Source organism: Prionailurus bengalensis, chromosome B2 (genome assembly GCF_016509475.1).
Source record: "Prionailurus bengalensis isolate Pbe53 chromosome B2, Fcat_Pben_1.1_paternal_pri, whole genome shotgun sequence".
NCBI classification, from domain to species: domain Eukaryota; kingdom Metazoa; phylum Chordata; class Mammalia; order Carnivora; family Felidae; genus Prionailurus; species Prionailurus bengalensis.
The window spans coordinates 97,431,943-97,492,890 of NC_057349.1; the positions used below are offsets into that span (position 1 = coordinate 97,431,943).

Below are 60,948 nucleotides of genomic sequence, written 5' to 3' on the forward strand. Positions count from 1 at the left end.
AGCATGTCACTTAAGCTTGCAGGGCCTCAGTTTTCTCATCTATAAGGGAGAATATCACTTACTTCATAGGGTTCTGTGACAGAGATCACAAAGTGTTGAGGAAGACTTACATTCCATCCTCCTAAAGCAGTTTCTAGCTCATTTCCAGTCCAAACACTTGCACACTGAAATAATCACAGCTAGTACTCACTGAGCAGTTAACCTGTATGCCAGGCAGTGTTATGCTATCAGTCCAGCCACATGTCAAATTTTAACTGTGAAGGCCTGGAGGCCAGCAGCCTCCTCCTTGATTGGCTGTACTTATCCTCACTCCACTAACCAAAATAGACAAAGCAAGCTGAAACAACAGGACGAGGACTTTTTTTTTTTTAAGATTTAAAAAAAAAATTTTTTTTAACGTTTATTTACTTTTGAGACAGAGAGAGACAGAGCATGAACGGGGGAGGGGCAGAGAGAGAGGGAGACACAGAATCGGAAGCAGGCTCCAGGCTCCGAGCCCTCAGCCCAGAGCCTGACGTGGGGCTCGAACTCACAGACCGCAAGATCGAGACCTGAGTCGAAGTCAGACGTTTAACCGACTGAGCCACCCAGGCGCCCCTAAAGATTTTATTTTTAAGTAACCTCTACCCCCAACATGGGGCTCAAACTCCTAACCCTGATATCTAGAGTCACATGCTCTACCGACTGAGTCAGCCAGGTGCCCCAGGACAAGGACTTTTAATCTAGAGGTGACCATAACAAGAGGGCTGAGCTTGAAAGCCACAGGATGTAATAAAAAGATGTGCCCCTCACCACCCCCCACCCCACATCCTCCCTTCAGAGGTCATCATCACAACCAAGGGTCATGATGGCAGAACCTCCAAGAAGGAAGCCAAATACCAGATAAACCTATCTACAAACTGTCATGGATTTAATGGTGCCATTTGCTGCTACTACTAATGTATTGATCACTATCACTGCCATCAAATAATTAAGTCTTTATATGTCCCAGATACTGTTGTTCTGTGGAGTTTACACTTAGTCCTCAAAAACTCTAAGTTACTAAAGGTACCACTGATGCTCACCTTTTACAACTAACAGCCAAGATAAGGCAATTACTTACTGAGAGGACACAGCCTGAGACTCTTGTAACAGAACTTACTGCCAAATTAACTTCTACTTTTAGGAGACCCTTATGGGCTTCCAGAACCTCCTCCTATATGGTTAGAGTTAATTGCAACTACATTTTACTTCACAGGATTAAAGGTGTCCTTTTAAAATGGACCATGGTTTTAATTCTCTAAGAGACAACAGTGAGAAGTGCCTGCCCACATTAGGCAAAAACATACCACCTGAAATAAGCAACATTTCACCTAACTTGAAACTTTCAACTTTTTTTTTTTTTACTTATTTATTTTTAATGTTTATTTATTTTTGACAGAGAGAGAGAGAGAGAGACAGGGCATGAGTGGGGGAGGGGCAGAGAGAGGAAGACACAGAATCTGAAACAGGCTCCAGGTTCTGAGCTGTCAGCACAGAGCCCGACGTGGGGCTCGAACTCAGACTGTAAGATCATGACCTGAGCCGAAGTTGGACGCTCAACCGACCAAGCCACCCAGGCGCCCCGTTTTACTTATTTATTTTTGAGGGAGAGTGGGAGAGGGGCAGAGAGAAAGGGGATCAGAGGATCTGAAGCAGGCCATGTGCTGACAACAGCAAGTCCGAAGTGGGGCTCAAATTCACAAACTGTGAAAACATGTCCTGAGCCAAAGTTGGATGCTTAGCCGATTGAGCCACCCAGGTGCCCCAAAACCTTCAACTTTCTTTAAAAAACAAAAACAAAAAACTTTAATTAATGTTTGTTTATTTTTGAGAAAGAGAGAGTGAATGTGAGTGGGGGAGGGGCAGATAGAGAGGGAGACAGAATTCTAAGCAGGCTCCAGGCTCCAAGCTGTCAGCACAGAGCCCGACGTGGAGCTTGAATTCATGAACCTTGAGATCATAACCTGAGCCAAAGTCAGACGCTTAACTGACTGAGCTATAGAGCGCCCCCAAATCTTCAAATTTCTAAGGATTATACCTACCCTAATGCAATTGTAGAGGTTAAAAGTAAGCAGGCCAGGGGCACCTGGGTGGCTCAGTCAGTTAAGCGTCCAATTTCGGCTCAAGTCAGGATCTCACCATTTGTGAGTTCAAGTCCCGCATCAGGCTCTGTGCCGACAGCTTGGAGCCTGGAGCCTGCTCTGGATTCTGTGTCTCCCCCTCTCTATGCCCCTCCCCCACTTGTACTCTCTCTCTCTCTCTCTCTCTCAAAAACAAATAAACATTAAAAAAAAAAAAGTAAGCAGGCCAGTACAACCCATCCTAAGCCACATTATTCCTTTGTCTATAAATGATCAAAATCAAAAGAATTCCAGTGAGCAGAAACGTCCACACTACTGAGGTTTTTCTGTTGTAGGAGGCAGTCCTGTGCGCTGTGGGAGGTTTAACAGCATGTCTAACTTCTGCCCACTAGATTCCAATAGCATTCCCCAGTTCTGACAACCAAAAATGTCTCGAGATATTGCCAAATTGCCCTGGGTGCAAACTCATCTCTGCTTGAGAAACACTGCTTGAGAGGAACTGATTCAGAGCTACCATGACTCTGTTCTGCATACCAAAAACCGACAGCCTTTTGAGTTTACTTCTCTAGCTCCCTGAAATAAAGTTCACATGTTGTTTAGCTTTGTACCTTCTTAATTTATAGTAACAGAAATGTCCAGTTTATGGAATTGTGAAATATTATTTAAGCAACAAAAGGTCTTACAGGGCTGCTCTAATTCCTAGGACTTCCAGTCTGCTAGGTGGACATCCTAGTCTGGCTAAGACCAAAGCTGGTCCTCTCCAATGAACTGACCTGTCTCTAGAGGAGACGCCACTGGAGTGGGAAGGCGAACCTTCCTTACCTCGTGGTTTAACTCTAGGTCACAATGGGACCCTCCCAAACCACCAGATGTTGTTCAAATTCAAGTCAGAGACCACATTCTGGCTGCAAAGGTCTGGCTACAACACAAGTTAGACAGCAAGGAGTCATGCATTTTCTGGTTTCTTATCACTTATACAAGTCAGGCTAGAACGCTGTGCCCTTCTCCCTTGGTTAAAGAAGATAAAGTGTGCCACCATCCCAAGCCAAATTAAAGAGAAAGCGTGAATCTGCTGATCAAGAAAAATGTTATTATACCCTTGCTAGGTTTGTTTAAACAAGTCACTTAGATGAACTAGGAAAAAAATTCCTCTGAAAAACAGGAGGCACAGTGTTGACTTATCTTAAAAGGCCTTTTAAGAATGACTTGAGATTACAAAGCATTTTTCAAATACACAAAGTGCTTCATAACAACTCAGTAAGCTTTAAGGAATGCTTCTTTTAGTACATCACTTTTTTTGTTGTATAAAAGAAAATACCCCAATTCAAAGGGTGGTAGCATATTTGATATCACCCCTGTTTAAGAGGAATGGAGTTACAGGAATGAGAAGTATATAATTAGTAAATAATCCCTCTCAACAAGTGAGTTAAGTAGGACAGCCGTAAAGGGGGAAAAAAAGAAGCTGGAGACAACACAATCAGTGCATATCAGAAATGCATTTTTATTTTTATTTGAAAACAACTTAAATTTTTAGACAAATGATTTTAGTATATAAATTGGATTTTGTTTTTATACAGAATATAAAGATTTCCCTCATTGATCTTCCATGTGAAGGGTATTACAAGCCTGAAGGGAGATACTTTCTGCACACAAGTGTGTATCTCACACGTAGGGGACTGGAAACCAATGGTGTAGTGCTTCTACACATAAATTAGGACAAGTGACATCACATATTAAAAAGGGGTAAGAGAAATATTCTAGTTAATCAGATTCAAGAAGCAAACAGGACGCAAAAACTGTGCAGATAAGACCAAGTCAGTAACTTTAGTTAGGACACTGCAGATCATACTGGAGTAACAGGTTTGTGGGGTTATAGCGTGTACCACATTAAAAAAGCAAGGAAGAGCGAGAAAGGCTGGAACAAGGGATTTTCACTAAAGCAAATTAACTTCTTGTCAACTGCCAAAACAAAACAAAACTGAGCATATGAATGTTAGTATACTGAAGGCATGTTATACCAGTTTCTGTGCAGCATGCTAAAAGTTAGATAGAACTTCTTCACTGGTGCATACGAATCATTAATAGTCACAGGAGGGTTTTTTTTTTTTTTGCCCCTTCTCACCAAATTTCAGGCATGTCTTATTTTAGATGGAGTATAGCTTTTATCTATAATTTCGTCCTGTAAAAACATGTGAAGACAACGTTCATTCTGTGCCAGAGGATGACCAGCGACCCTAGGAATAAAAATTACAAATTTAGTCCCAATACTTTATAAAAGTGGGGTCAGGAGTCACACACACATATTCTATAGTTAAAAAGCATGTATGATTTAGCAATAATAAGTGTTATTCTGGACTGCCCATTAGGCTATGCTCTATCAACTAATGGGAAATTTCCTTTGGTTCACAAGGGTCATTTAGAAAACATTTAATCACTGTATTTGCACTGCTTCTGGCACATGTACCAGTAAACTTCTTTATATAGCAGTTTGTACATTCACAAAAAACCTAAATGAATTTTAATGTTAAAAGTGAAACATGTCATTAATTCTAAGAACCCATTTTAAAGAAAGAAAAGATATAGGATCAAAATTAGAAATATACTGAATTGAAAAAAAAAAATACACTGAAGTTCAATAAAAGCCCAAAACACTAAGAAAGAGGCACAAGTGTGTCCAGGTTTTTCTTCTTTTTCCTTTTTTTGGCCTGCTTTAAAGGTTCCCATTGCAGACTAAACACAAGATCAAAATGGGTAACCAGACTTCTATTTCTGAATTCAAAAGTACCTCAGCTAACACTACCTTCTCCAAAAGGAAAGCGTGTTCATAAAAGACAATGAAGGCTATGTGCTAAACTAAAAGTTAAAGGCTTTGTACAACTTTCCCTCCTGTTTACCACTCACAGATCTTCAAATTACTAAAAATTGAAGTTGTTGGTTAGTATGTAACCTCGTACAACTATATTCTTCAGCATTTGACTTCATTTGGTCAAATTTAAGGCCAATGCACAATTTATAGCAAGCCCCTTCCTGACATTAGCTCTGTTACTTTGGCTTTTAAAAATGGCTATATTTCAAATTAAGAATAAAATTAAAAGCTAGAAATTTTGGTTTAAGAGTTCCTAAAGTAAAAGATAAACAATTGAAAGTCTTCTTACATTTTGGAAAGAAACATTTTGCTGTGAAAATTTTGAATGTGCACCTTTACACAAGACATGCTGATAATACCTCCATTTGCAATCAAACAAAATGATTGCAAGTGTACCGCAAGTTTTATTGTTCATGCTAGAACATACCTTAAATGAGAAAGAATCATAAGTAAAACTATTTTTTAAATGCTGCAATTTTAAATGTAATTTGCATAAATTAACCAAGAAAAACAAATACAAAACTTAGGTCAACACAAAGATACTCATTTTAATCACTCAAGTGTGTTAATATTTATCACATGATATTCAACTTGTTATATACTTTTACTTTATTTAAATGATACAAAATGTTAGTTAGGAAATGGCCAAAAAAGAAAAGCAATACTACAGTTTAGCTTAATATCTAAATTTTGAGTATTTGCTTAAAGTTGTCTCAGAACACTATTCGCTCTTACACCTCTTGAGGGACAGAAAGTACTTACTTGTTTATAAACTGCTCCAGCCCTTGCTTCCTTTCTTCAATAAAATTATCATCAAATATTCCATCATCTCCTCTGAAAGGAAGCTGACGCAAAAATGCTTTTCCAGGGAGCGGGGGAACTACAACCTAAAAAAACATAGGAAAGTTCTTGAAGATGCTGACTGGGTTGTGAAAAATTATAGAGCACAACATGAAGACAAAGTATATGTTCACTGTGACAGCTATTCCACTGTTCAACTAGTTTAAATAAAAAAATCAGTAAAGAACACATTGAAAAAAAAAACCACACTAAAAAACAGTCAATGTTTTGGAGGCAAGATAACCAAAGGTAGACAGAATAAATAGCCCATTAGATCAATGCTCCTTAATGGCATGGCCCATAGCTTAAGGTTTTCCTGAACTTATTGAAGCATAAGTATACAAAAAGAGCATTCAAGCAATGCTGAAATGAAGCCTACGATGCCTCCAGTTTTGATGCCACTCAGGGAAGACCATGCTTTATTACAATGAAAAACTACAGAGATCAAAATCAACTTTCAATTAATGAAGAAATAAAATATTAACAACATTCTCTCCAGCATGGGCAGATAAGAATTCTGTGGTCTATTTCCTCCACCTCATACCATCTTCATACAGTCTTTCCTACTTGTGTTTGAGGTGATGATAAAAAAGTCAACAATTCTGTCACCATGCTTCCATTTTTTTTTTTTTTTAATGTTTACTCGAGAGAGAGAGACAGCACACATGCAAGTAGGGGGAGGGACAGAGAGAAAGAGAGGGGAGAGAGAGAGAATCCCAAGCAGGCTCCACACTGTCAGCAAAGAGCCTGACGCAGGGCTCCATCTCCTGAAGCATGAGATCATTACCTGAGCTGAAATCAAGAGTTGGATGCTTAACCGACTAAGCTGCTCAGGTGCCCCACACTTCCTTTTTCTATGTTAAGAAACATGTCAACATTCTCCCAAGTCTACTACTCCATCTTTCCCCAAAGACCTGTCATTTCTTTCTTCCTACATAGCAATATCCTATTTTTCCCCTTCAAAGTCTAACTATCCTCTAGGGTCAACTTATACTGATCTCTTCTAGGAATTATCTAGAGCTCAAATATTTGAGTTAAATAGCACCTAGCTACTTACTTCACAGGTTAGTTAGGGTTTCTCGCCCATGGCACTATTAACATTTTGAGTCACATTATTCTTTGTAGAGGGGGGAGAGTAGGGGAAGGAGTTTCTTGGTGCACTGCAGAATGTTTAACAGCATCCCAGGCCTCTACCCACTAGACTGGGTAGCACCCAGTAGTGACAATAAAAACAGTCTCCAGACCCTGTCAAATGTCTCCTGGGGGATAAAACAGGCACTGGTGGAAAACCAACTTATCCTACTAATGCCTTCAAATCAAGGATCCTGTCTCAGGCTTCCTATGGTTATTTAAAGAAAAGTTGGGCACACAACACAACAGACACTCAAATATCTGTTAAATGACTAACCACTTAGCGGGATCCATATCTTACACCAAAACAGAGAGAAGGTATAAGTGACAAATCAAACAAGAAGAAATATAAATAGTAAACAGAAGTAATTGTACATACCCTAAAAGAGGAAAAATTTTAAACCCCTGATGCAGTTTCTATCCTAAGACAATAACCCAGCTGGGTAAAAAAAGGGAAAGAGCAACACAACTTCATAAAGAATAGCAAAGAACAAAATGACAGCAAAAAAGAAACACAAAACCAAATACCCAACATAAAATTCATGATTCCTTCCTAAATGTAGTCTTCTCTCCAGGACCAATGATTAACACATCTAGAGATTTGTCTCTGTAACTCTGCCTCAGTATTCTTGAATCTCTCTCCCTACATTGATATTTGTGAAGTAGAGTGTTAAAACCTGCAGAGACCTTACAACTGAGAAACACATCATGACCATTAACAGAGCTCCAGCACAATGGCTTTTCTGAAGGACAGGGGAAAACATCTGTATCTATGACACTACTATTAAAAAAAAGAATCTAGAACCAATGCACTAAACAAATGACTACCATTAATTCAGGACATAATTCAGCATGAAATTTAAGATCAGTATGTATTATCTGCAGAGATATATTCTTCCTAACATAATATTCAAAACAGTCACTGAAATGGATGGTGAGGTTGTAGGTAACAGGATTTAATGATCTACAAAAATCTTGAGTGGCTTTTCCAGCTAAGAGTCCAAAGATCCTCTTCAACATCAAATTAGTTTTGCTGAACAAGTCTGGAAAGATCTAGTTAGAATTTTTTTATTTTTTAATTTTTCATTAATAATTTATTTACTTTTTAAAATTATATCCAAGTCAGCATATGGTGCAACAATGATTTCAGGAGTAGATTCCTTAATGCCCCTTACCCATTTAGCCCACCCCCCCATCCCCTCCAGCAATGCTCTATATTTAAGAGTCTCTTATGTTTTGTCCCCCTCCCTGTTTTTTATTATTTTTGTTTCCCTTCCCTTATGTTCTTAAAGTCCTCATATGAGTAAAGTCATATGATATTTGTCTTCCTCTAATTTCGCTTAGCACAATACCCTCTAGTTCCATCCATGTAGTTGCAAATGGCAAGATTTCATTCTTTTTGATTGCCGAGTAATACTCCATTGTATATATACCACTTCTTTATCCATTCATCCATTGATGGACATTTGGGCTCTTCCCATACCTTGTCTATTGTCAGTAGTGCTGCTATAAACATTGGGGTGCATGTGCCCCTTCAAAACAGCATACCTGTATCCCTTGGATAAATACCTAGTAGTGCCATTGCTGGGTCATAGGGTAGTTCTATTTTTAATTTTTTGAGGAACCTCCATCCTGTTTTCCAGAGTGGCTGCACCAGTTTGCATTCCCACCAGCAGTGCAAAAGAGATCCTTTTTCTCCACATCCTTGCCAACATCTGTTGTTGCCTGAGTTGTTAATGTTAGCCATTCTGACAGGTGTGAGGTGGTATCTCATTGTGGTTTTGATTTGTATTTCCCTGATGATGAGTGATGTTGAGCATTTTTTCATGTGTCGGCCATCTGGATGTCTTCTTGGGAGAGGTGTCTATTCATGTCTTTTGCCCATTTCTTCACTAGCTTATCTGTTTTTTGGGTGTTGAGTTTGATACATTCTCTACAGATTTTGGATACTAACCCTTTATCTGATACTTCTCCCATTCCATCAGTTGCCTTTTAGTTTTGCTGATTATTTCCTTTGCTGTGCAGAAGCTTTTTATTTTGATGAGGTCCCAGTAGTTCATTTTTGCTTTGGTCTCCCTTGCCTTCAGAGACATGTTGAGTAAGAAGCTGTTGCTGCCAAGGTCAAAAAAGTTTTTGCCTGCTTTCTCCTTGAGGATTTTGATGGCTTCCTGTCTTACATTTAGGTCTTTCAACCATTTTGAGTTTATTTTTATGTATGGTGTAAGAAAGTGGTCCAGGTTCATTTTTCTGCATGTCACAGTCCAGTTTTCCCAAAACCATTTGCTGAAGAGACTGTCTTTATTTCACTGGATATTCTTTCCTGCTCTGTCAAAGATTAGTTGGCCATATATTTGTGGGTTCATTTCTGGGTTCTCTATTCTGTCCCATTGATTTGAGTGTCTGTTTTTGTGCCAGTACCATATTGTCTTAATGATTACAGATTTGTAATACAGCTTGAAGTCTGATAGAATTCTTATACCAATCTAATCATCATTAATCCAAAGATACGTGTGTACATGTGGGGTTAGAAGTAGACAGGAAAATACTTGGCCAGCATAATATAGTGAAAGCATACTAAAATAAAAGCTAAAAAGATATCACTATAAATGACCAGTAAACACAATAAATATCATCTACTTCCTAGCCTCATATAACAGATCTTATTTAATTAAAAATACTTATAAACAGGGGCTTCTGGGTGGCTCACTCAGTTAAGCATCCGACTTCGGCTTGGGCCATGGTCTCACAGTTCGTAAGTTTAAGCCCCGTGTTGGGCTCTGTGCTGACAGCTCAGAGCCTGGAGCCTGCTTTGGATTCTGTGTCTCCATCTCTCCCTGCTCCTCCCCCACTCACACTCTGTCTCCCTCTCTCAAAAATAAAAACTAAAAAAAAATTTAAAAATTAAAAAAAAAAGGTACTTAAAATAACTTGATTAATTGTTCTTAGCAATACTATAATATTTAAAATACAACTTTCACATAGGTTAAATCCCTCAGAGATTTAACTGGTCTATTGTTAAAACTGAAGTATTGTGCTTCAAAGGACAGTAATAAGTGGAAACAATTCACAGATAAAGAGATTTTGGCAAATCAACTATCTTGTAAGAGACTTTTAAAAGTTTTTTGTATATTCTAAGTACAACTCAATAATAAAGACAAAACACTCGATTAAATGGGCAAAGGATCTGAAAAAATATATATATAACTGATAATAAATATAAATAAATAAATATATATATCTGATAAATACATGGAAAGATGATCAACATCATCAGCCACTGGGAAAATGAAAATTCAAACCATAATGATATTCCAACTTCACATATACTAGGACAGCTATAATAAAGAAGACATAATAGTTATGTGTTGGTGAGGATGTGGAGTACACGGGAACTCTCGCACATTGTTGGTGGGAATGTAAAATGGTGCAGCTGCTTTGGTAAACAGTCTGGGAGTTCCTCAAAATTAAAGAGAGTTGTCACAGGACCCAGTAAATCCACTTCTAGGTATATACTCAAGATAAATGAAAATATATGTCCAAACAAAAACCTGTAAACAAATGTTCACAGCAGCATTATCTATAATAGTCAAAAAGTAGAAACAACCGAATGTCTGCAAACTGATTAATAAATGTGTTATATCCACACAACAGAATATTATTATTGGGCAATGAAAAGAAATGAGTTAAGAAAAAAAGAACTAGTGGGGCCCCTGGGTGGATCAGTCAGTTGAGCGTCCGACTTTGGCTCAGGTCATGATCTCACAGTCTGTGAGTTCGAGCCCCGCATCGGGCTCTGTGCTGAGGGCTCAGAGCCTGGAGCCTGCTTCGGATTTTGTGTCTCCCTCTCTCTCTCTGCCCCTCCCCTGCTCATGCTCTGTCTCTCTCTGTCTCAAAAATAAATAAAAACATTAAGAAAAAAATTAAAAAAAAAAGAAAAAAAGAAGTAGTGTTTAATGTTGAAAACACACTCAGTGAAAGAAGCCAGACACAGAAGGCTAAATATTCTATGCTATTTATATGAAATGTCCAGAACAAGCAAATCCATAGAGAAAGTAGATTAATGGCTGTATAGGGTTGGGTGAGGAGGGGCTGGGGGAGAAATTGGTAGCGACTACTAACAGGTATGGGATTTCTTTTATGGACTAATTAAGATGTTCTAAAACTGACTAGTGATTGTTGCACAACTTTATGAATATATCAAGAACCACTGAATTTTACTCTTCAAAGTTTATTTTTATTTATTTATTTTGAGAGAGAGAATGTGTGTGTGAGCAGGGGGAGGCACAGAGAGAGAGGAGAGAGGAAATCCCAAGCAGGCTCCGTGCTGTCAGCACAGAGCCCGACTTAGGGCTCAATCTCACAAACAATGAGATCAAGACCTAAGCTGAAATCAAGATTCAGATTCTTAACCAACTGAGCCACCCAGGGGCCCCTGAATTTTACACTTTAAATGGGTGAATTGTATGGCATGTGAATTATATGTCAATAAAGCTGTTATTTTTTCAAAAAGTGCTATATACATTCACCAAATGTTTATTAAACACTCCAACATGCCATGCACTATGTTAAGCAAAGCCCAAAGCCCATCAAGACACTTCTTCCCTTAAGTCAGAGAAAGACAAATACTGTATGATCTCACTTATAGGTGGAATCTAAAATAAATCAAACTCATAGCAACAGACAGTAGCAGAGACTAGTGGTTGCCAGGGATTGGCAGGTGGGAGAAATGGTAACATGCTGGTCAAAAGGTACAAACTTCCAGTTATAGGATGAGCAAGTTCTGGGGATCTAAAGTAGAGCATGGGGAGTATAGTTAACAATAATGTATCATATATTTAAAAATTGCCAAGAGAAGCATATCTGAAATGTTCTTACCACCACCACCACGAAAAAAAAAGTAACTATGTGAAGTGACGGTATAGTAACTAAGCTTATTGAGTTCATCATTTCACAATATATACATATAACAAATCATTATACTGTATGCCTTAAACTTACATAATGTTATCTGTCAATTATATCCTAATTTTATTATTTAAAAAAATTTTTTTTTTAGTGTTTACTTTTGAGAGAGAGAGAGATAGAGAGAGGGTGCGAGCAGGGGAGGGGCAGAGAGAGAGAGACACACAGAATCCAAACCAGGCTCCAAGCTCCGAGCTGTCAGCACAGAGCCCAGCGTGGGGCTTGAATTCATGAACTGTGATGTGAGACCATGACCTGAGCTCAAGTCAGATGCTTAACCGACTGAGCCACCAGGCACCTCAATTATATCTCAATTTTAAAGCTGGGGAAAAAGGACACTTCTTCCCTATGGTCATAAAACATTTCTTCTTTGTTACCCATAACTTTTCTAACTTGGTTTGTACATTTAGAGCTTAAAACCATGTAATTTATACACAGTTATAAATTTTTATTCCTAGATAGCCAAATGTTTCAACTCCATTTACTGAATATAAATTCTTTTCCCTACTGAATGACAATGTTATTTTTGTTCTGAACTAAATTTCTAATAAACACGCAAGTCAGCTGCTAAGATCTATACATTCATTCTAAGTTCTACTACATTCAACTAATCTATTTGCCTATTCCTAAAGCAATAGCAAACTATTTTAATTACTATAGCTTAAGATAAACTCTGATGTCTGCATATGCTTATTAGTACATGCTGAAAATAATTTCTGACTCTTCTTGAGCTTTCTTGGATTGTAAAGCTCAGATATAAATCTGCAAGTTCATTAAAAAAAACATTAAGATTTCTGTTAGAATTTTATGAATTCATAAGTAAGTTAGGAGGTAATGCTTTACTTTGATCAGGTTTACTGCTAAAATGTCACCCCTAAGTGAGGGCTTCTTTTGACTACTCTATAAAAGAGTACTCTCCTGGAATTCCTTGCTTCCTATAGTTTTTGGTTTTTTTAGAACATATTCCTATCAGACATACTATATATTTTTTTTTCTGCTTTTCCTTCACCACAACCCCAACTTTCCCAATTGAATGTAAACATCATAGAAGTGGGAACTTAATTTATTCACAGCTCTATCTATAACTCATAGAACATAAAGAATTAGCTCTCAAATGTTTACAGAGTAAAAATAAAACAAGTTTAAAAAAAGTGAATATTCCATGGAAATGCAAGCTGGTGCAGCCACTCTGGAAAACAGGATGGAGGTTCCTCAAAAAACTAAAAATAGAACTACCCTACAACCCAGCAATTGCACTACTAGGCATTTATCCAAGGGATACAGGTGTGCTGTTTCGAAGGGACACATGCACCCCCATGTTTATAGCAGCACTATCAACAATAGCCAAAGTATGGAAAGAGCCCAAATGTCCATCGATGGATGAATGGATAAAGAAGATGTGGTATGTATATACAATGGAGTATTACTCAGCAATCAAAAAGAATGAAATCTTGCCATTTGCAACTTACGTGGATGGAACAGGAGGGTATTATGCTAAGTGAAATTAGTCAGAGAAAGACAAAAATCATATGACTTCACTCATATGAGGACTTTAAAATACAAAACAGATGAACATAAGGAAAGGGAAACAAAAATAATATAAAAACAGGGAGGGGGACAAAACAGAAGAGACTCATAAATACGGAGAACAAACTGAGAGTTACGGGAGGGGGGATGGGCTAAATGGGTAAGGGGCACTAAGGAATCTACTCCTGAAATCATTGTTGCACTATATGCTAATTTGGATGTAAAGTTAAAAAAATAAAAAATAAAACAAGTTAAAAAAAAAGTGAATATTCCAAAACAAGAATGTAGTATTTCTAAGTTTTGAAATTTTCTTTACATGGTCTTACATTTCTTTTTTACTCATAAACATTTTATACTTTGATAGTCTTTTTTAAAAAAAATTTTATTTATTTATTTTGAAAGAGAGAGAGCAAGAATGAGCACGGGAGGTGGAGAGAGAGAATTCCAAGCAGGCTCTGCACTGTCAGCGCAGAGCCCCCATGCAGGGCTCAAAGCCATGAATTGTGAGATCATGACCTGAGCGAAAATTAAGAGTCAGACAACCGACCGAGCCACCCAGGTGCCCCTATACTTTGATAGTCTGTTGAGTAAAGTTGTTTTTCCTTTAAATTTTGATGGAATGCTATGATTTGTGTATATTGTTCTCTATCCAGCCACAGGTCTGATTAAGGAAGTTTTCCTTCCGCTTCAACTTATCACACTTGAGAAATGAGTAGAAGCGATCCTACTTCAGGGCTCCTACCATATCAACTTGTTCCCTATTACACTCTAGTCACAAAGTAACTTTTCATCATTCTGAGCACACCATGCCCTTCCAGAACTCTACGTTGTTGATGTTCTTCTGACATAGGGCTGAAATAAGGGACTAGTAGGAGACCTTGCCTTGCTGATTTTTCTTGCAGCCAAAGTCACCAAATTTTCTTTTAAGAGGAGATGATTCTTACCAAGGTATATAACAGTTTTAAAATTGCATGTAGTTGGGCGCCTGAGTGGCTCAGTCAGTTAAGCGTCTGACTCTTGATTTCAGTTCAGGTCATGATTTGACAGTTCATAAGTTTGAGCCCTGCATCGGTGACAGTGCAGAGCCTGTTTAGGATTCTCTCTCTCTCCCTCTCTTTCTGTCCCTCCCCTGCTCTCTCTCAAAATAAATAAATAAATAAACTTGAAAAAAAACCGCATGTAGCAACCTATGAGACCATGACCGTCATTTAAAAAGCTAAGCTGAAGAAAGGACATATCACAGAGTAAGGTAAATACTGGTTTTTGAAAATTTTTGTTATATATACATGTGTGATGATGAAATAAAATATTTATTATGAGTCAGTAAAAAAACCCTGGAAATACACTGATACATGAGATGTATTAAGGAAGACAAACTTGGCAAGGAGTGTGTGGGAGGGCAAGACTGAATAGGAAGATGAGGGAAAGGAAGGAAGTAATAGCAAAAAAGCTCTAAGAAGTAAGTGTTACTCAACTATGACTTAGTAAAGACCTCAACTGGGCCTTTAAGTAAACAAGAAAGAGTTCTGAGCAAAAATTAGACTTCCTCTATCTCCCGTAAGATAAAATCGAACTCCTTGAAATGAAGAAATCATATATGCTTTTACCTCCTTCATTCTAGGTAACTTTTCTGAAAGGTTCTTAAACATTAAAAGTCAGAGTGTTTTGCTTTAAAGTCCTATTACAAATAATTCTTACCTTGCTCTCTCTTTCTAATTCACTTCGCAGCCACTCAAAGTCACTGTATCTTCTTCTAACAGTAGATTCCTTCAGCTTGAAAATAGGCAGATTTGTCTGAAATTTAAAAAAAAAAATCATTCCTAAGTTGAAGCATGGGACAGGGACTTCAAAATAAGGAGGCTGGGGGATCTGTTTGTCAAATTGATAATATGGCAAGCCTGGTTATCTTAAGGTAAGAAAATCATGAAGTTATCAAGATGACATTTTTACCTCTAACAAAATAAAACTTCACTAAATGTTAAAAACGTGTATCATTTACACTACAGTACAATTTATTTATTTTTAATTTTTAGAGAGAGGGAAAGAGAATCTCAAGCAGGTTCCAAGCACTCAGCACGGAGCCCGATATGGGGCTTGATCCCACGACCCTGGAATCATGACTTGAGCTGAAATCAAGAGTGGGACACTCAAACCAACTAAGCCACCCTGGCACCCCTAGAGTACAACCTTTAAAATGCATGTCTGTACATATGCTTTAGGATATCATTCTGCCTGAGGTCAGCTACATAAATATAGTCCATTTTTTTTTTTCTATTTCAGTGAGCTGTACAAATGTCAACTGAACAGGAGTGAGAATAAAGCTAGCTCTGACTGCTGTGAGCTGGTTTAGATAGTACCTTACTATACAATGCTCACAGGGGAAAGAGACCTTAACTACTTTGAAATGGAATAAAAAATATTTTGTTATTATGACTAGATTAGATGCTTCACAATAAAAGAAATAAAGGATTATTCTTTATTATATATATAATTATATATATGAATTTACATATACATACATACATATACATATATATATAAATTTACATCCCAGTTAGCATATAGTGCAATAATGATTTCAGGAGTAGAATCCAGTGATTCATCCCCTACATGTAACACCCAGTTATCATCCCAACAAGTATCCTCCTTAATACTCCTTGCCCATTTAGCCCATCCCTCCACCCATAATCCCTCCAGCAACCTTCTGTTTATTCTCTATATTTAAGAGTCTCTTACGTTTTATCCCCCTCCCTGTTTTTATATTATTTTTGCTTCCCTTCCCTTATGTTCATCTGTTTTGTGTCTTAAATTCTACATGAGTGAAGTCATATATTTGTCTTTCTCTAATTTCACTTAACATAATACACTCTAGTTCCATCCATGTTATTGCAAATGGAAAGACTAATTTTTTTTTAATGTTTATTTCTGATAAAGAAAGAGACAGAATCTGAAGCAGGCTCCAGGTTCCAAGTTGTCAGTGCAGAGCCCAATGTGGGGCCCAAACCCATGAACCGTGAGATCCTGACGTGAACTGAAGTTGGATGCTTAGCCAACTGAGCTACTAGGTGCCTCAAGACGTCATTCTTTTTGATGGCCAAGTAATACTCCATTGTGTTTATATATACCACATCTTCTTTATCTATTCATCTATTGATGGATATTTGGGCTCTTTCCATACATTGGCCGTTATCGATAGCACTGATATAAACATTGGGGTGCATGTGCCCCTTGAAAACAACATACCTGTATCCTTTGGATAAATACCTAGTATTGCAATTGCTGGGTCATAGGGTAGTTCTAATTTTTTGAGGAACCTCCATACTGTTTTCCAGAGTGACTGCACCAGTTTGCATTCCCACCAACAGTGCAAAAATGTTCCTCTTTTTCCACATCTTTGCCAATATCTGTTGTTGCCTGAGTTAATGTTAGCCATTCTGTCAGGTGTGAAGTGGTCTCTCATTGTGGTTTTCATTTGTATTTCCCTGATGACGAACGATGTTGACCATTTTTTTCATGTGTCTGTTAGCCATCTGGATGTCTTCTTTGGGAAAGTGTCTATTCATGTCTTCTGCCCATTTTTCACTGGATTGGATTTTGGGTTTGAGTTTGATAAGTTTTTTTTACAGATTTTGGATACTAACCCTTAATGTGATATGTCATTTGCAAATATTTTCTCCCATTCTGTAGGTTGCCTTTTAGTTTTGCTGATTGTTTCCTTTGCCATGCAGAAGTTTGTATCTTGACGAGGTCCCAACAGTTCATTTTTGCTTTGTTTTTTTCCCTTGCCTCTGGAGACATGTTGAGTAAGAAGTTGCTGTGGCTGAGGTCAGAGGTATTTGCCTGCTTTCTCCTCCAGGATTTTGATGACTTCCTGTCTTACGTTTAAGTCTTTCATCCATTTTGAATTTATTTTTGTGTATGCTGTAAGAAAGTGGTCCAGATTCATTCTTCTGCATGTCGCTGTTCACTTTCCCCAACACCATTTGCTAAAGAGACTCTTTATTCCATTGGATATTCTTTCCTGCTTTGTCAAAAATTCATTGGCCATACGTTTGCAGGTCCATTTCTGGGCTCTCTATTCTGTCCCACTGATCTAAGGGTCTGTTTTTGTGCAAGTACCATAATGTCTTGAGGATCGCAGTTTTGTAATACAGCTTCAAGTCCAGAATTATGAAGCCTCCAGCTTTGGTTTTCTTTCTCGGTATTGCTTTGATTATTTGAGGTCTTTTCTGGTTCCATACAAATTTTAGGATTGTTTGTTCTAGCTCTGTGAAGAATGCTGGTGTTATTTTGATAGGGATCGTTCTGAATATGTAGATTGCTTTGGGTAGCACTGACACTTGAACAGTATTTGTTCCTCCAGTCCATGAACATGGAATATTTTTCCATTTTTTTATGTCTTCATTTTTTTCATAAGCTTTCTGTAGTTTCCAGTGTATAGATTTTTCACCTCTTTGATTAGGTTTATTCCTAGGTATTTTATGATTTTTGGTGCAACTGTAAATGGGATCGATTCCTTGATTTCTCTTTCTGCTGCTTCATTATTGGCATATAGAAATGCAACTGATTTCTGTGCACTGATTTTATATCCTGTGACTTTGCTAAATTCATGGATCAGTTCTAGCAGTTTTTGGTGAAATTTTTTGGGTTTTCCATATAGAGTATCATGTCATCAACAAAGAGTGAAAGTTTGACACCCTCCTTGCCGATATGGAGGACTTTTATTTGTGTTATCTGATTGCTGAGGCTGGACTTCCAGTACTATGTTGAATAACAGTGGTGAAGAGTGGACATCTCTGCCCCGTTCCTGATCTTAGGGGGAAAGCTGTCAGTTTTTCCCCATTGAGGATGACATTAACAGTGGGTCTTTTGTATATGGCTTTTATGGCCTTGAGGTATGATCCTTCTATCCCTACTTTCTTTAGGGCTTTTATCAAGAAAGGATTCTGTATTTTGTCAAATGCTTTCTCTACATCTATTGAGAGGATCATATGGTTCTTGTCCTTTGTTTTGTTAATTTTTTTAATGTTTTTTTTTTTATTTTTGAGAGACAGAGACAGAGCGTAAGCAGGGGAGGGGCAGAGAGAAAGAGACAGAGAGGCAGACACAGAATCCAAACCAGGCTCCAGGTTCTGAGCTGTCAGCACAGAGCCCAATGCAGGGCTCAAAATCGTGAGCAGTGAGATCATGCATGACCTGAGCTGAAGTCAGACACTTAACTGACTGAGCAACCAGACACCCCACTGTCTTTTCTTTTATTAATGTGATGTATCACATTGATTGATTTGTCGATATTGAACCAGCCCTGCATCCCAGGCATAAATCCCACTTGATCATGGTAAATAATTCTTTTAATGTATTGTTGGATCTGGTTGGCTAGTATCTTGTGAATTTTTGCATTCATGTTCATCAGGGAAGTTGGTCTATAGTTCTCCTTTTCAGTGGGGTCTTTGGTTTTGGAATCAAGGTAATGCTGGCCCCATAGAATGAGACTGGAAGTTTTCCTTCCATTTCTATTTTTTGGAACAGCTTCAATAGAATAGGTGTCAAGTCTTCTTTAAATGTTTGGTAGAATTCCCCTGGAAAGCTATCTGGCCCTGGACTCTTGTGTTTTGGGAGATTTTTGATTACTAATTCGATTTCTTTACTGGTTATGGGTCTGTTCAAGTTTTCTATTTCTTCCTGTTTCAGTGTGGGTAGTTTACATGTTTCTAGGAATTTGTCCATTTCTTCCAGATTGCCCAATTTATTGTCTTATAACTGCTCATAATATTCCCTTATTATTGTTTGTATTTCTGCAGTGTTAGTTGTGATCTCTAATAAAAGATTATTCTTTTTTTTTTTTTTTTTAAATTTTTTTTTTTTTTAACGTTTATTTATTTTTGGGACAGAGAGAGACAGAGCATGAACGGGGGAGGGGCAGAGAGAGAGGGAGACACAGAATCAGAAACAGGCTCCAGGCTCTGAGCCATCAGCCCAGAGCCTGACGCGGGGCTCGAACTCACGGACCGCGAGATCGTGACCTGGCTGAAGTCGGACGCTTAACCGACTGCGCCACCCAGGCGCCCCTAAAAGATTATTCTTAATGGTCTTCAAAAAGGATGCCAGAAACTAGTAGGGAAAGAGTGCAATGTCTGCACTCTTACTACTAGTGTGAAATTATGAGTTACATACATTAGATCAGGTTCATAGATCCACAGCTTTACAGGCTGACAGCAAGTTTAAGAATTGAAAATATAATACCCAGTACTTTGCGGTTATATTGGAATGGAGACTGTTCTTTACAAGATAGCAAGGACCACTTATGACAACCTCTAAACTTAAAGTAACAAGAAAGATTTCTATTATCTTATACTGATCCTATAAAGAGAGAAAATATACTACCAAACCCAATTTAGAATGGCTTATGATTAAGGACTATTAGCAGAAGCAGTATGTCACCATGACTTTATTATCAAGAATAGAACTTAAAATGCATATAATATCACAACGTTTATAAGGGACAAAAATGATCTAAAACAATTAATGCCATACCATACTGAATATGCTATTTAAGACTATACACTCTTAGGGGGCACCTGGTTGACTCAGTTGGTTAAGCATCTGACTTTGGTTCAGCTCATGAACTCACAGTTTGTGGGTTCAAGCCCCGCTCCAGGATCCCTGCTGGCAGTGTGGAGCCTGTTTGGGATTCTCTCTCTCTGCCCCTCCCCCACTTGTGCTTTCTGTGCTTTCTCTGTCTCAAAAAAAAAAAAACCAAAAAAACCCTATATACTCTTAGATTACATTTTGTCTTTAATTCAGTCTCTGCACTTATAGAACAGCAAAATGTTTTACAGTTAAAAAGAATAAAGTGTCACCAGAAGAAATACATTGTATATAGGGACATCATCCATTATGTAAAACTCACTCTTAAAAAAGAAAATTTCAATCATCTGTTAAGCTTAATGCCACTGATAAGTTATTGTCATTCAGCAAAAGAAAAGCTTTTTATTCAGGACCTTAAACCCATTTTGTAGTATTCTCAATTTTTTCCAAAGTGTATTAGCTTCTCTATGTTGTATACCTTATAGCTTGGAATCCTCTACAGATGCTATTGGGCAGAACACTGGATAGGTTTCAAGCATGAAACCAAATCTCACAGGAGGTTTAAAAGCACTTGAATTTTCTTTCCCAGGTAACCACAACATTTGTTCATTGTATTAATGACTAAGAGCAAAATTGCACCTAACAAGACTCTTATTATACTAAAAGTCAAGCTTATATTTAGAGATGTTGGCTTGCTATACAGAAGGGTATTCTCATTCCCCACAGGGAATAAAATTAGGTCCCCTGGGGAGCAGGATGATAATTCCCAGAAAGAAAGCACTGGATTATTTCTCTCTAATTTCACCCATTGGCTTTTTAACCAAGCTCACCCTTCCGCATTAAAATATTAAGTCTTTGTAAGTGTCTAAAGATAGAAAGGCTTTTATAGAATTGAGTGTTTTCTGCAGGTGAGATTTTACATTTTGAATTCCCTCCTCTCAAATTACTTTACAAAAGGGATTAGCTGCTCTCTTTATTCAATATGTTAAGATCAAGCTTGTGAAAGAGTTCCCTAAGAATTTTCATACTTCTGGGTACGGAAGTCCATAAAGTTAATCTCTGAAACAACATATCAAGCTTACAGGTACAATGTTGAGGGAAGAGTGCCAATTCAGCTCATTTTACCTTCCATTTTCCCTTTTGAACTTTTGACACAATCATGACTATATCTGATTCACTTTAATAGAAGAGGAGTGGGAGAATGGAGAAAAAGTCCATTCCTTTCTATGATTAGCTAATAGTTTGATAGATTATATATTTTTAAATTCTTTTATTTAGTTTCCTCAGCTGGGTAGGATTTCTCTTTATATGAGAACTGCTTTAGAGTTTTGATCAAGTCACATTATGCAATTTGGTTTTTTTTAAGGGAATTTTAATTTTAAATTTAATTTTTTATTTTCAGAGAGTGAGAGCGCACACAGTGGGCAGGGAAGAGGGGCTGAGGGAGAAAGAGAATTTTAAGCAGTCTCCACGCTAGGTGTGGAGCCCAACGTGGGGCTCGATCCCATGACTCTGGGATCATGAGCCAAACTGAAATCAAGAGCCGGACACCCAACTGAGCCACCCAGGCTCCCTGCATCATGTAATTCTTAATATTTACACATTACATTTGGAGTGGCAAGTTTGCTTGTTAACTTCCTCTTGATCAACACTGTTTTTCAACTCAATTTGATCAAAATAAAAATGAAAAAGTGAGGTGTTTTCTTTAAGCCAGTGTTAATTACAAACACTTCATTGGTCACTTTCAACTTATTTAACACTCATAAAATGTTCCAGTTTGGTGTTTTAAACAGGGAAGGGTTAGGATGATTATTATTTTCCCTACAGGTTTAGGAAGATTCAAGCTATAATTACAGTTTGGGAACATCTATAATAGGACTAGTGCTAGGTAAGGTGGGGAATATAAAGATGACTGAGATGGAGCCCCAGCCCTTATGAAGCTTATACTATAATAGGGAGGTTAAAAAGTTTAAATCTACGTGGTTAAAAATAACGTACACCATAAACAAAAACAAAGCGGAAAGACCAAGAACAAACTGTAAGAAATATTTGCAACATAAAACAAAAGGATAGCTTTATTAAAATGTAAAGAACTTAGAGACAGTGAAGGATAAAGATGAATAAAACCGGCAGAACACAGAAAGACTCATGGCAATAATGTTCAACTTCACTCACACAAGAAATGCTAGTTAAAACAGTAAGATCCCATTTTCACTCATCAGACAGCCAGGTATTACATTTTAATACCTAGTGGAGGTATGGGGAGAGACAGAGACACTTGAAAAATCTGCTGATGGTAGTAAAAACTGTACAATCTTTAAGAAAGGCATTTTGGTGACATCTATCACTCTTTTAAATGCATATATGTTTTAAGCCAACAATCCCACTAGGAATTAATCCTACAAATATTTCCACATATACAAAAAGATATTGGCATATAGAAATTTACTTAAGCATGTTCATGTAACAGTAAAACAAACAAAACCTAGTAAAACTGTTACAAACATAAAATGAAATATTATACAGCTTTTACAAACTACAATTTAGCCAGACTGATTGGAAAGCCTGCCTGAGACATATTAAGTATAAGTTTCAGAACAGGGGAGACTGGCTGGCTCGGTCAGTAGAGTATACGACTTTTTTTTTTTTTTTTTTTTTTTTTTGAGCATGCGACTCTGGATCTCAGTGTCGGGAGTTCAACCCCCATGCTGGGGGCAGAGATTACATAAAAAAATAAAATCTTATAAAAGAACTTTCAGAACAGTATATACAGTATGATACCATTTTTATCATAATGGTATTTTTATATATAATATAATACATATTATATATATTAAATATGTAAAGTATATATATACTATATAATAATATTATAATAATATTCCTATAATAATAAAGGAATTGACAATTGATTTGGCCAGTTTTCTTTTAACACACGGAGTAAGCCATACTATAGGAAGACCGTGGAGAATGGTGAAAACAGTGTGAACTACATGCAGAGTAGTCTAAAGTGCACAGATCATGGGAAAACTGAAAAGGTTAAACTGTACCCTGAGTATCTGGAGGAAGTATGTATCTGTTAGAACCAGGAGTTAATAAACATCTCCCAACAGGAAAATAACTTTGACACAGAAAAATAGGACAGAGAAGTTACCACAAAAGTTGAAGCCACAGAACTGGACAGATTAGCTACATGTTGTGCATGAGGCAGCATGAAGAAAAGCTGGTTCTCTCATCACAAGAAAATTTTTAACTATGTATGGTGAGAGATGATAACTAGGCTTCCTATGATCACTTCATAGTGTACATAAATATGGAATCATTATGCTGTACACCTGAAACTAATATAATACATCAACTGTACCTTAAAAATAAAAAATAGTTGGTTCTAGCTATTTCTAGGGTTTATCTGCTTGTAGAATATGGACAAAAGCCAAACTATGGAGGCAAATTATAGCAAAAGTTCCTTATAAGTTTTACTTTGGATTTCATTTAAAATGCTTTAGACTTACCCCGAGAGAAATAAAATGAATTCTGAAATTAAATGTAAATTAGACTTAAATATGGTTAACTTACTTAAGATGACTAAAACTTCTGAATCTTTTAAAAGGCAACATTTAGTATTCTGTAACCCTGACATTCATATTTTCTCCCTAATTTTAGAAGGTGATCTAAACTCACACTGAGCATAAACTAGAAGCCACTATTTACTGCCTAGCTGTTACTTTACCTAATAAGTAAAAGTGTCAAACTCAGCCATTTGTATAAAATAACAGTATTTTATTAGTAGGAACAGTGACCAGAGACAGGCAAGATTGAGACAAGTAAAACTTAAGTCCACTATCAGGCAAGAACAATAAACTAAGTCATAGTCTTCATCTATTTGGGACGTATGTATCATTAGTAAGAACTGAAGGCAAGTTTGAATAGGCCTGGTCTTCTCAATTACATTCATGGAATTATGAAAGCTGAACAAATCAGGTGTCACTATACATCTGAAGGAAAGACACAGACTCCTACGAACATTTCCATCAACTATTCCCATAGGATCTATATAAGAAACACAATGTCAACAATCACTTAAAGCTATGTCAGGGCTATGGCCCAAACTAACATTTAAAAGGCAAAGAATTACATTTATTTGCCTCTCGAAAATAAGTAGGTTGGTGCCTGGAATTCACAAAGTCTATAAAAACTATTTTATTCACCATTCCAAAATATGCCTTTTTAATCATTATAACCCAAATACTAGTAAATTTGTCACCAGTACTTAATAACATTTCTTTGGAAAACTATAAAATAAATTACCTATATTATCAAGGGAGGCAAAAGCTGAGACTACAAGAAATGTTCACATCTGGCACTGAAAGGAACTTTAAAATACACATCTAAAAATGGGACACAATGTTAAAAAGAGAAAAAAAATCCAAAATTTCTACTCTATATCCTACCACTACTACCAAAATCAAAGACATCAGTGATTCTTCAACCCAGTTATGCTTCAGAACTACGTAGGCAGCTTAAAACAATTTCTTTAAAAAAAAAATTTTTTTTTAAACGTTTATTCATTTTTGAGAGAAAGAGAGACACAGACCATGAGCAGGAGAGGAGCAGACAGAGGGGGAGATGCAGAATCTGAAGCAGGCTCCGGGCACTAAGCTGTCAGCACAGAGCCTGACACGGGGCTCAAACTCATGAACCGTGAGATCATGACCTGAGCTGAAGTCAGATGCTTAACCGACTGAGCCACCCAGGTGCCCAGCTTAAAACAATTTCTTAAATGGAAATATAACACAAGTAGAGAAAAGTGAACAAATAACATTGAGGTATACGTATAGCTCAATACATTCTCAAATGGTAGTAATCTGGGTAGTCTCTAAAAACCAAACCAAACCAAACAACCAGTCTTGAGGACTACATCAGAGCCATTATATCAGTTTCTAGGGGAAAGAGGCCTTCCCCCTCTTCAGTTTCTAGCGGAAAGAGGCCTTTAAAAAAGTTCCCCAGATGATTAATACACAAGCTTAGAAACTATTACTATAACACGTCTGACTGGTTCAAAAGATCATACAACAAGCAGCTACACAGTGCTGAGATGGAATTTACAGCTGTAAATGTCCACATTAAAAAAGACAAGGGGGGCCTGGGTGGCTGAGTTGATTGGGTGACCAACTTTGGCTCAGGGCATGATCTCGCAGTTTGAGTTTGAGCCCCGCATCGGCTCTGTGCTGACAGCCTGGAGCCTACTTCAGATTCTGTGTCTCCCTCTCTCTGACCCTCCCCCGTTCATGCTCTGTCTCTCTCTGTCTCAAAAATAAACCTTAAAAAATAAAATAAAATAAAAAAGATGAAATATCTCAAATGAATAAACTTCCACCTTAGGTAACTAGAAGAACAAACTAAATAAAAAACAAGGAAGGAAATAATAAAGATCAGAGTGGAAACAAATGAAATACAGAACAGAAAAAGGGAAAATATAAAAGAAAAGCATTCAATGCTTCAAATAAATGACATTTTAGTGAAATTTAAGATTATTTTTAATACCTTGTTTTATAAAACTTTTGACAGGCAGTCATACTATTCCTTCTATAGTCAAAGAAAATTAAAGTCAGTAACCCTACTCTTTGTCATTCTTACCTTCAAATCTCAGAGATTAATTCATTCAATATGAAAGCATACACTTTATAATATTCTACATTACAACAGTGGTTAAGAGCTCAGGCTCTGTCTAGTTTCAAATTCCAGCACTATCATTTAGCTGTATGACTTGGGCAAGTTAACCTGTTTTTCAATTTGCTCACCTATATAAACTGGGGGTAATAATGTGAAAGTATATCAAAATAGATGGTTTAGAAGTTAAACTAGCCCAGATAATTTCTTGTTTACTACTTGGGAAACCATACAAAGGATAAATATTTTAGGGGGAAAAAAAAAAGAATCAAGTTCTGTCTTGTTATCTCTTTAGTCTTTCAACTTAGAACAGCCTTCCTGACTTTTTTGTCACTCAAGACATTGACAGTTTTACACAGTGCAGGCCAGATATTTGAGATACTTTATACATTTGAGTTTGTCTGTTTCCTCATGACCAGTTTCATGTCCTGCATTTCTGGCAGCAATGTTCCTAACGGCAGGAATGTCGAAGCTTTCTCAGTGCATCATCACATCAGAAGGGACATGATGTCAGTTTGTCCTATTATTGGCTCACTTGATTAAGGTTAAGTCAGCCAGATTTCTCCAATGTAAAATTACCTTTTTTCCTTTTTATACTAAGTTTTTTCTTATTTTTGCACTTGGCCCTCATAATAAAATTTAGTGCCATTTGGAATTTATCCACCTAAACTTAAACTTACAGAACCGTCAGAGCACAAAATGCTTTCTGCTTCTTGGAGAAATTTACACTTTCAGGTAAAGTTATCTGCCTGACTTTAACGATGAGGAGGCTGGCTTACTGCATGAAAGTCCTACTCTCTGCCAAATATAGTGTCAACATACAGATCTGTTAAGTATGTTATGTTCACAATTTGATTTAGTAAATAGATTAAGAAGAGGATTTATAGTCTAACGAAGCCATGGATATCTGTACTTGTTTTAGGAGAAATTCAGGGCAATTCTCAAGCTTCTGTATATCTTGCCTTGTCATTTGCAAGAGAATATATTTTGCAGAGCACGTGAAAAGGTGATGGGCTAATTATATCAGATACCTGGGATATTTAGAAAACTTGAAAAGAATGAGAGTAAAGGCTTAAAGAAAACTATTCAGTATTATTTAGTTGGTTTTTATCTGTTCTAATAATATACTAGAAACAAAACTCCAAAAGGATGAAACGTCATGAGATGTCTGTATGCCTGGACTCTAAAACTGCTATTTAGTGGTGAGCATAGGACAACCTGTAGACATTTTAAATCACTGGGCTGTACACCCAAAACTAATATAACACTGTGTCAACTATACACAAATATAAAGTTAAAAACCCTGCCATTTGTATAAAAGAGAAACCAGCCATTTCCCAGAAGATATTACTAATCACACAGAGTAGAATCATCAGGAATCCAAACAGACATTATATACTGAAGAACAGATTTTTGAAACCACAGTATAGAGCTCTAAAATAAGTGCTCCCTTCACATGTAAGCAGAGGAAACAGTCATATTGGTCTCCAAAAAGCTGGGTCTTACACATTTACATAGGCTGACCTATTAAAGTCAGCAGCTCATAGATATCCTATATGTAACCTGATTATCACTGGTAGCCAAACAGAAAACCGAGCCTCAAAATGTGATCACCTGAATATAGCTTAACAATAGATATTAGAAAAATGTTTACTAGGTGTTTCTAGTATTTCTTCAGATAGTGTCACGTGTACATTTGAAAAAAAGAGACTGGCAACAACATCAAAAGTATACTCAATAGACCATACTCTATTTAACCAATCCTAAGAGATGTAAATGGATGCCTCACTCGAGTTCTCATTAAACGGCTGCATTTCTCCAAATATCTACATCTAGAGATAAAGGATAAGCTGAGAAGTGCTTAAGCTATTACCTCGCCCTTCAGTACTTTTGATACTTGTTTTACCCAATCTGGAACAGCATGAATAACTGGAGATATGGTTTATAACCTAGATGAACTCTAAATATGGCTGGGGAGAAGTCATTTAAGTGAAGAATAAGCTTTTAGTCCAGAGAACCTTTGAAATGTAGATTGTCACTAAGCCAAGGTATTTAGTTTAGTTTCTTTCTTTAAAAAAAAAAAAATAAGGACATGGCCTTCTAGTGATACAATTTCCCATTATTTTAAAAGCAGTATCCTTTTTTAAAAAAACTGAAGTATAGTTGACATACAATATGATATTAGTTTCAGGTGCACAACACGAAAGAAGTATCCTTTACGGCATAATTTCCAAAACAGTAGAAAAGAAATTATCTAGACTGTTTTAATGCATAAATCAAGTAATTCCATATACTTTTCCTACTTTGTCCATAGTCTTCATTTGTGAATCGGCAACAAGACTCATTTTATGAGCTCATGCAAGGTTTCCAATGAGCAACCTTTAAGGAAACCGAGCAGTAATAATTCTACTGTAAAGAAAAATTTGTTTGTAATAGTTTATGAACATTTACATAAGCTTATATAGGCTTCTCCTGAAAGAAAACTGCCTATTAATAGCTTACGAGCTTTTTTGAACAATTTTAAAAGTGCAAAAATTATTTTCTGTATCTTCCCAACATGCTTCATGGTTAGAACTGTCTCAGGAGTTTTAAACACCCACCCACTCCCACACAACCCACACACACACATCCCCAGTGCTACCACCTACAGAATTTCATTCAAATTAGTTTGAGGTGGAACCTAAACATCAGTATTTTTAGGTAATTCTAAGGTGCAGCCAGGGTCGAGAATCACTGCTCTAGAACCACTGTCCTATACCTACTAACTGTGAAACAGGGTAGGGGAGCTAAGGAATCTGTAAGACCACCAAGTGAGTTTAGCCAGGACAATTATGGGCAACAATATTTTACCTCCTCAAGGACAGTGATTTGGAACTAATCCTTAGGAGGGTAAGTGGAAATGGGATGCAAAGTCACTGTTAAGAAAACTTTAATGTGGAAACCAATGAAAGAATATTAGTTAAGAAACTATTCATTAAGTGTATTCTAAACTTCTATTTATGTACTATCAGGCACATATGGACTACAGGGATCTAAAAAAGATCTCAAGAGGGGCGCCTGGGTGGCTCAGTCGGTTAAGTGTCCAACTTCGGCTCAGGTCATGATCTCACAGTCCGTGAGTTTGAGCCCCACGTCGGGCTCTGTGCTGACAGCTCAGAGCCTGGAGCCTGCTTCGGATTCTGTGTCTCCCTCTCTCTGACCCTCCCCTGTTCATGCTCTGTCTCTCTCTGTCTCAAAAATAAATAAACATTAATAAAAAAAAAAACAATTAAAAAAAAAACCTTAATAAAAAAAGATCTCAAGAGATACAGCATGAAATCAGAGGGTGGGGAGGGTTTAAAGAGGTAGAGTAGAAATAAAATAAAGAGGTGCCTGCCTGGCTCAGTCAGTGCAGCATACAACTCTTGATCTTGGGGTTGTGAGTTTGAGTCCCAAATTGTGTGTAGAGATTAAAAATAAAAAATTTTGGGGTGCCTGGGTGGCTCAATTGGTTAAGCATCTGACTTCAGCTCAGGTCACAATCTCATAGTTGGTGGGTTTGAGCCCCACATTGGGCCATGCACTGACAGTGCAGAGCCTGCTTGGGATTCTCTCTCCCTCTCTTTCTCTGCCCCTCCCCCACCTGCACTTTCTTTCTCAAAATAAATAAACTTAAAAAATAAAATAAGGGCCTGGGTGGCTCAGTCAGTTAAATGTCCCACTCTTGGTTTTGGCTCAGGACATGATCTCATGGTTCATGGGTTTGAGCTCCGTATCAGGCTCATGATGACAGTGCAGAGCCTGCTTGGAATTCACTCTCCCCTCTCTCTCAAAATAAACAAACAAACACTAAAAAAATAATGAAATAAAATAAATAAAATTTTTTAATCTTAAAAAAAAAAACCCACCACATACATATGAAGAACACATTAAGTTTGCATAGCAGGCTCATAAAAAGTATCCTTAAAATTAGGGGCACCTTAGTGGTTCAGTCAATTAAGCTCAGGTTGATTTTGGCTCAGGTCACAATCTCATAGTTCCTGAGATTGAGCCCTGTATGCAGGCTGTCTCTCCTTCTCGCTCTGCCCCTCCCCTGCATGCACATGCTCCTTCTTTCTCTCTCTCAAAATAAACAAACAAAAAGTGTCCAATACAATTAAAAAATTAGAACAGTAATACACATTCCTTTGTAGAGATTTCACTTTGATATATATCCTTTCAGACTTTTATGTGTACAACTTCTATTTTTATTAACTATGTTATGAGCTTCTCAATTGGTATCACTAACATGATTATATACACATTACTTATACGAGAGGTGGTATAATACAATAATTAAGTATGCAGCTCTGGAACCAGACAATCTGGTTTTAATCCCAACTCCTGCATTAACCACCTATCTCACCCTTGGCAAAATGCTATGGATGACAGCTAGATGAAGCTAGATCCAGGGAGTTTGTATACTTTCCTTAGGACAAAGTCCTAAAGGTGAAATTACTGAGCCAAAGGCTGTAAATGTTAAGGCTTCAAAATATCCTCCAGAAAGGTTATACTATAGATTGAGGAGGTACATAACTGTAGTAGGCTATTACTTTCGTTGCCTGCAAAAAATCATGCCTCCCAGTAGCTTTCTGTATCATCTCCTATATTGACTTGGCCATGTGAACGCCTTTGATGAATGGTATATTAGCAAGTATTTGTGAATGGGGCTTGTCCTCTTGGAACATCTGTTCATAAAGACATTCTCTCTTGGAAGCCAGACACCACTATTCTGTTAGAAGTCTAGTTATCCAGGGGTGCCTGGGTAGCTCAGTTGGTTAAGTGTCCAACTTTGGATCAGGTCATGATCTCGTGGTTCATGGGTTCGAGTTCTGCATCAGGCTCTGTGCTGACAGCTCAGAGCTGGAGCCTGCTTTGGATTCTGTGTCTCCCTCTCTCTCTGCCCCTCCCCCACTCATACTCTGTTTCTCTCTCAAAAATAAAGAAACATAAAAAAAAAAAAAAAAGTCTAGTCATCCACATGGAGGAAACTCAGGACCTGATCAATAGCCCCAGCTGAACTCCCAGTCGGTAGCCAGCACCAACTTGCCAGCTAGCCATATGACTGAATCATCTTGGAAATAAATCCTCCAGCCCCAAGTCAAGCTGCTCCAGCAGATATCAAGGAAAACAGAGATAAGATGTTCCTTCTAAGACCTAACCAAACTGCAGAAATGTGATAAAGTGAATGTTAGTTGTTTTAAGCCACCAACTTTTGGGGTTGTCTGTTACACAGTAACAGATAACTGAATCAGTAATCTGACTTTGGCAGAATTATGCTAAATAAGAAGCATATTGAGAGGGCAGTATTTCACTTATAAAAATATGGTTCCTAATTAACTCCTTACTGCTAACTTTTTTGCTTCCTTATTAGCTCTTAACTATGTTCTGAGCAGCTGAGGTTCCCAGAAAAGCTAAAATAGTTAATTGATTATGGAATATTCGGTTAAGGAAGTGTTCCTCTGTAACTTAAGAAGTTGATGGAACTGAAGATTTCCTACTCTAAACAAAAGCAAGGTCCCAAAACAAAAGTTGTAATTTAAGACTAAATTGCTTTCTCTGCACTAACCTGATAAACTTCTAAGAATAGATAGTATGAAATAATTTGCCACCTACATTATAAAAGAAAGAAGCTGAGGTGTTTCTTCAAAGAATGAAATATTACCTGTAACATGAAAACATGAAAAAGCATATTTAATGAGTCTTAATTCTCTAAGACATGAGTGATACCTATATTAATAGATTCCTTTCTCTTCTTGGGAGAGTGATTAGCTATAATAAGAGCAACTAGACAATGATATTAAATACTATATACATGGCATGCTTTAAATGTAGAGACTGACAGCAGTGTCATTACAATACTTTATTCCTTTCATAAACCCCCACAAAGAGTGATTATTGTTCTAATAACCCGAAGGTACTCAAATCACTAACACAAAACCCTTTTATTAGAAACAGTACATAACTCTCTCAAGAACCCTCATAATAAACTACTGGAAACAGCACAGGTCACAAGAGGAGTTGTAACTTGTCATCAAAGATTTCAATACATTATTAAGTCCATATAATTCAAAAAATTTTCTTGCCAGCATACTCCCTTTAACTGTTAGGTATACTCAGTGTTGGCAGTGGGGTGGGGGGCTGGAGAGCAGGGTATTCTGGTTCTGTCCCTCATAATTTAGGTTCATTTCTGAGTACCTGGTCTAGCCTCTTTAAAAAAAAATTTTTTTTTTAATGCTTATTTATTTTTGAGAGAGAGAGAGACAGAGCATGGCAGGGGAAGGGCAGAGTGACAGGGAGACAGAATCTGAAGCAGGCTCCAGGCTCCGAGCTGTCAGCACAGAGCCTGACGTGGGGCTAGAATTCACAGACTGCGAGATCATGACCTGACCCAAAGTTGGATGTATAACCGACTGAGCCACCCAGGCGGCCCAGTCTAGCTTCTTTTCTCCTTATACTTTCCTTTCCCTGCCGTCTCCTCTGAATCGTGAAGTGTGTAAGAAAAGGAAATCATTCCAGATCCTTCACTTCTAGCTCCCAAACCCTACTTGGAAGTATGGCAAATGATATATTTTAAGTCATAACATCTGTAAGTATTAATTATGAAGTCTCATAAGCCACTAATGTTACCTGGAGTGCTAAAAACAATACAGAATAAAAGGCATTAATTGAGAATCTACCATGAACACTAAGTACATGGACATGGTCCCTGATTTAGCAGACTTTATACAGACAAGGATAGGTAAGGGTAAGGACAGAGAAATTAAGAATAGTAGGATACCATGGGGCAAGCTTCTGTAAGACAGTACACAGTTTGGGGAGTATATTATTATGAAAAAGACATGTATACACAACCTTTCAAAGCTAATAAAAATATTTTCTAGGTATACTTTTATGTATACATCATTATGTATGAAAAAACTTCAAGTTTAGATGTTCAATTCTGTAGATGAAGAGTTTAAAGTCCCTGCTTTTTCCACTCACCAGGATATTCAAGGTTCTAGTGAGTACGGTTGTATCTTAGGTTTAAATTACTGTTATTCCCCTTTCAGTGGAAGTTTCTGACATGCTACATTATGGGGGGAGGGGGGAGGGAATGCAAGCAAATATATGTGAGTGTATATATTCATTCAATGTTTCCTTTGTACATTTCTAAACTTAGCATAGTAGGAGCTAATCATAAATTTGTGATACCATTTCTGATTTCTGGAAGCAGTAAGAAACAGATAAATTACTCAAACAGACCTGGGCTCAAGTTCTCCTCTGGAACTCATAAACAGTATGACCATGTCAAGTTACTTTCCTTCTCTAAATCTGAGTTGCATCATCTTTAAAATGAAGATACTGCCATTTACCTCAATAATTAAAGAGGAACTACTATTACTTCACACATTATCACTTATTGGCTACCCAGTGTAGGGCAAATGTCATGCCATATGTCACATTTAATCCTCTGAAGTCTCATTTTATGGCTGAAGAAACTCAAAATGTGGAGTGAGGTAATTTGCTTAGGGTCACATGCATACAAATAGGCAGAGAGAGAGGGAATTCATGTTCAAATTCAAAGTTCATGCTCTTAAGGCACACTTATAGTACCTAACCCAAACCAGATGTTAAATAAATAAAACTTTAAAAACTCCACTAAGCATCTAATAAGTACCTAAACAACTACTATGTGCAAGAAACTAAGTAATACTTGATCAAGAAGCCTTTAAAAACACTTGAACATTGCACAAAAAGTGCTTCTGAGCACACATAAGTTAACATTAAAAGCATAATAATATTAGTAAGATCTCTTAAAAATATGAAATCTCAAAGAAAAGTATAATGTAAAAAGGTAAGGGTGGGGGTGCCTGGATGGCTCAGTTGGTTAAGCATCCGACTTCAGCTCAGGTCATGATTTCATGGTTTGTGCTGACAACATGGAGCCTGCTTTGAATTCTGTGTCTCCTTCTCTCTCTGCCCCTCCCCAACTCATGCTCCATGTCTGTCTGTCTGTCTGTCTCTCTCTCTCTCTCTCAAAAATAAAAAAAAAAGTAAACCTTAAAAAAATTTTTTTAGTAAAAAATTTTAAAAAGGTAAGGGTAGGGTCACCTGGGTGGTTCAGTCAGTTAAGCGCCGACTTCGGCTCAGGTCATGACCTCATGGTTCATGAGTTTGAGCCCCACATTGGGCTCTGTGCTGACAGCTCAGAGCCTGGAGCTTGCTTTGGATTCTGTCTGTCTGTCTGTCTGTCTCTCTCTCTCTCTTCCCCTGCCCCACTCATACTCTGTCTCCTTCTGCCTCTCAAAAATAAATAAATGTTAAAAAAAAAAAAATTAAAAAAAAAAGGTAAGGGTAGAGCTGCTGGAATGGTGGAGTAAAAAGCTAATAAGCAAAGCCTCCCCCTCCACAAAAAATCAGTGATAAAAACTAGATGAACGTGTTGGGGTGCCTGGCTGGCTCAGTCAGTTGAGCATCTATCCGACTCTTGATTTAGGCTCAGGTCATGATCTCATGGTCTGTGAGATCAAGCCCCATGTTGGCTCTGCAATGACAGTGTGCAGCCTGCTTGGAATTCTCCTTCCGTCCCTCCCTCCCCCTCTCTCTAAATAAACAAATAAACATTAGATACAAAACAAAAAACAAAAAAACAAAAAAACCTAGGGACACTTGGGTGACTCAGTCGGTTAAGCACCTGACTCTTGGGTTTCAGCTCGGGTCATGATCTCACGGTTTGTGAGTTTGAGCCCTGTGTAAGGCTCTGTGCTACAGCACAGATCCTGCTTGGGATTCTCTCTCTCTTCCCTCTCCCCCCTGCTCTCTCTCAAAAGAAAAAACAAAAACAAAAAACAAAAAACCTAGACAAACATGTCAAAGACAACCCTATCAGGATTCTGAAAACTGACTAAAGACCTGTAACAAATTGAAAAACATTTATTCAAGAAAAAATAGTGAATCTCAGGTAAGAACAGTGGAAGTCTGTGCTGTTTTAACAGCTCCATCTGTGGTAGTTTTACCAGTGGGGTTAAACCAGCACCATCACTGCCAGAGGGGAGTGACTTGATTAAAATAAGAATGCAGAAAAGTTCCAGATGCAGGGCGTATTGTTGAGAACAATAGGGATCTTGGTGGCAAACAAGGGGAAGGCCAATATTGCAGCAGCCAAAGATCGACTTTGGACAATTCCAAGGTTGACTAGGACAAGAAACAAATCAGCAGACTTGATGGAAGCTTAGCAGAGATGTCCTAAGAATGGCACAACCATGATGGGCCTTAATTAAGTTCCCCCTTATCCCTGGTGGTCTGAAAGGCTGTTCCTTGCACAAAGCTGCATGCAGACTCAGAAAAGATGGCAAGGACCCTACTTATCTACAGATCTCTGGCTGTGAGGTCTTTCACAGATACAGAAGAGCCATGGACATGAGAAGACTTGGCACAAACTAAAAGTTAGAACTTGTAAACGGCCTATGCTTTGAATTCATTCCTCAGCCTACATACGAATTCATTCCCCAACCTACATACAAATTCACTGTCAAAGGGTAGAAGCTTTCATGGCTCTAGGTGTTTATGCACAACCTCTGACCAAGTCACTGGCTAACCATTAAGTCATACTGATCCAAGGGTGACCTCTAGGAAACCAGGCTTAAAAAACAAACAAGAATTGTGGGGAAAAAAAAATCAGAGATATTAGCAACAGCATACTCCAGACTTCATGCAGGCAGGTCCTTAAAAAAATAAAGATATAGTAACAGACCCTCTCCCAACTGGAGAGGGGCGAGAGGTGACATAACTCATGAGTCTCTATTATCTAAAATGATCAGCTTAACAAAAAAATATTATGAAACATGCAAAGAAACAGGAAAGTGTATTCCATATACAGGGAAAAAAACAGAATTGTTTTCAACAGAAACTATCTTGGGACACCTGTGTGGCTCAGTCGGTTGAGCATCTGACTCTTGATTTGGGCTCAGGTCATGATCTCACGGTTCATGGGACTGAGCCTTGCATTGGGCTCTGTGCTGACAGTGTGGAGCCTGTTTGGGATTCCCTCTCTCCCTCTCTGCCCCTACCCTGCTCATGGGTGCACTCTCTCAAAAAAAATAAACATTAAAAAAAAAAAAAAACTCTCTGAAGAGGTTCAGATGTTGGACTTAGCTGACAAGGATTTCAAAACAGCTAACACAATAAATATGTCCAAACAACTAAAAGAAACTATGCTTATAGAATTCGAGGAAATAATGATGACAGTGATTCAATGAATAGAGCATCTCAACAAAGAGATTATAAGGAAGACTCACATTCGAATTGATGGAGTTGAAAAGTGTAGTAACTAAATTTAAAAATTCACTGGATGAGCTCAACAGATTTGAGCTGGCAGACAAAAGAAATCAGTAAATGACAGATCAATAAAAATTGTTCATTCTAAAAAACAGGAAGAAAACAGAACAAACAGCCTCAAAGACCTGTGAGATGCCATCAGAGGAACCAACACACATGTAATGGGAGTCTCACAGTAAGAGAAAAAACAATAAAGAATGGCCAAAGACTTCCCAAATGTGACTAAAATCTTTAATCTACACATCCGTGCAGTTCCATGAATTCCAAGTAGGAGAAACATAAAGAGATCCACACGTACCCATCATGGTCAAACTGTTAAAAGCCAAAAACCAGAAAATCTTGAAAATGGCAAAGAAAAACAACTCATCATATATAGGGAGACACACAGTAAGATTAACAGATGACTTCTCCCCTTAAACAATGGAAACCAAAAAGCAGTGGAATATTCAATTCAGAAAGCTAAAAGAAAAACAACAAAGAAATCTATATTCAGTGTTAGACAGAAATGTGATATGGGAACCCCTGCTGTATACACCTCCCATATGTGTGTAGGTGAGGCCTATGAATATGATGGAGGTCACTTCCATGATTAGGTTACATTTTGTGGCAAAGGTGAAGGGCTTTTGTAGATGAAATTAAAGTCCCTAATCAGTTTGACTTTGAGTTCATCAAAAAATGTTTGGGTGCACCTGACTTTATCAGGTGAGCCCCTTAAAAGAGGGTTTCAGTTCCCCTGAAATCAAGAAAATTTTTCCCATTGGCCTTGAAGAGGAAGGCCACTATAAGTTCTACAGCTACAAGAAAATGAATTCTCCCAACAACCATGTGAGCCTAGAAGGAATCCCAGGCCTTACAGGAGACCACAATCCTGAACAACACTCTGACTGTAGGCCTTGTTAAGATCTGAGCAAAGGGCCCAGCTAAGCCATGCCCAGATTTCTGACTTACAGAAACAGGCAAGGTAATATTTTGAGGTGCTACATTTATGATAATTTTTAATGCAGTAATAGAAAACTAATACATCCAACAAAACTATCCTCCAAAAATAAAGATGAAATAAGACACTCCCAGATGAACAAGGATTGAAAGTTAAGTAGATCTGCCTTACAAGAAATACTAAAGAAAGCCCTTTAGGCTCAAAAGAAATGATAACAGATGTTACTGTTCTCTAGAAATAAAGAGCAGCAGTAAAGGTAATTACACAGGTAAATGTATAAATGTGCTTTTCTCTTTTCTTCTCTTAGATGATTAAAAGAAAACTGCATGAAACAATTATAAACCTGTATTGTTGCCCCCATAACATATAAAGATATAACACACATGACATAATAAAACAAAGGAAGGGGGAGGAACTAGAGGTATATTGGAACAAAGTTACTATATTTTACTGGAATTAAGTTAGCATTAATCTGAATTACACTGTGAAAAGCTAAGTCACTGTAATTCCTAGATCAAACACTAATAATTTTAAAAAGAATTTTAAAGGGTCTTAGGAATTAAAACCTAGAAAATATCTATTTAACAAAAAAAGCAATAAAGGAGGAATAGAAAAAAAATGCGACATAGAAAATAAGCATTAAGGAGTGCACTTGTGATGAGCACCAGGTGATATATGGGATTGCTGAATCACAGTACTGCATACCTGAAACTAATATAAACGTTGTATGTTAACTAACTGGAATTAAACTAAAAACCTGAAAAAAAGAAGAAAGAAAGTATCAAATGTCAGAAATAAACCCATCACACCAGTAATTTCACTAAACAGAAAATGATTAAACACTTCAATCAAAAAACATATTTTCAGCCTGGATTAAAAACTAAGATCCCAGGGTGCCTGGGTGGCTCAGTTGGTTAAGTGTCCAACTTTGGCTCAGGTCATGATCTCACGGTTTGTGAGTTGGAGCCCCGCGTCGGGCTCTGTGCTGACAGCTCAGAGCCTGGAGCCTGCTTCAGATTCTGTGTCTCCCTCTCTCTGCCCCTCCCCCTCTCATGCTCTGTTTCTCTCTGTCTCAGAAATAAACATTAAAAAAAAAAGTTTTAAAAACTAAGATCCCATTATAAACTGTCTACAAGAGACACATTTAACATTCAAAAACAGAAATGGGTTAAAAATGAAAGGTTGAAAAATAATATTGCCTACAAAAATCGTAAGAAAGCTGGAGTGACTATATTAATAACAGGTAAAATTGACTTTAAGACAAGATGAATGAATAAGGACCAAGATTCTTGTTAAAGGGTCATGAAGAACTGCTTTCCTCCCCTGCTTTGGTAATCTGAAAGAAAAGACTACCATATAAACTTAAACAACTATCCCTCCTCCATTATTTCTGTTTCCATGTTTTTTTTTTTATAATGATAAAACACATTTTATGTTACAGAATATACATTTTTAAGTATACAGAAATCTTTTTTTTTTTTTAATGTTTATTTATTTTTGAGACAGAGAGAGACACAGCATGAACGGGGGAGGGTCAGAGGGAGACACAGAATCCAAAACAGGCTCCAGGCTCTGAGCTGTCAGCACAGAGCCCGACGCGGGGCTTGAACTCACGGACTGCGAGATCATGACCTGAGCCGAAGTCGGCTGCTTAAGGGACTGAGCCACCCAGGCGCCCCTCAGAATTCTGAAGCATTAAGTACATTAACATTGTTGTGCAACCATCACTACCATCCACTGCCATGTTTCAAATTTTTTTTTTAATGTTTATTTTTGAGCGAGAGATAGAGTATAAACAGGGGAGGAGCAGAGAAAGAGGGAGACACAGAATCCGAAGCAGGCTCCAGGCTCTGAGCTGTCAGTACAGAGCCCAACACGGGGCTCGAACCCATGAACCGCAGGATCATGACCTGAGCCAAAGTCAGATGCTTAACCAACTGAGTCACCCAGGTGCCCCTATCCACTGCCATGTTTAAAATAATATACTCTATAATAATATAAGAGATTCTGAAGAGTTTTGGGAGAAAATGCAGATTTGGTACTGTATGTCAGAAAACCATTTACTGAAATCAGTACTTTTTTTTTTAAAGTAAACTCTGCCCTAACCTGGGGCTCAAACTAACAACCCCCGATATCATGAGTCACATGCTCTATTGACTGAGCCAGCCAGACACCCCCTTCTCTTTTCTGATAGTGCAATAGAAAGCTAGAGCCAACTCAATAATAATAGTAATAATAATAGTAATAATAATAATAGTTAATATTAAATAAGACAGTATTTATTTTTATTTATTTTTTATCTGAGAGAGAGAGAGAAAGAGAAAGTGCACGAGTTGGGGAAAGAGGTGGGGGGTGGGGGTGGGGAGATGGAGGGGATAGAGAATCTTAAGCAGGCTTCACACGCAGCTCAAAGCCTGACCTGGGATCTTACCTGAGCCAAAATCAAGAGTTGGATGCTCAACCTACCCAGACACCTAGGCACCCTAATGAGACAGTGTTTAAAGTCCATAACACACATCATTTAATTCTCATGTAACTCTAAGGAACATACTAACACTGTCATCTTTAGGATGGAAAACAGGTTCAGAGGGGTTAACTGCCCAAGGGCACTCAACAGGCTGGGCAAACTGGGATATGAATTTACATTCATAATTTAAGTGTTTTTAGATAAACACTATCCCCCAAAGAACAAAAACAGTGGAAATTCTAAAAAAATGGAAGTCTATGCTATAGGGGTGCCTGACTGGCTCAGTTGGAGATGCACACAACTCTTGATCTCAGGATCATGAGCTCAAGACCCACACTGGGCACTAGGATTACTTAAAAAAAAAAAAAAAAAAAAAAAAAAAAATCTTAAAAAAAAAAAATGCTGGGGCATCTGGGTAGCTCAGTCAGTTAAGCATCCAGCTCCTGGTTTCAGCTCAAGTCATGATCTCACTGTTCATGGGTTTGAGCCCTGCATCAGGCTCTGCGTTGACAGGGTGGATTCTGCTTGGATTCTGTCTCCCTCTCTCTCTGCCCCTCCCTCTCCCTCTCAAAATAACTAAAAATAAACTTTACAAAAATTTTTTTTTAAAAAAGGAAGTCCATGCTATGCAGGTATGCAACAGTTTTGCTCCTCTGCTACAACCTCCCCCGCCCGACCTCCTCCCCACACATATAATACTCAAGTCTGTTTCCAGTTCTTTTCTACCATCACTGGGTAGGGAAAGATAGCCTCAGATGCTTAGACCAACTGGGAGAGAAGTCTAGCTTCCCTGGGAATGAAATCAGTCAAAACCCAACAAGAAATGAGGACTGTTAGTGAGGTAGGAGTATGGAGCCCTACACAGGGACTGATGGAGAATGAGAACAACAAAACGTAGTATCAGGGCAAGTGTAGGAATTAATAGTAATAACAGCATACATAAATTAAGAGAATAAAATTTCTCGGCACATTCTGACACAGAATATAGAATTTCTGACAATACCGATAGCAAAAAACTGCCAAGATGTCTCTGAAACCACGTGATACTGATAAACTGTGCTCTCTCAATAAAGTCAGGTGAATACAGAACAAATGCTAATGAGAACCACAAGCCATCAAAAATTGCCAAAGAGTGGCACAAAAACAGACATCCAGATCAATGGAACAGAATAGAGAACCCAGAAATGGACCCACAAACATATGGCCAACGAATCTTTGACAAAGCAGGAAAGAATATCCAATGGAATAAAGACAGTCTTTCAGCAAGTGGTGCTGGGAAAACTGGACAGCGACATGCACAAAAATGAACCTGGACCACCTTCTTATACCATAAACAAAAATAAACTCAAAATGGGTGAAAGACCTAAATGTAAGACAGGAAGCCATTAAAATACTCGAGGAGAAAGCAGGCAAAAATCTCTTTGATCTTCGCTGCAGCAACTTCTTACTCAACACGTTTCTGGACGCAAGGGAAACCAAAGCAAAAATGAACTATTCGAACCTCATCAAAATAAAAAGCTTCTGCACAGTGAAGGATACAATCAGCAAAACTAAAAGGCAACAGACAGAATGGGAGAAGATATTTTCAAATGACGTATCAGATAAAGGGTTAGTATCCAAAATCTATAGAGAACTTATCAAACTCAACACCCAAAAACCAGATAATCCAGTGAAGAAATGGGCAAAGAAGATATCCAGATGGCCAAACGACACATGAAAAAATGCTCAGCATCATTCATCATCCAGGAAATACAAATCAAAACCACAACAAGATACCACCTCACACCTGTCAGAATGGCTAACATTAACAACTCAGGCAACAACAGATGCTGGCAAGGATGCGGAGAAAGAGGAACTCTTTTGCACTGCTGGTGGGAATGCAAGCTGGTGCAGCCACTCTGGAAAACAGTGTGAACGTTCCTCAAAAAATTAAAAATAGAACTACCCTACGACCCACCAATTGCACTACGAGGTATTTATTCAAGGGATATAGGTATGCTGTTTGAAAGGCACACATGCACCCCAATGTTTATAGCAGCACTATAGACAACAGCCAAAGTATGGAAAGAGCCCAAATGTCCATCGATGGATGAATGGATAAAGAAGATGTGGTATATATATACAATGGAGTATTACTCGGCAATCAAAAAGAACGAAATCTTGCCATTTGCAACTATGAGGATAGAACTAGAGGGTATTATGTTAAGCGAAATTAGTCAGAGAAAGACAAATATCATATGACTTCATTCATATGAGGACTTTAAGATACAAAACAGATGAACATAAGGGAAGGGAAGCAAAAATAATATAAAAACAGGGAGGGGGACAAAACATAAGAGACTCTTAAATATGGAGAACAAACAGAAGGTTACTGGAGGGGTTGTGGGGGTGTGTGGGCTAAATGGGTAAGGGGCATTAAGGAATCTACTCCTAAAATCACTGTTGCACTATATGCTAACTAACTTGGATGTAAATTTTTTAAAAAATTGCGAAAGAGGGGTCCCTGGGTATCTCAGTCAGTTGAGCATCCAACTTCGGCTCAGGTCATGATCTCGCAGTCTGTGAGTTCAGGCCCCACATTGGGCTCTGTGCTGACAGCTCAGAGCCTGCAACCTGCTTCGGATCTGTGTCTCCCTCTCTCTCTCTCTGCCTCTCCCCTGTTCATGCTCTGTCTCTCAAAAATAAACGTTAAAAAAAATTTTTTTTTAATTTAAAAGAAAGTGTTGCAACAATTCAAACAATCTTTATAACAACAACCAAGAATTTAAGTTAGGAAGTTATTAAAATGGAAGTTCTCTAGGACATTTCAATGAATCTACATCTGAAGCTGTTTTTGCTTCACAGCTTGTTCAATCCTTTGCAGCCAATGCGGACTCCTCACCAACTTCAGGTATTCAAGAAAAGAAGGTATTAAAGTGTATAGTGCGGAACAACACTGATTTACGCAAGTGCTTTAAAATCCGGACGTAATATCCACTGGTGAGTTGCTTTTAGTTTGCCTACATGAGAATTTAGTCATAAAGACTTCAAAATGTTTTAATCTAACAGACTTTTTCTGAGGCCCTCATAAAAAACCCTTGAGGAAGTGGAGCAGGAAGGGATTTTGGGAAGCATTTCCTCTTCACTGGCCACAGCAAGGCCTGTCTGTAAGAGACCCAACTTCATTGCAGAATAGGAAATTACTTCAGGGGCCCTAATGTAAATATCCTGGGAAGGCCTTGGGGCTCTCTACAGACCTGAAAGCAAATACAACTGAAATCTGTCTGAACCACACAGATTTTACATCTACCTGTACAGGACTGAAGAAAAGGGAAATTCTATGCATTCTGAATGGCACCATTTACTCTCATCCCAGTTCTTTCGTTTAAGCTATATTAAGCTATAGTCTAACTACAATTTATAGATGTGTGCTCAATTTCCTAATATAAAACCATTATCCTACAAAGAAAAGTCTGTAACCTTTGGCTGGATTAAGAAATTTTCTCTTTTGGGGCACCTGTGTGGCTCAGTCAGTTAGCATCTCATGAACCATGAGATCATGACCTGAGCTGAAGTCAGACACTTAACTAAGCCACCCAGGTGCCCTCCTCCTTTTTTTCTTAAAGCATTAGAGATTTTTTTCATACATCTTTAAAAAATTTGTTTGTTTTGAGAGAGAGAAAACATCATGCACACGTCAGCGAGAAGGGGAGGGGCAGAGAGATAGGGAAAGAGACAGAATCCCAGGCAGGCTCTGCACTGTTAGCATGGAGCCAAATGCAAGGCTTGATCCCATGACCCTGGGACATGACCTGAACCAAAACCAAGAGACAGATGAGCCCCCAATTTTGTCTATCTTAATCAGCAGAGAACAGGGTGTGTTTGAAATCAGTGCATGCTTGGAGTTTGGCACAGGGGAACAGTGAACAGACTATGGAGGGACCAATGACTACAAACACAGTGAAAAGGGGCAAAAAGGTTAAAGAAATTCAGGAGAAGCCCTATATATATACTGGTTCCTTCATATATGAACCATCCTGTATATTCAAGGCCAATTATCACTTATAATGAACTAACAACAAGTCAACTTTCATCCCAGGGAAACTGGACAAATAGATGTCTGGAAGTTTGAATCTAACACTTTGATTTAAACAGCCCTACATGGCTAATGGCTACTATGTTAGAACAGTTTTAGACAAAGGCATATCCAAAATTCTAGTGAAAAGCAAATCGAAGAACATATTCCTTCTAAATAATCCCCTGAACTTTTATTCATAACTGATGGCCTACTCCAACCTATAAAGCCTTTCTCACTTTTATGAATGTTTTACCAGATTTTATATAATTAGAATTCTTCTACAATGCTTCCTTAGCTTTGACATTCTTGAACTTCCTTCGTATAGCAGCTCTGGGTGCCTTACATATTTGATACATGTATTTTTTTTACTTCATAGCCTTTTATTTATTTAAAAAAAATTTTTTTTAAGTAATATCTATACCCAGCGTGGTGCTCGAACTCACAACACTGAGATCAAGAGTTGCATGCTTTACTGACTGAGCCAGCCAGCTGCCCTTACTTCATAGTCTTCTAGGTTGGATTTTTAAAATCTATCCTGTCACAAATGGATCTGGATTTTTTAAAAGAACAAATTATTCCTGCTCATTATAAATAAATGCCTGAAGTTAACATGCAGGTTTCTTTTCAAATAGAAACCAAGAAACAAACAAACAAAAAAAATGTAACATCAGAAGAAATTGTGTAGTTACACATTTATCGTCCAAAATACTTAAATATATTTTAGACTTTGAGACCTGGAATCACAAGTTGCTAAAGTCAAAGTATTTTTCTCCTAATGTGTGCAGTAAATGGAAGATATTATTGCTTCCAAGACCTTGCTTGGAATTATGGAGGGTCAGAGGCCTAACAATAAGCATGACACCTTTTCTGAGTTAAATTGTAACCAAAAGCCAATAACCTACAGTATTCACCATATAGTATTCATAATTTTACATTTGTCTAGTTTTAGAAGTTGGTGCCTTCATATGAGAAGGCATAAGATCACAAGGATAGGGGTGCCTGGGTGGCGCAGTCGTTTAAGTGTCCGACTTCAGCCAGATCACGATCTCGCGGTCCGTGAGTTCGAGCCCCGCGTCAGGCTCTGGGCTGATGGCTCAGAGCCTGGAGCCTGTTTCCGATTCTGTGTCTCCCTCTCTCTCTGCCCCTCCCCCGTTCATGCTCTGTCTCTCTCTGTCCCAAAAATAAATAAAAAACCGTTGAAAAAAAAAATTTAAAAAAAAAAAAAAAGAAGATCACAAGGATAAACCACTGTATCAAAGACTATGTGGTTCCATTGTCTTATACTCAGTTTAAAAGAAAAAAAACAAAACTGCACTGGTTGTTTAGTGGTATTAATCTTGACCTATATCTGAACAGCTAAAGTGACTTCGTCTTTTGGTAATTTTCTATTCAGTTTGGAAAAATAATTCTCTACAGCCTATTTAAGTAAGGTACCCAACTTTTTTTTTTTTAAGTAGACCCTAAGCCCAACATAAGGCTCAAACTCACGACCCTGAGATCAAGAGTTGCATGCTCTACCAACTGAGCTAGCCAGGTGCCCCTCTTTAGTTAAACTATGAAATATTTTTGACTGTATAATGAGTTTACATATCTTAAGTCATTGCATTTGTAAATTTAAGTAGACTGCACTTGTCAAAATATTGGGTTTTTAAAAATGTTTATTTATTTTTGAGAGAAAGAGAGACAGAGCATAAGCAGGGGAAGGGCAGAGAGAGAGAGAGGGAGACACAGAACCCGAAGCAGGCTCCAGGCTCTGAACTGTCAGCATAGAGCCCAATGCGGGGCTTGAACTTGTGAACCATGAGACCATGACCTGAGCCAAAGTAGGACACTTAACTGACTAAGCCACCCTGGTGCCCCAAAATGTTGTTTCTTACTATGGAATAGACAAACTTCCCACAAGGCAGGAATGGGGAAAAACAGCAAGCAATCTATAGGTCGCAGGTGTGGGAATAATTTAAGGAAAGCCAAGCAAACGTAGATGCTTTTATCAGTGATAAAATCAAAGTCTAAAGAGCAAAGAATTAGAAAGTGCCCACTCTGATATTATGAGACACAAAGTAATTTTATAAAAATTATTTTAAGTCTTCCTATGATTCTCTGATAAGAGATACTGATCTCACTTATTTATATTCGAGTTTATGAATATTAACTCATTCAATACCATCAGTTAAAATGCTAGTCCTAACTGCCTACATAGTTTTATACAGCCATTAAAGAAAAGAAAAAAAAGGTTAATCATCTATTTTCAGTATCTCTAATCCAACCCCAATCCCGTGGTACACCCCTGTATCAGATATGCCATATCTTCATGTTTGTCTCCTTTCTCAACTCATCAAAATTAATTCTCAGGAAGAGATCAGAACTCATTCACATTGAAGACTGTCAAAACTAATGAGAAATCAATTTTATTTCTTACAAATCAAATGAACTCTCTCTAAACTCTGAAGTATCAGGCACAGACAAAAAAAAAAAAAAAAAAGGAAAGAATGAAGAAAGATGATCAGAATGTTGCTAAAGCCACACCCTACAGGAACTAATCCCAATCACTTATTTGCTACTGTGGCAAAGCAAAGTACAGTGTTCTCCCTATCTTCACAAGGCTGCCCAGATAGACTAAATTTCCCAGCTTCCTTTGTGGGAAAGGGCACTGGGCAGGAATATGCCTTCCCTTGGCTAGAAGATGGATGTGATGCTGGAAGCAGACAGTCAAGTCATGTACCAGCCCAGGACTGCCCTTGAGACCTCTCATGTAAAAAAAATAAACTGCTGTTGAAGTCTCCATGAGAACGGCCCAAACTGTATCCTAACGGATACAACCTTTCTTGCAAAAGCTACATCAAATGTCCCACTTTACCATCATGTCAAAATTCCTAGGCTCTAAATTAAGTATTTCCTTAAGGAAGTAAAACTTTGGTTGAAAGCCTCAAGTCATCTAACTAATAAATCAGTAAACAGCTGTACCAAGATTATAGTATTGCTTTTCTTGGACACCATCTTTCTTATCTGATATTCAAAAAATTGCTGGGTCTGCTTATATAAAAGCAACACAATATGGTACAACATCAAAGTATCTAAAAACAACAGTTCAGCATTTTTTTCTTTTTTTTTGGTAAGCATGATTATGATGGTGAAGAGAGGGAAAATCTCTATGAACAAAGAATCACCAAGATAGCTAAAGGTTAAGTGCTTTTAGATTGTTCCACTTTAAAGACAGAACGGCAATACTAATAAAATATAGTAATTTCTTATATGGATATATATTTTGCATTTTCTGAACTCCCAGCTTACCTCCATGATTATTACACAGTGATACAGACAAGGATGGTGCAAGGGGGAAGAGATCTGTCTTGGCCGAATACAGTAAAATCCTCCCCTTCTTCCCAAAAAGCTAAGCTGTACAAGTTGCTATGCTTTCAGCTACTATCTAAATTGCCTCCCCTCCAAAAACAGTTTTCTATCTTTGGCAAATGTCATTGGTTTTCCTCTCTGCTCTCGGATCTGTCAGGATGCACTGTTTTGTTTTGGTTAGTTGTTGATTTGTTTATTTCTATTTATTTAGAATTTGCCTTTTTAAATCCCATCATGGCTACCAATCACTGTGGTTCCATATATTTTTCTCATACTTCTCAGAGACAGAGAGCATGGTGCAACCAGGAACAAGCCTTGCTGTGTACCAGTTAAGTGCTCTTGCTGGGGTGCTTTTCAAACTCCCACTTTCCATATCCCACCTCTACCTAATGAAATGAGAATCTCAACAGTGTCCAAAGCTCCAGGTGAATGTTCACTACAGGCTCTGAAGGTCAGAAGAATCTAGATTCAAATCCAAGTTCTGCCATTTAATACCCATGACTTACGGCAAGTTACTTAACCTTCCTAAATTTCACTTATTCATAATGTCACTATGCACCAAGCGCAGTGCCAGGTGTTGAGTAAGGGTGATAATGACAGTCCCTATCCTCTAGGAGCTTATACTGGAAGATACAGGAACTAAAGGAAATCACAAACCAGCAAACAACGTAATCCCAATAGGGCTACAAGCGCATACAAGAAGGAAATCCAGTCTAAATTCTAAGGATGAACAAAATCTCTAAAAAGGTGACAGTAAGGCTAAGCCCTACAGGACAAGTAATAGTAGCCAAATAAGGCCACTAAAGAAAAGACTGTTTTGTTTTGTTTTTTTTAAGATTTTATTTTTTTAAGTAATCTCCACACCTAACGCGGTGCTCAAACCTATAACCCCAAGGTCAAGAGTCACATGCTTCATCAACCAAGCCAGTTGGACACCCCAGAAAGACTGTTTTTAACAGCAGAAGAAGTGTATAGATACAAGAGGCCTAGATAAAAGAGAATTCAGCTTCTTCAGGAGATACAAGTAGTTCAGTAGGACTGGAACAAAAAGTAAGAATGAGGGAGGGACAAGAAAGGATCAACAGGGACCCCAGCTTTTACATCTGCAAAACAGGATTATTATCTGTTCTCTTTAGTTACCTCAAAGATCACATTATATAGATTTAACAGTGATCTCTTCAGCAGCACACATACTAAAATTGGAATGATACAGAGAAGATTAGCACAGCCCCTGCACAAGGATGACATGCAAATTCGTGAAGCATTCCATATTTATATATATACGTATATATATATATACACACACATACGTATATATATATATATATATATATATGGCACATATATATATATATATATATATGGCACAATGCCTTGAACAGAATAAGTACTCAAGTTATAAATCTCTTCTTCAGCTTCAACACACACAGGAAAAAAAATCTCTTTTATAACATCATTAGCCAGTCAACAACACTTTCTCTTCAGGTCATCTCATCAGAGCACAAAATTTAATAGCAAGCTCTTTGCAGTTGTTCTCTCCTGCGTGCATCCGACCTACTGTGGATTACCGCATAGTGCCAACTATGGGATTTCCTTCAAAAGGTTCAGACACCTGAGGATGCTCCAACAGTAGGCTGTTGATAACAAAGGTTTTAATGTACTGTTTTGAATTAAATGAACTGTGGCTGTGAAGCAGTTCTGAACCAGGACCCAGAATACTTCAAATTTAACCCTGGCTCTAATACTAGTTAGATAATTTACTTTGGGTAAGAGATAACCTTCTGTGCCTTGGGTCCCTGATGTACTAAAATGAACAATACAGATAGAACAGTCCCTAATAACCCCATATAGCAAGGCCACTCCCTCTTCCCAATTTAAGGGATGGACTAAGTAAGAACAGAATCTTCAAAGCTAGTTATATACCCTTCCTTTTTTTTTTTTAAATTTTTTAATGTTTATTTATTTTTGAAAGGGGGGATGGGGCAGAGAAGGAGACACAGAATCTGAAGCAGGCTCCAGGCTCTGAGCTGGCAACACAGAGCCCAATGCAGGGCTTGAACTCACAGACTGTGAGATTATGACCTGAGCTGAAGTCGGACGCTCAACCGACTGAGCCACCCAGGTGCCCCCACATGCCCTTCCTTAACGGAGATACTGGATGTCAACCTTAGCCAGCAGCAAAGATGTGTATCAGACATCTCATGGCCAACTGAGAAAGCTGCATAGATACTGCAGATGTCCTTTGGCACTAAAATACCTTGATTCTTTAAAATATTACTTTGGCCCTTTAATGATACATTCTTATAAATCCTAAAAACAAGTCTAAGAATTAATTTATTTCTCAGCTTCCAACCTGGATATTAATAACTCCCAATTTAAAATGAGAGGACTCGGGGTGCCTGGATGGCTCAGTCAGTTAAGCCTCTGACTTCGGCTCAGGTCATGATCTCACAGTTTGTGACTTTGAGCCCCACATCGGGCTCTGTGCTGACAGCTCAGAGCCTGGAGCCTGCTTCAGATTCTATGTCTCCCTCTCTCTCTTTGCCCCTCCCCGGTTTGTTCTCTGTCTCTCTCTCTCAAAAAACAAATAAAAATCAATAAAGAATCTTAAAAAAAAAAAAAAAAAAAGAGTGGACTCACCTAGAGAAAAATCACCAATACAGGTTTAGAATGGCAAACACTATCAAGATGATACTTTTACTGACCATCTTTCTTGTCAAAATGTTTATCAAACTTTACTGTTCAGCTTTATATTTTAATAAGCCTCAATTTTAAAAGGCTACTTCTGTAACTATATGAACTACATGAGGAGTTAAATGTTAGCTAAACTTACTGCGGTAATCATTTCATAATATATACATATAGCAAATCATTCTGTTGAACACCTTAAACATGAACATTACACAGCAAATATACCTCAATAAAACTGGAAAAAATACTAGTACCATCATAGGAAATGTGGTACCTTAAAATATGAAATACTCTACTCAATATGGCATCACAACTTTCTACATGGAATCACACAAAAAATAAAAATTTAAAACAAACAAGCTACTTGGTTAAGTACTAAACAAGACGGCTTCTTCTATGCCACACTTGCCTCAATGAAAGTATACTTCCATGCCAAGAAAATCTAACAATTTTAGTTAATTCAACTGCACAGTAATACAGAAAATGTAGTTAATTGATAACTGCCTTTTAAATTAGAATATACCCACATTTAGAAAAAGGTAACTTTTGAACACTTAGTATTATCAGTCAATGCTCAAGAGACTTATGTGCGTTATCTCATTTAGTCTTACAATGTAGGTGCTATTGTTAGCATACCTATTTTACAGAGGGGAAGTGGAACTTAGATTGTGTACCTTATTCTGCTAATAAATGATAAATCTATTCTTTGAACTCAGGGCTCAAGAAAGATCCTTAACTTCATTCCTGTTTGAGACCACTGTCTCTAGTTACAACAGAAGATCTTAACTAATTCAAAATCCCCAGAAAATTAAGGTTACATTATAGTACAAACTTCATAAACAGTGACTGAATTTCCCCTTTAGACTTCTCTTTAATATGACAAAATAATTCTAGACCCTGAGCTTTCCTAAACCTTTCATCATTTATGGTGCTCTCTGCTGTACCTACCCATTAGAACAATTTTTAAAAACATTAACAATGTACCAATTATTTTCAAAAGCCCAGAGATACTAATCAAGTGATCCTAATAGTCTTAAACACTACCCTTAAACCAAAAGATAAATGGAGATTGGGAAACTTGCATTCTAAAGTGCCACCATCTAGATAAAATTACTCTGTAAATTAGAGTAATTTCAATCAGAGCCTATAAAATTGAACATTTTTCTCAAGACCAGAATTAGAGAGTAACTAGAAGATAGTTTAAGGGCCCAAACTCCACATGGCAATTCAACAGCAAAATGCAGGCAGTAGGGGCTAGGGACAGCAGCAACATTTTAGAAAGGCAGTAATAAATAAAATTACAAAATGATTTACCTATTCATCTTGCTGGCCATTCTCCCTTAACACAAGATTGTAATTACTCTCAAAAATCACATGCTCCTTAAAACCTATTGTCTTTACTATATGGTATCCTAAGTTTCAAGCTAACACATTATATATTAAGAAAAACTCCAGTGGCATTTCATAAGCATTAGAAACCCACAGTTTTTTAGAGGATACTTGCATTTATGACTATAAACATCATTCCCCCCCAAAAAACCAATGTGGGTGTATACTTTATTAATTCCATAACTCATTAACCAATATTAAAAAAAATTAGTCTCAAAAATACAAATGAACACTATATTTTAAGTGCCACATCAGCTATTCAGTAAAGTATCAGATGTATTTTTTTTAAATAATTAAGCTATACTAGAGTGTATTTAATACCCTGCACTCAGCAACATAAACACAAAGTTATTAAATGGAGGAAGTGTAGGCAGGAGATTTTGCTTCAGTTGCATGACAGGAAGTACAAGCTATGGAAGTTTAGAAACAGGAATACCAAGTTCTGTTTTAGCACAGGAAAGGAAAACATGGTGGTAAATAAGGGCATAAGAGGAAGTTTTTCTTAGTGAACAATCTGTCATGTATCCAAAATCATACCAAAAGTTTAAAAAAAAAAAAAAAAGAAAGGAAGGAAGGCCTTTTTCACTAGGCTTATGTGGTAAAGTACTTCGCTAAGTACACTGGAGCCTGGAGTTTGCAATTTCACTATAATAAGACTGCTTAGGGTCCACATTTTACACATCCAAAGGGACACAAGGGTGGCTTATAACATTAAACTGTTAGTTTCATATCTTAAAGTTTGATCATTAACATTTTCATAGCAATACATGATAAATCATTTTTATGTACGTAAGTGTCACAATATGAATATACTTAACGCTACTGAACTGTATACTTAAAAAGCGTTAAGATGGTAGATTACAGGTTTTGGGTTTTTTTTGTTTTAACCACACAGGCCGAAAGTGCACAAGTTAATGAGAAATTACTCAATTTATTTATAGTAACTTGTTATGTAAATTTCGATTACTCTGAAGTGAAATTCTTATTATGCTTAATTTTTAGTAAAACTGTTGTCGTTTTTAACAGCTAGATTCGTTTTATGTAATTAATTTTTAAAGATACTTCCATACACAAGCAAGTTCTTTAATTGTGAACTACAGTGAAAGTGAAGCACTATTCTCAATTAGCATCTTTCAAATCATCTGAATTACTTATTGCCATCAAATACTAGCTATGAAATTATAAGTGTGTTTCTACTTAAGCTGATTCCTTCATTCAGTGAAGTGCAAATCTCGAAATTAAGAGAGCAAGATCCCTAAATGAATAGGCTTTCTTAAGGCAGTTGCAATTTTGGATTGGGAAGTAGACAACACTTGCCACACCTCAGCCTTTAGCACGACTGTGGCCCAGAATGCTAAGGTCAATTCTCCGTTCTCGCCAGGCTCAGCCCTACCAAATTCGTCAGGCTTTTGTGAGCTGCCACTAGATTCTGTTCAGAAAAGTGTACAACCTAGATTACTTTGGTAGCTCAGGAAGGGCCTGGAATAACCAGCTTGGCCACCTCTGGAAAAAGTCTCCGGGAAAAGAAAACTGGGAAAACTTCAACTTTGCGCAAACCCCCTTTCAATCACATGTAGCTCCCCTCCCGATGAAGTACAGCGTTCTCGAAAGATCTACACCTTTCCAACTCAAATGTCATTCCCAGATCAGCTGCTTGAGGGGCAAGCGGCGCTCAACCCACGCCCTCTTCTTCGAGCACCTTCTCCCAGGGCCAGTGCTGGGCTCAGCTCACTCCGCAGCCCCCTTCCAAACCCTACATGAAAAAGGGCCCTGGCCCAAGACCCCGCCCGTGGACAAGGCTGCCCGACGAGTCAGCCCGGGGCTCCTGGCCGGGGCGGCTGTAGCCACCAGAGGGGGTTCGCTAGTGGGTTGGCTGGGGACGACCACGGAGGGCGGGAGGGGGTCTCCCTGGAAGGGGAAAAGACGGCCTCACCTTGACCCTGATTTCGTAGGTGGTGAAGCGGCCCCGGCCGACCCCCACCGTCTGCGGGTTGCTCACATCGATCTCGAGGAAGTTGCTGGGCGGCCCGTAGGCATCATTAAGGTTCTGGGGCTTGGTGATCAGCCGCCGGGTGTCCGCCACGGTCTCCGCCATTTCGCTGCTGCAGCCGCCGCCGCCGCGGACTCCCTCCGCCCCCTCCGAGTTCCACCGACGCCGCCGCTGCTGCCCGCCGCGGGGACACCGGGCTCGCGCACAGCGGTCGCGAAGCGAACGAGCACGTAGGACAGGCGTTCACCCAGCGCGCGAAGCCCCTCCCTGCGTCCTTTCGGCTTCCGCCTCTTATGCCCAGGGGAAAAACAGCTGACTCTCCGGGACGCCGCGACCTGGGCTCGGAAAGCCCAGCTGAGGCCGCGGAGGGGGACTGCAGGCTAGACGGCGGAGGAGCGGCGACGGTCACGGGACTTCTGGTCGCGAGCAGGTTCCGGCCAGACTACAGCGCCCATAATGCACCGGGAGGGCGCGTCGCCGCCTGGCTGCGGCAGAGGTGCTGCGGGACCTAGGGGCTCGGGGGTGGGCGCTTCCTGTCTTTCTGCAAGCAGCTTGGGCTTGGAGCGTTGGGAGGGACAACGGAAATGGTCTTCGCGGCCTTGCTGCGGGGACAAAAGTTAAACGGCGAGTTTTGGAGGGTGTGCCCGCATTCGAAACAAAACTGTCGCAGCCTACCAAACGTCTCACCGTGAACCACTGAAAATGCCTTTCTAGGCAACCATTAACAAGTGCCTCACGTCATGATTTTGATATCAACTTGACAGTTTGACCATACACGTGTATGGATTGATAAACGGAGGGAGATAAAGTAGTAGAGTGGAATACAGACAAAAGACCTTGGCAGATCACAGCACTAAGGTCACACCATTTGGGGACTGGTCGGCTGTCTAAAACAAAATAACGTAGTGAGTAGGCTGAAATCTGCCTTTCATGACCTATTTTGGGTGACCTGCAACTTTCTTCCCTCATTTCCCTAAAGTTCCAGTAAGTTCAAGACAAAACAAAAACGTATTTTTACAATATTTGAAATGAAACTCAGATAAGCCTTTATAAGAAATGAAAAAAAAAAAAGCTAAAACAAGTAGATGGTAGTTCATCTCTAGCAAATGCAGATTTGGAACATTGAGGTAGAAGGATAAAAATCTACTTAGAGTTGTCTCTGTTTATGTCATAGCTCTGCAATTGTATCTACATTTTTAAAAGTATGTTGAGGGGCGCCTGGGTGGCGGAGTCGGTTAAGCATCCGACTTCAGCCAGGTCACGATCTCCCGGTCCGTGAGTTCGAGCCCCGCGTCAGGCTCTGGGCTAATGGCTCGGAGCCTGGAGCCTGTTTCCGATTCTGTGTCTCCCTCTTTCTCTGCCCCTCCCCCGTTCATGCTCTGTCTCTCTCTGTCCCAAAAATAAATAAACTTTGAAAAAAAAAAAAAAAGTATGTTGAGTTTCAGAAACCTCATTCACTTTAAATAATTGGATCTGTCCCTTAAGTTGAAAAATTGCCCAGATCATTGGCAACCTAATGACACTAGGAGCAGTTGGAATAAAGAAATTACTTTAACATGATATAGACTATTATCCAGAAAACTCAACATTTGTTGATTCAACACTTGTTTGTTGAAGGTCTAGTAGGTGTTTTTCAGTTGTACATGCTAGAGAGCTAAGGGCAAATAAGACTGAAATTCTCTAAATTCATCAAGTTTATAGTGTAGTATATGGTCTATCTTGGGGGGACATAATAAGTCAGTAAGTCAAATAAATAATAAATTTGCCAATATGATTGGTGCTGTAAGGAAAGTAAAACTGCAAAAACAAAGAACAAAAAAAAAAAAAAAAGGAAAATAAAACTGGGATAACGTAATAGAGAATGAGACAAGCTCATTAGACAGGGTGGTCAGAAAAATCCTTTCCAAGAATATACCTCTTTCAGAGAGTAAAGGGAATAGCAGAATAAGTATGCTCAGACAGGACTCTGCTGGGCCTGTGTCCTGTTGCCAGAGACCAAATGGGAACTTGGCTTGTATTATTACAACAGTGAGTTCAAGAAATGAGTACAGATTGTGGGGGAGGAAAAAAATTTCATTCTACCCTTTAAGATCTTCCAGCTGGTTTGAGAGTCAAACTGACATAAGACAGATTAACAGGAGAAAAACACCAACATTTAATTACATGCTCATGGAGGCTCAATGAGAATGAAAACTGAGATCCAAAGAAATGACTAAGGCAGGCAGTTTTTATACTTTTTAGACAAAAAGCCAATAAATCTGTGAAGAATTGACACAGAGCTTAATTAAAGCTTGGGAGCTTTAATTAGTAAGGAATTCTAAGCAGAATTTGGGCTAGGATGATAGATTAGTAAAAAGTACCAAGGTTTTTTCTATAGCATTCTAGGCTTTAAAGTCCCTATCTCTGGTGATAAGGCTTTTTTTTTTTTTTTTAAACTTAGTGTGAAAAGGATACCTTTCATGTGGGAGATTTATTTCCTGCTTTCAGGGGGCAGAGAGAAGGGTCTGACTGTGCTTGCACTCACTGTTTCCCAAGTAACTTTTATTTAAAATAACATGCCAGGGGCACTTGGGTGGCTCAGTCGGTTAAGAGTCTGACTCTTGATTTCAGCTCAGGTAACCATCTCACTGTTCTTGAGTTTAACCCCCCATCGGCTTTCTGCTGTCAACAGAGACCTGCTTTGGATCCTCTGCTCCCCTCTCTCTACTCCTCCCCTGCTCATTCTCTCTCTTTCAAAACAAACTCTAAAAAAATTGAAAATAATATGCCAAAGTAGCATATTTTAGGATGGTGTGCTCTTGGCCCCTACAAGATGACACTTTGAATTAGAGTATATGAGAACTAAGAGATCAGGAACTGCGGCATTGTGCTGTCATCTGTGACACTTGAACAAAATATCCTGAGGTGTTCTCATAGAAAGCTCCTGTCTCATTCATTGAAGGCCACTCAGAGCAGTTTTGGACAGCAGCAACAGTTGCCTGCAGTGGGAAGCAGTCAGAGAGGATAGTAACCCAGCATTATAGCAGTCATACAGCTAAGAAGAGCTTCCTGGTATAAACATTGGCAGGAAAATTGTTTTTCAGGAGATATGATTGTATTCCTAGAAAGACCCAAAAAGAATAAGCTGCTAGAATTAACAGGAGAATTTAGTGACTGAATGAAAGTAAAGACCCTATTTATAGTTTTTCTCTGTCCAGGCAATGTCTAGTCAGAATGAAGACTATATCTATTTTTAGTTATTAGAATTAGAAGAGGAATATCCATGGTGTATTGGTGAAGATCACAGAAAAATATGTCCAATATATTATCTCATTTGGGTAAACAAACAGAACAAAAAAATAATAAAGATATGTACATCTATATGTACATATTTTTGTATGTTCATGGGAAAAAGTGTGGAAAGATATATAACCAGGGTATTAATACTGGTAACTCAAGAGAGATTGGCAATTGTAGTGGGGATAGGAATGGGAAGACATCAGCATATTCCAGGGATAGGCTAAGATGTTAGAAATACATTACTAATTTTATGTTTTCCTAAGTGCCTAACATTAGAAAAAATAAATTATAGTGTGCCTGTATTACTATGGGACCATGAGAGATAAAAATTGTGTCCCTTCAGTAGTCTATTAGGGTATATATAACACCACAGGATACACAGTTTTGTATCTTATTTCACTTAACAATGTATCTTGAAGATAGTTCCATACTTGTACAGCAGCAAAGTATTCCATTATGCGGTGTGCCATAATTTAACTTGTCCCCTATTAACAAATATATATGGGGTCTCAACCTTTCATTATTACAGTATTGTGATGAATTGCCTTGAATATGCCATCATTACACACACATGGTATTATATTTATAGGATAAATTGCTGTGAATGGAATTACTGGGCCTAAAGGATATACAGTTATAGATACTTATCAGAGATATTACAAAATTTCCTCTGTACAGGTTTAACCAGCTTACACCCTGTTCAGCAATGTACGAAGGTACCTCTTTGTCCATACCTTCACCAACATGAAGTGTTATAAAACTTTTTAATCTTCACTAATCTAAATGGTATTTTTATTTGCATATTCCTTATTCAACTGAGCACAGTTGAGCATCTCGTCATATGTTTATAAGCTATTCATATTTCCTTTTTTGGTGATGTACATGTTCAAATTCTTTGCCCATTTTTCCATTGACTTCCTTTTTTAATGTTGGAGTTTATTAAATATTAAAAGGTAACCCTTTCATGTGATATAAATTGCAAACATCTTCTTCAGTTTAACTTTTGACTCTGCCGATAACGGTTTTTACCGTGTACTCTGTATTTAACTTATGTAGTGGAATTTATCAATCTTTTATGGGCTTCTGAGTTTTGAAGCATGCTTAGAAAGTCCCCCTCATCTTATAAAAAAATTTTTTTTCTAGAATATTTATGGTTTTTTTAAAATATATTTGATCTATCTAGTATTTCTTTTAGTATAAGTATGGATCTAAATTTCCCCCCATTTGACTACCTAGTTGTTCCTACACCATTTATTAAGCAATCTATTTTTTAAAAATCTATTATTTAATGATTTGAGATGGTTTGGTTATTAATTTCTGTTAATGTTTATTTATTCTTGAGAGAGAGAGAATGCAAGGGGGAGAAGCAGAGAGAGAGGGAGACAGAAGATCCGAAGCAGGATCAATAGTCAGCAACAGAGCCCAATGCGGGGCTTAAACTCATGAACTGAGCTGAAGTCAGATGCTTAACCGACTGAGCCACCCAGGTGCCTGGAGATGGTTGTATTATCACACTTAAAGTCACGTGAGAATTATATTTCTCATTCATTCCTGTACCTGAGACTGTATCTGGTGTAATAAAAAATATATTAGTTTTTATCCCTGGATCCTAGCACTGAGTTCCTAAAACCTTTGGAATTTTCTGAGTGGTAAGAGTGTCTTTTGTTATTTCTAAGGAGCCCCTTTTGATCACACCTGAGTTTATGTTAATGAGGTGAGTCAGGGCAGGTCCCCTAGATGGCTTCAGGATGGGAGCTGGTCACCAGAAAGACCAAATACTTGAGGAGAGGATGGGAAATGTTAACCCCCTCCCCCACCCTCATCTCCTGGAAGGTGGCAGGCGGGAGAGGAAATAAAAATTCCACACATCCCTTCCCCAGACCTTGCCCTATGCATCTCTTCCATTTGGCTGTTCCTGAGCCAAATGGAAGAGACAAACCAGCAAGCATAAGGAAAGTGTTTTTCTGATATCTTTGAGTTGAATTATCAAACCTGAGAGGGAGGAGATTATGAGAACGCCCCAAATGTGTAGTTGACTGGGCAGAAGTGGATAGCTTTGGCACCCCGTTGGAATAGGCTGGTGTCTGAAGTGTTCAGGCAGTTTGTGTCAGAATGGATTTGAATTGTTGGACACTGAATTGGTGTTGGAGAATCAAAGGCTTTGGAGATGATGTTACTCTGTTCTAGTTGCACATCAGACAGATCCTTCTCCTCTCAGAGGTTAACCTCTCTACTTCCACAGTCAAGGAGATCAGCATGTGGTTGCTCCTTAAACAGTCTAAGAGTTTGGAGTCTCTGGGAGGCTTATACTTTAGCTAAATACATCTTAACACTGATTTTCTTTGTATATTTGTTTACAGTTTTATTTAAAGAGGCTAAGTGTTCCTGAAACTGGAGGTAGCCAGGCAGGCCCTGGTTTCATACCCCACTCAACAAAGAAAACCTACGGGTAAAGTGACTCTAAGTGTCAGCAGGCAGGTTAGTAACCACCTGCTGTGTTTTAGGCATGCCCTTTGAGGAGTCTTAATTCCCACCCTGAGATCCTGTACAAAATATCTCTTCCAAAACAAATAATTCTGCCCCCCCCCTTTTTTTTTATTTAGTGCCTCTTCTGTTTTGGTAAAGCAGGCAGTGTCCAGCTGGTTGTATTAACATCAGAACCACTCTCTTTTGTTTTTTTCAAATTCTTCTCCACTAATTATTCCTTTTTTCCTATATCTTCTCCATACTCTTTGTGGTAGCCATGAGAATGTGCCTCTCAGATCTCCAGCCTCAGGAAACATAATTAACCTATGGCCTCAGCTGCTGTGCTCTGATTTTCATTACTGCATTTGCTCCAAGGCCACATTTCCCATGAGCTGCTCCCAACCAATGGCTGAAGACTGCTCAGACATCAGGGATATAAGTCCTATTCCTGGGAAAGGAGGGATTCTTCTGATAGACAGTGCTGGATTCAATGTCTAGAAGTCAGAAGCACCCATGACAAGGAGCTATTCCTGTTTTTAGTTGAGTGGTTGATTTCAGGGCCGGGGAGGGGCAGGTACAGGATGCCTTTTGCAATAGGGCCCCTGACATGCAAAGTAACTTATTTCAAACATGTAAGGACAGGCAAGCTTGGTATACACCTGGATCAGGGCAAAAATAAGTCCTCAGCTGTGGGAGCACTGGAAACCAGGATTACCAACTTTCTGACTAAAAAACTACCAATGTTATCTAGAGCAGTGTTTCTCAAATATTAATGTGCATACAGATCACCTGGGGACCTTGTAAAATGCAGATTCTGATCCAGGAGTTCCAGGATGAAGTCTGAGATTTTATATTTCTAACAAGGTCCAGGTAATGCCAATGCTGCTGGTCTCCAGACCACAATGAGTAGCAAAGATCTAGAGAATTTCAAGAATGCAAGATTAGTTGATGAACTGGTGGGGTGGGGAGCGAGTCCCATTCCAGAAACAGTGGCATCATATGGTCTCTTTAGGTGAACAGATATGTTCCTCTTTGGACTTTTAGGTCCTTCTGGCCATTCATGTGACAAATATGCACTGAGCATCCACAATAAACCAATGTTTTTGGTACTAGGGGAAGGAGGAGCATGGAGAAGAGGGAAGGTGGTACACAAGACACAGTTCTTGCTTCCAGGATCTTTCAGAATGGTCATAGAGACATAAAAATGAACAAGCCATGTGAGTGGGGTGTGATAAGAGCTGTATTGCCCAGTCTTGAGGGTAGTAAGGGAAGAATGCCAGAAGGAAGTGGCAAGAAGACTAAGACAGAAAGTTGGCGTCTGACGGCCAAGGTGCCTGTGATGGGGTGTGCATGTGTGTAGGAGGTGCCTTCTGGAGATAGAGATAAACATGCAGGGGCCCAGAGGAAAGAAAGAGCATAGCTCAGGAGCTACACATAGTTCAGTGCTACTGGAATGAAAAGGGAATAGAAAGGACTAAGGCCAGAGGGACAAGGCCATGAGGACCATACAGTCCATGTATATGGTTCTGGATGTTATCTAAAGGCATTCTAAAGGAAACCACTGAATAGGAGTGATTTGATTTGATTTTTAGTTTAGAAAGGTCACTTCGGCACAACTAAGATGGTTAATGGTGGGAATGTAGAAAAGTGAATGGACTTGAAAAATATTTACCCCTGCTTGACCCTACGAAAGTACTGCACTAACAATTGAAAACTGTTCAGACCAAAAGTTTATGAGATGCCAAGTCAAAGGAGGATGTCAGGATACAAACAGCGCCACAACTCTTATTGGAACATGGAGGGCCTGGCAAATAAATATCTGTGGATTGGTGCTAGTGTTCTAGTGAAAGATCTTAGGCACCAGGACATACACTCCCAGGCATACCAGGTTGATTCCTAATTGTATTTGCAAAAGAAGTAAACTCTTCTAACTACTCATTTGGAAACATATCTGCATAAGAGATATATTTGTCCAGGACCTGTGGGTTGGCTTTGGTAGAGAGCTTGACCAAACCTGCTGGACCAGGGCTTGATCCACTAAGCTGTCTAATGCTCCCAAATCTATAAAGATCTCAACTTGGAGTGGGTGTATCACTACAATACTTACCATGCATCACACCACACAGATATCCACACAGATATCACACAGATATCCGTATGCTCTTTCCATTTGTTGTCTTATTGTCTAATTCAAGCTCAACATGTCTAAAATTGGTCTCATCCTATTTGCCCTTACACAGTATCTCTAATATTTAAATCCTTTTTGCTGTAAATATTACTTTTTGTCCACCCCTGAC

At 38.4% G+C, this 60,948-nt stretch overlaps 1 protein-coding gene and 1 non-coding gene across 2 annotated transcripts; one reads left to right on the forward strand and one right to left on the reverse strand.

Annotated features, from left to right (window-relative positions):
- Window positions 1–3,579: 3,579 nt before the first annotated feature.
- Window positions 3,580–53,972, reverse strand: SNX3 (sorting nexin 3). The gene is made up of 4 exons (XM_043592061.1): window positions 52,850–53,972; window positions 15,127–15,222; window positions 5,731–5,855; window positions 3,580–4,336 (listed from the first exon to the last, which is right to left on the reverse strand). Exons 1-4 carry the CDS (start codon window positions 53,009–53,011, stop codon window positions 4,231–4,233), a joined length of 489 nt encoding a protein of 162 aa, XP_043447996.1. The 5' UTR covers window positions 53,012–53,972; the 3' UTR covers window positions 3,580–4,230.
- Window positions 48,006–48,112, forward strand: LOC122490754. Its single transcript, XR_006299262.1, has one exon. It is a non-coding gene; the product is annotated as a U6 spliceosomal RNA (small nuclear RNA).
- Window positions 53,973–60,948: the final 6,976 nt, after the last annotated feature.

Bases quoted from the DNA above. Each gene is read 5' to 3' on its own strand.
- SNX3 (XM_043592061.1), bottom strand. From the start codon at position 53,011: ATGGCGGAGACCGTGGCGGACACCCGGCGGCTGATCACCAAGCCCCAG. The intron at 15,223-52,849 runs GTGAGGCCGTCT...TTTAAATTTCAG, and splicing joins CCTACGAAATCAGGGTCAAG to ACAAATCTGCCTATTTTCAA. The intron at 4,337-5,730 runs GTAAGTACTTTC...TTTTATTCCTAG, and splicing joins CTGGAGCAGTTTATAAACAA to GGTCGCTGGTCATCCTCTGG.